General features: G+C 39.3%; 1 protein-coding gene and 1 non-coding gene across 2 annotated transcripts; both read left to right on the top strand.

The window, feature by feature from the left end:
* Positions 1–20605: 20605 nt before the first annotated feature.
* TRNAS-AGA lies at positions 20606–20687 on the top strand. Its single transcript has one exon. It is a non-coding gene; the product is annotated as a tRNA-Ser (tRNA).
* Positions 20688–21112: 425 nt separating this feature from the next.
* On the top strand, positions 21113–40077 carry CUNH8orf37 (chromosome unknown C8orf37 homolog). Its single transcript, XM_036264031.1, has 6 exons — positions 21113–21329; positions 25972–26059; positions 29190–29254; positions 29798–29863; positions 35010–35105; positions 39823–40077. The coding sequence occupies exons 1-6, from the start codon at positions 21166–21168 to the stop codon at positions 39974–39976; spliced, it is 633 nt and encodes a 210-aa protein (XP_036119924.1). The 5' UTR covers positions 21113–21165; the 3' UTR covers positions 39977–40077.
* Positions 40078–72089: the final 32012 nt, after the last annotated feature.

The raw sequence follows: 72089 nt of genomic DNA, 5'->3' as shown, positions 1-72089 counted from the left end.
CTCTCTCGCAGTGTTGTTTCTCTCTCTTTCCCTCCCTCCCTCCCTTCCTTCCACTCTATCTAAAAATCAATGAAAAAATATCGTCAGGTGAGGATTAACAACAACAAAAATTTAAAGTGTAACTGCCATTTGACTGAGCCATCTCTCTTCTGGGAATATATCCTAAGAATCCAGAAACACGTTTCAGAAAGATTGTATGCAATCCTATGTTCATAGCAGCATTATTTACAATAGCTAAGATCTGGAAACAGTAGATGAGTGGATAAAACAGCTGTGGTACATTTACACAATGGAATACAATGTGGCTATAAAAAAGAAGGTTCTCTACCCTTTGTGACAGTATGGAGGAACCTGGAGATTATTATGCTTCGTGAAATAAGCCAGTTAGAGAAAGACAAATATCACAGGATCTCACTCATATGTGGAATCTAATGAACAAAATAAACTGGTGAACAAAATGGGTCCAGAGGTGTGGATGAATGGAACAGACTGAAAAATCTCAGAGGGAAGTGGGGCGATGAGGGGCAGGAAAAGATTAATCAAAAAACATATATGAAAAAAAAAAAAAAAAAACCATATATGCACATATGCATAACCCATGGAGACAGACAATAGTGTAGGGAAGGCCTGGATTATGCTGGGGGCTGGGTGGAGGGAAGAAAAGGGGGTGAGGGAATGGGGGACATCTGTAATACTGTTAATACTAAATTAAAAATCTCTTTTTTAAAATACTCAGCATGCATCACTCTCCCTTTCATGAACCTTGGCACAGCCTCTGCACAGTGACTTCCTCCATGGGGTTTCATGCCTGTGAGGCAAACCCTTGAAAGCAGCTTCCTGGAAGCATATCAGAAAAATCAGACTTACAAACCAAGAATAATTACATGCAACTTCCCGTGCATCCCTGCCAGTGCTATGGGGTCCTGGCCCAGGGCAAAGTTGACAAGGCCCTCTGTTCTGTTTCAGAGAGATGTGGAAGTAGGTAAAGGATGATAAAACCTGTTTGTCTTGGCCAGTGTGACTCCGTGGTTGAGCATCAACCCATGAACCAGGAGGTCGCCGGTTCAATTTCCAGTCAGGGTACATGGCCAGGTTGTGGGCCCAATCCCCAGTTGGGGGCATGCAGGAGGCAGCCAATTGATGTTCTCTCTCATCGATGTTTCTATCTCTCTCTCTCCCTTCCTCTCTCTCTAAAATCAATAAAGGAAAAAAAAAAAAAAAACCTGTTGGTACACAGAAAAGAAAAGATGTCATCACAAGAAAAAACTATATCCACCTGAAAATTACAAGTAATTATTATTAGTGAGAAATAGAATAATTAGTCTGGGAGCAGAGAACCAACAACTAAGTATGTCTCTTGTGGAACAGTCCTATCTGGGCACAGGTCAGAAAAGAACCTGTGGACCCATAATGGAAATAAGTGGAGTTACCTAGAATAAGAAAAATATCTATTTTTTAAAATCATCCGCTCTGGGCCCAGCTGTATTTAAAAACAACTGAAATCTGAGTGTATTTTTGCAGAGAGTATAGAATGGGAAACCAGAGAGGTGTCACCTTTCTGCTCAGCGTTCTTAATGGACCCCTCTAAGGAAGACTGGGGCCTTTTCTGTCTCTTATACCAGTAAGGGCAGTGTCCTGAGCAGGGAAGGAAAGCACTACCCAACTTACATGGGGCTTTCAGAGGAAGAAGGAGCAGGACACTGAAGGCAGACCTGCCGTTTCTCACTGGGTTAGAAACACTTCCACAAATCTTTTAAAGGATAGAACACTTGGAACACACCAAAGAGAGGGCCTCATTGATGTGGGATTGGAGAATATTTTCTCCTTTTATTTGTAATGATTCAAATACTGAGGGATGCCATGTAAAAATGAGAAAGCGGGGGGCGGGAGGAGGGAGGATCCGGTGGAGCTCATGTAGACAACATATGGAATAAGTTATTGGAGAAAGTGGCTCTAACAGAGTTTATAAAAGTTGAGGAGGGGCAGCTCTGCTTCTTTTGGAGACAGAGAAGATTGAGGGTGTGGTGAAAAAATAGCAAAACCTAATTAAGATAAACCAAAAACAGAGGAGAAATTTGGGCCAGATGAACTTTCACCTTCCCTAAAATGATTTATGTACTTATGAATAGCTAGACTGAACTGGATTTCTGGGGGTAAAACTTGCTGGTGAACCTGCACGAATTCAGCATTTCTGCAGGAATTCAGGGCGGAGCTACAGTCCTACAAGCAGAGCTCATGTCAAACATTCATGGGGATCAGGTTTAGTGTTTAAGTAGGAAAAACCGTTACTACATCTTAGAGTTGTATACCTCCGTCTGAGGAGGAAAAAATGGATGAGAGGAAAAATGAGGAGAGGTAGAAAGAGAAGAACAAAAAAAATCAGATTGTACAGAAATCTGAGGAAGGAGATTACTCCGTTTTTTAATGCCCCAGTCTAGTCTTTTATCTCTATTCTAGAAAAGAATAGTTTCTCTATTTATGACTTAGGATTATCAGAAGTGAAGAGAGACCCAACTGTGACTAAAGACTCTGTGAGGACCCAATCAGATCTAACCAGTGGATTTCACAACAGCTTGAACCAGAGGGCTGGACTGAATAAAAATGTTAGCATGGTGGTGAGCCAAACGTCAGTGTAGCCTACTGATGAAGTGTCACAAGGGAAAGCAGAAGTCAGGATCCCAAGGAGATGAAATGTAAGATTGAGAAATTTTACTGGGTGTCAGGTATGGGTGGGGAGATTGGGAGAATGCAGAGTCTGAGGCCCAAAACATCAGCTGAATGTTGACCCTGAAGCTTCTACTAAGGGTTGAGATCCATGGAAGGGTCAGAAAATCAATACAGTCCATTCTGCTCCAGAATTTTAAAAAATAAAATAAGATAGGATAGAGTAAGTTGAAACAGGATAAGATATAAAATAGACTATAGTAGACTATACTTGAAGAGTATATTACATTCTGTCACTGTAGGTTGCCACCCCAACCCTCCCCAGTGAGATGGACACATTACTTAAAATGACTAATCAGGAGGACTTTTCTTCTATGGATGGGTGACAGATTTTTCTTCTTTTGAGCCAGACATAAATAATGAGAAGGGTGCCCCAATTGCTACCAACAGAATTTTTACTACCAACAGGGAAAATAGCCCTGGCTGGAGCCAATGCCCTAGATGATAAAATAGAAAGAGAGAGAGAACTGAGTCCTAACCCATCTGCTGGATTAACAACCCTGAGACCACTACACTTCAGGATTTAGAGTTAAGACAACTGTAATTTTCCTTATTGTTGAATGCAGTTTGAGTCAGGTTTTCTGTTGCTTGCTGCTGACTAAATCACGATGCAGCAAGGCTAAAGTGAATATTAAACTAGGTAATCTATGTAAAAACACTTTGTAAACTGCAAAAGTTTTATAAAAGTGACAGCTTTTTACAAAATCCTAAAGTTTCAACTAAGATAAAGGGGATTATCAAGAAAAATTCTTGACTATTTTAAGCCTCACCTTCTTTCTTTTGGGACATATTTGTCCTCTCCCTTGACCTCTGAGCAGGGATTGTAGTCTCTACAATACCTAGTACATTATCAACATTTAATAAATGCAAAATAATGTCTTAAGTACAAATTGCCACAAGATGTTCTTAAGGCTTTGGAAACTTCAGGTGAAACTGATTGCACAGAATAGTACTTTAAATTTTTGGTTGTTGTTACAGATGTTTCTCCTTTTTTCCCCATTGACACCCTCCTCCCCATCCCCCCCACCCCATCTCCACCTTTGTTGTCCATGACCATCAGTTATGCATACATGCATATAAGCTCTGTGGTTTATCTCCCCCCCTCCCCCTTCTGAGGGTTGTCAGTCTGTATCCTACTTCCACGTCTCTGGGTCTACCCTGTTCCTCAGACTGTTATGCTCATTATATTCCACAAATAAATGAGATCATATGATATTTGTCTTTTTCTGCTTGGCTTGTTTCGCTTAGGATAATACTCTCCAGGTCCCTCCATGTCATCTCAAAGGATAGGAGATCTTTCTTTCTTACAGCTGCATAGTACTCCATTGTGTATATGTACCACTGCTTTTTGATCCATTTGTCTACTGATGGACACTTGGGCTGTTTCCAGATCTTAGCTATTGTAAATAGTGCTGCTATGAACATGGGGGTACATATATTCTTAATGATTGGTGTTTCAGGCTTCTTAGGGTATATTTTTAGAAGTGGGTCAAATGGCAATTCAGTTTTTAATTTTTTGAGGTAACACCATATTGTTTTCCATGGTGGCTGCACCAGTCTGCATTCCCACCAGCAGTGTACTAGAGTCCCGTTTTCTCCACACCCTCGCCAACACTTGTTTGATGATTTGTTGATGGCGGCCATTCTGACAGGTGTGAGGTGATACCTCATTGTTGCTTTAATTTGCATCTCTCTGATGATTAGTGAAGTTGAGCATTTCTTCATATGTCTCTTAGCAATTTGTATGTCCTGTTTGGAGAGGTGTCTATTTGGTTTCTCTGACCTTTTTTAATTGGGTTCTTGTCTTCCTTTTGTTGAGTTGTATGAGCACTCCGTATATTTTGGAATTATTACATCATCCATCTCAGTAACAGCAAGTGTCTGACTGTCTTAGTGCTGAAACCTCCACTTAGACTGCTGTTGCAGTGTTCAAAACGTAAATACTCCATATATGTTCCCTAAAGGCAGATTTTGGGAAAGCCAACAATCAGCTTCTCTCTACATCACCATCTTTTTTTTTTTTAATTGATTTTAGAGAGAGAGGAAGGGAAAGGGAGAGAGAGATAGGAACATCAATGACAGAGAACATCCATTGGCTGCCTCCTGCATGCCCCACACTGGGGATCGGACCTACAACCTGGGCATGTGCCCTGACCAGGAATTGAACCAGCGACCTCTTGGTGGAGGGGTCGATGCCAAACCACTGAGCCACACCAGCCGGGCTACATCACCATCTTGAATTATTTTGTTCAAAGCTCAACATCCAAAACAAGATGTTAAGCAAGAGGAGGTCAAAAAAGAAGTTGCTGGCTGAAATAAAGTTTAGGAAGACAAGTACTCCTAACAGTTGCAGACAAGCAACCAGAAACATCCATAATTGGTTAATAAGAAGATAGGATGACAAGACTGTTTAGGAGAGCTAGAAGGAATGTTTTCCTTCCCGAAAGGGTACCAGAAAAGGAACTGGAATGCTGCATCCTCAGAAAATGTTCCTCCCATCCCATGGGTCTCAACCCTATCTGTAGATTGGAATCACCTGGGGAGGTTTTGTTTCAAGTTATTTATTTTTTAGTACCATGTCCCAATTAAATTAAATTAAGTACCATGTTCCTGGGAGTAAGAGGGATTGACTGTATAGACCAACATCATTAACATCACTTAGAAATTTATTAGAAATGTTGACTCTCGAGCCCTACTCAAGATACCCACTCAAGACCAACTGAATCAGGAACTGCATTTTAGCAAGATCTCCAGGTGATTCTTGTGCCCATTAAAGTTTGAGAAATGCAAGTTCAAAGAACAAAGAAGTTTATTTTTCCTCACATCAAATTTCCTGGGTAAAAGTCCAGGGTAGCAGGGGAGCCCTACTCCATGCAGTCATTTGTAGGTGCCTGCCTTTAAGCTGCTGTGTGTCATTTCTAGGACATTGCTAACATGTACCTGGCCAAAGTTAGATTGCTATGGGTTCAACCAGCAAAAAGGAAAGAGAGCATTGGAGGAGAACCTTATATTGTTTAAGGCCTAACACCAGAAGTGCTACGTGATGATTCTGCTTTAAATTTAGTCATAGAGCCACAGCTAAGTAAATGGCTATTGGGAAAGTCTACTCACATGTCTAAGAAGAAGGGAAGAACAAATTTTGGTGAACAAAGATCAGCCTCCATGCCAGACACATAGTAAGCGCCCAAAAAATGATAGTTATTACTTGAGCTATTATGATTAACTAGATGTATGCTTCACTAGCTTAGAATACAAATAGTGTTTCTTTTATTTTACTTGTCTAGTGAATTGCTTGAGGCCCAAACACCTTACCAGCAGGAGGTCTGAAATTCTTTCCATGAGGTCTTTCCTACTCTTTCATTTCAACATCCTAGGGCCTTTCTCATTTCTAAAAAGTCAATCATACTTCTAAATAAGAGATGAGAGAAATAACTAAAAAGTTCTATTAGCTTATAAGTACCACTGCTTTGGTGGCTACCTATGGACATACCAAACACTGGTCCCACCCAATCCAATGACTAATTATTCCTGCCATGGAGAAGTCCTTGCTTCTTATGGTCCACTCATACTTTATGTTAAATGAATCTGCTCAGTCACCATCCCTAAGCATGAAACTGTGACAGGCTAGCTGGGTGTGGAATAGTTCTGTCTCTACCATCCACTATGAAGAAACTGCCCTTCACCATGAACTCTTGACCTAGACCATCAAGCCGGACATGACCATGGTAAATTCCATTCTAGGGCCATTGGTGTTGTTTCTTTCCAACAAATTTCAGTCTAGTCAATCTCAGTACATCAGTGTTTACTAATATTAACCCACAAAAGAGAAAGGTCAAGGATTTTAATCATTTCCCCTCAGGAGGCTCCTTGGCCTCTTGGCAAAATTACCAATTCCTATTCCAGACTAGTTCTATATACCAAGAGCTATGGTATAGGGGGCTACCATTGTCAGATCATAAACAAAAATCTCTATACTATTACCCCAATGGTAAGAGGCATCTATTAGCCTTACATTTTACAACTAACGGATACACTCAAGTGATTTTTCCTATTATAATGAAAATCTGCTCCAAAGCTGTCTGCTGGATATTAAATAGGCTGACACCATTTAAAAGATCTCATCTCACCAGTTCTCAACAACATCTCACATCTCTTCAATGTAAGTATCATTATCTCTGTATATCACTCTAGAAATGGAGAGTTTAAGAGACTCCCTAGTCTCAATGACCACAGAACCAGGATTCAAAATCTGGTCTTTCAGGCTAATAATAATATAATATCTAGCTTTTATTAAACACTTTTTGTTCATTGTGTACTTAAAAAACTTTAAAAAATAATTTACATACAAAAAAGTTCACAGATCACAAGTATGCAGCTTGGTGAATTTTTACAAACTAAAAACACCCACAAAAAGAAACAATATATCCAGCACCTCAGAAACATTTCTCATGCTACTTTCCACTTTCTAGTCATTCTCCCCAACCATGTAGTTATTATTCTATTTTCTAGTTTTGCCTATTTTTGAACAGTATATAATGAAATCATACAGTATTTTCTCTTTGTATCTGGCTTCTTTCACTCTATATTATGTCTGTGAGATTCATCCATGTGGTTGCATGTACATAGTTTATTCATTTTTGTTGCTGTATAACATCCTATTATGTAAATATACTGCAATTTACCCATTTGTTGACCTTAAACAAATAGATATTTATTTCTCCAGCAAAGTGGGTTAATCCTGGAACAACAAAGAATTACAAATAGGGATATTCAAGCTAATGAAAAACCACCCATAAGTCCAGAGAAGGAAGGAGAGATTTTTTTTATAAAGGAAAGGGAAAGTTCAGAGGGGTTGTTGTACACAAAGAGTCTATTGGAGGAAATTGGAAGTTCAAAGTGTAGTGGCTTTTCATTGGCTGAGTGGTAACAGTCTTTCATTGGCTAAGTGCTTGCCAGGCAAGGAAAAGATCCTCCTTCTCCCTGCTGGAGTATTAGAGTAGAATAACATCTTCCTGTTGGAGACAGAAAGTACATTTCTTTCTATTTGGGTATTTGGGTTAGTTGGTGATGAGTTATAGCATGTGAGGGCCCACTACAGGCCCTCCCAACTCCACTTTAAATGAGGTTACTCTTCATCAATTTGCACACATTCTACTCTTGATGGCATTTGGGTAACTTCTAGTTTGGGGTATTATAAAGCCTTTTACCATAGACATTCTAGTCCATGCCTTTTGGTAAATATATGTGCTCGTATCTATTGGGTGTATACCTAGAAGTGGAACTGCTAAGACATGGAGTATGCATAATGTTCCACTATAGATGCTGACCAAAGACTATTTAAGTGATACACATGTATTAATTAATTCAGTCTTCATGATAGTCCTAATAATGTAGGTACTAGCATTAGTCCTTATTTTTACATATGAGGAAATAGAGGCACAGAGAGATTTAACAGCGCAACCAGTAAATAAATAAATTCTGTTTAAATGGAGTTAAATGGGTTTAGATCCAGAGCCTGTGCCCATACCCACACTCTTAAACCTGGATTCAATCAGTTATGTTGCTTACTCATTTCTCCCTACCATGCATTGACACAATAATTATAGTGCACACGTTCACACACACACACACATGCACATACTCACAAGATACTTCTGGGAATGACAACCATTGACAGCATTGATATCATTGATATAAAACCAGCTATAAGCAGATTACTCACATGGGCAGTTGTGTATATATGAAAGGCTCAGATCAATCAAGGATTGTTTTTATTTTACTTCTGGTGAAATTAAAAATACATGATAGGCAAGATATTCTCTGTTAGATACACAGCATCAGACATTCTACTTTAACTGGAAAACTTAGAGCCATACTCATCCCAGCTTCCTCTAGCAAGTGGCAATTTTATATACTTAATCATTCAGCACACTATTTGCACTTGGTATTTTGAGGAATGCACACTGGGAAATTACACATGGAATGAACACATTTCCCGTCCTCATGGGTCTCACATTCTTGTAAGGGACATTAGAAATAACTATGACGGACAATAATCATCAATGATACAACAGGATTATAGGTTTACAGCTACTTAAGGGAGGAGTGAGCCACTTCTTATTGATTGGTCAGGGAAGACTAAAGTGGTGGTGGAATTTTGGCTGAGTCATAAAAGATAGCTAAGCTTTCCCCCAAAAAGGCAATAGGGTCAAACAAGGAGCAATGGAATGAGCAAATGCACAGATACAGAGATACAGGAGGGCACCAAACTCTCTGGAAAAGAATCAACAGTGGAATATATTAGGAACCAGAGCATGTACTGGGCAGAACAACCTCAACACTAACGTTTACAGAGTACTTACTGTGTGTACTCTCATCTGACCCTCAAACAACCTGGTGAGGTGGGCACCATTATTCCCTTTTACAGATAAAGGCACAGGGATATGAAAATATTATCTTAACTTTTCCACTGGTAGGTGCTGTATACCAGCCTTCAGTCCTGGCTCATCTGACTCCAAAGTTCCCACTTCGGTTTGCTGCCTCCTGCTAGGGGTAATGGGAAATGGATCTGAAGGGTAATTAGGAACCTTTCAGGCTAAGGAATCTGGACTTCATGTGGAAGGCAATGTAAGGCCATCAGAGATTTAATAAGAAACTAAGGACATAATCAGAATAATGTTCTAGAAACATAGTATTTCAAAATGTGTCCTCCTCCTCCTCCTCCTCCTCTTCCCTCCTCCTCCTCCTCCTCCTTCTCCTGCATCTCCTCGTCCTGATTTTCCTCCTCCTCCTCCTCCCGCCTCCTCCTGCTTTTCCTCCTCCTCTCCTCTCCTCCTCATCCTATTCCCCTCCCCCCCCCCTCCCCCTGCATCTCCTCCTCCTCTTTTCCCTCCTACTCTCCCTCCCCTCCTGCTTTTCCTCCTCCTCCTCCTCCTCCTCCTCCTCCTGCTGCTGCTTTTCCTCCTCCTCTTCCTCCTCCTCCTCCCATTCTCCTGCATCGACTCATCCGCTTTTCCACCTCCTCCCCTCCTCCCGGCGTTTTCCCTCCTCCTCCTGCTGCTGCTTTTCCTCCTCCTCTTCCTCCTCCTCCTCCTGCTTTTCCTCCTCCTCTTCCTCCTCCTCCTCCTCCTGCTTTTCCTCCTCCTCTTCCTCCTCCTCCTCCTCCTTCTCCTGCATCTCCTCCTCCTCTTCCTCCTCCTCCTCTTCATCCTGCTTTTCCTCCTCCACCTCCTCCTCCTCCTCCTCCTCCTGCTTTTCCTCCTCCTCCTCCTCCTCCTCCTTCTCCTGCCTCTCCTCCTCCTGCTTTTCCTCCTCCTCCTTCTCCTGCATCTCCTCCTCCTCCACCACCTTCTCCTCCTTCTTCTCCTCTCCCTCCTCCTCCTGCTTTTCCTCCTCCTCCTCCTCCTTCTCCTGCATCTCCTCCTCCTCCTCCTCCTCTTCTTTTTCTCCACCTCCACCTTCTCCTCCTTCTTCTCCTCTCCCTCCTCCTCCTGCTTCTCCTCCCATTTCTCTTCCTCCTCCTCTCCCTGCTTCTCCTCCTTCTCCTGGAATATATTTAAGTAGGTTTTTACTAGTACTTATTTTGAAATAAAAGGATAAAATAGAATAAAACAGAAAATATCAGATTGCATCTCACATAGATTAAAATACAATTTCATAAAACTTTTGTCTCATTTTAGAGATAATATACAGATAGATGATGATGGATGATGGATGGATGGATAGATGATAGAAGATAGATAGATGATAGATAGATAGATAGATAGATAGATAGATAGATAGATAGATAGATAAGAGATATATGTATATACTGTCCCATCATCGACAATGTATTTCTTACTGTGATTCATAGTTGAAAGTGTAAAAGCCACAGCTCTAAGAAGACGGCCAGAAGAGCAAGTATAGAGCTCTGACTGCAGAGAAAGTGTCTGGGGCCAGGAAAACCAGTTAGAGGACATTTTCAGATTTCTATAAAGGACAAGAGTGTGAACTAGGGTGGTGACAAGACTTGACGGAAAAGTATTCGTGTGACAGATACATGTTTTCTTTGACTTGATCTATACTGCAACATCATTCACCTGTTTTCTCTGATCTCAAGTAGAATCCCTCAGAGACCCCTTTTGACTTGCCTGCCTACTTCCTCACTATTAGGAGGTTTAATTACCATCTGGCAGCCCTCCCCAGAGCTCAAGCAAAGGAGTCTTTGATGTGTGAGTTTGTTTTAAAGTAATGAAACTAACTCCTCTCTGCTTGGTCCAGGAATGTGTCTGTTACAAAGCAGTGTCCTAGCTTTGGAGAGAAAACATTAGGCAAGCCCAGAGAGGGGCAGGGCAGCGAGAATGGTCTTTTCCTCCTAGAGTCACTGTTGGAAACCAACCTGGGTCTCTCAGTAGCTCCACAATTCTGTTGCCTCCAACTTGGGTTCCCTTTCAGCCCTCACAACATTCCTGCCAGGTAAGTACTATATTACTAATTCCATTTTTCTATAAATAAAGAAACTGATGGTCAGAGAAGATAAACAATGCCTTCAAGTTCCCCCCACCCTCAGCTAGTAAATGGGGGAAGTGAGACTGAAACCCAGGCCCATGGGATTTATAAAGGCATGTGTTTACCACCATCAGTATACGGCCTTTCATTAAATTACGTTTCCTTTAAATTAAAAAGGGGGAACATCTGTAATATAACAATAAAGATTTAAAAAAATTAAAAAGCTATTTGTTTTTAATTATTTTAGTTTATTATACCATAGGAGACTGAAAAACAAGAAGGATCAATGTTTCATCCAAGATCATAACACAGTAACAGAGCTAGAATTAAAACCAAGGCTAGCAAGGTCAAATGACAAATATCTGTTGGTACTTAGGAATGTGGATACTGGTCAGGATTTCAGTGAGAGGCCAGTGTGTAAATTCATTACACGACTTTTTCCTTGAAACATGGACTTTTCAGCTTTTCCTGGCTGATTGAACTTGGCGTTTTCCTTCACATTCGCATCTTATCTTCTCTGTGAGTACAGGGTGGTTGCTGGAGAATGTTAAGAGACTAGAGACAGATTCTACACACAGTGGGGAATTGCAGTAACTGTAGAATAATGCAAACTGGCAAGAGAAGTATAAACTCATGTATGTATACTCAAAGACCCTGATCTGGAAAGATCCCCCACAGACAAGAATTTAAGAATTAAGTTGTCTGGTTGAGTAAATTTCTCTGCCAAGTCCTTGTAAGTAATTAGAAAATCAAATTTAAGCAAATTCTTACCCTCACCTCAGTTTTTGGTTTTTGTTTTCTAAATGAAGAGAAGGAGAGAAGACAGCCTTCAGATGAATAATGCAAACCTGTAAAATATCATATGGCACAGTAAAACGAACATGGGTTTCACACTTAGACCCACTTTCAAAACCCACATTGTATTACCTTATGCAAGTGACTTTATCTCTCTGTCCCTATTTCTTAAGTTGTGACATTAAATAAAATAAGTTATATAAATTGCTCAGAATATGGTAAGTGTCCAATAAATTATTGTATAGACATGAGAACACTACACTAGATGACACAGCCATTGCCATGAGGCATGCTGTAACCTCAGTGCCAGGCTGACAGGAAGATGGAAACCATTCCAGTATGGCTCAGCCGAAGAGAACTGACTTGACCTTGGCCTTATTTGTGGGAAAGGAGTCCATCAAGCAAGATCATAGTATTTAAAGGCAAGCTTAGAAATGATCCAGCCTGACACTTATACCCACATGGCTGCAACTGGAGGCTTGGAAAGGCAGTAAGACTGTGCCAGCTATGGATATACTCATAGGCAAGTGGGCAACAGAATATGATTCCAGACAGACTCATTCATGTTAAAATGTATCCTTAGCCAGAACCAAGAGAGACAAGAGGAGACTCTCCCAGGAAGAGGCGTCAGCATGGGCCAGGAGTTTGTCAGGGCCCTTGTAATAAGCTAAGAAATGACCCCCAAAAATGATATTCATGTCAAATCCCTAGAATGTTGCATTATTTGGGAAAAGGGCCTTTGCAGTTGTGACTAAGTTAAGGATCTTAAATGAAGAGGTTTATCCTAAAAGCAATCACAGGTACCCGTATCAAATATACAGAAAAGACCTGCAAAGGAGAGGACAACGTGAAGACAGAGGCAAAGCTGACGAATGCTAATAGCCACCAGAAACTGGAGGAGGTAAGTAACAGACTGTCCCTTGGAACTTTCAGAGGGAATGTGGTCCTGCCTACAGCTTCATTTCAGACTTCTGGCCTCCAGAACTGAAAGAATACATTTCTGTTGTTTTAAGCTACAAAGTCTGGCAATTTGTTATTGGCAGCCCTCAGAAACTACTACAGCCTTGGACGAGGGTTTGGGGTTTGGACAGTTTTAGCCCCAAAATACCAGTGCAGTTCAATCTAAAGGTAGAGTACAAGTCCATTACAGGGAATCATGGGGAAGACAGCGGGGTGGCACTTTGTTCACTGGATACGAGACTTACAAATCCAGATTTTACAATGACAGAGAAGAACAAGAAAATCTTAGATTGGTTCAGGGGCTGGTGTCCTGTAGGTTGGATATGTCAGTACCTATAGCCAAGCAGGGTAAACAGGCACTGACACAGCTATCAGTGGTACTGCTCCAGAAAATTATGATGCCTTGTAGAACCTGGCCACATGTAGTCTGAGAGGGTATTGGTTTCAGAAGAAAAAAAAAAAAAATGAAAAGCCAGAAAATATGCTTTTCCTGCTGAGGAAGGAATCTGTCCCTTCATTCACGGACGAGGCACATGCCAGCCCTGGAGGTGCAGGTGTGAGCCCAGGCCGTGCCCTCCAGAGTTCAGGGTCGTCTTTGGCTCTCCTCTGTCGCCCCCACAGCCTCTCCTAGACCTGAGACCTCCCTGTGTGCTCCGAGGAGACTCACCATCCTTCGGCCAACAGTCTCTTTGGCTTGAATGACCCTGTTAGTTAAAACTTACCATTTCTATAGGCTTCCAACTCACAGGTCAGAGAATCCGCCTCACTGTTAAAATGCAGTGGAGTGCCCTGGCCCTTGAAAGCAGTCTCATAATAGGATTTCAATGTAGATGTTCTCAAAAGATACACCTCTCCCTCCCTTTCTAGTTACTATAGTAGAAAAAATATACGTTAGTTATAGTCCCTGTCCTCATATGTGATATGAGGTCTAGACATAGTCACTAAACTATAGAGTGGTGGGTACGTTAGAGTGACATAGACGATCAGAAATTTTTTTAAAAACAACACACAAACTCGAGGGGATGAGCTATCTTTCTATTGATATGTCGGTAGGTCCAGGCATGAAAGGATTCAAAAATGTGGCAATCTGGTATTAAATTTATATCATCAACCTATGGCCACTAGAAATGATCTTATCCAGAATAACCAGCATGATAATGAAATAAGACAATGTAATAAATGGTTGCAATGAAAATCTCTTAATAATCCAAGAATTTCTCCTTTGTTTCACTTCTCTGGCCATGATTGCTTCATCTGTAAAATGAAAGAGTTTTATATACAATCACTAAAGTCCTTTCCAACTCCATATGTTCTTTAAGAAGTTCATTATGAGAGTTCTCTGTTGGTTTTATCCTTCCATGAGCTTCTCATGTAGGTGGAGACATTTTAGATTTCAGAAACCTACGGGCCATAAAGATTGGTTCATGTGCGGAAAAGTGACTGAGGAAATAGAGCAAACTTGTCTGCTTAAAACCCTGGATTCCTCCCTGAGAGGCAACATGGCCAATGGGGGGGAATGGAAGACTGACAGGCAATAAGCCTAAACTCAGAACTGTGAGACACTTCCGATTGACTCTGCAACTTGGTCCTCACTTGGCTTTCCTTATAACACTCAACTGAAATTCCTACACCCAGCCTCTGTAGTCCTCCAACTGATTCTTTTTGTTTTTCTTGAATCACGTTCTGAAGGTTGAAATCCATAAAGCAAAAAATAATATGAAACAAAAAGGAGGAAAGAGGGAGCTATGCTCATAGAACTGTTGAATTAAAAGGAACTCATTTTAATGTTAATGCTTCCAAAAAAGGGCTAGATTACTAATTTCGCAGAGAGTTGACTGGTTCGAGCGACATACATTAGCACTTGCCTCCTCAAGCTGATCTGTTTGTTGGTTGCTAGGTGGATGGTGATAAAATATCCTTTTGGGTGGGGTCAAAATTGTATTGCAGTCTTATAGCAGGTCTGTGAATACTGGCCTTTTGAACAAATGACTGTAGTTCACTAGATCTCTGTTGTCAGAGGCTGCTTCCCAAATACCAACTTCGAACCTAGCCCTACCATATGGACACATGGGGCCAATGAAAAATCATTCCAAGGGGTCCCAAAGCATGAGGAGGTCTGGCAAAAAGTGACAAGTTTTATCCAGGCTGCTGAAGAGAAATGTACTGAGGAAAGAAAGACTAAGGAGTTGCATGCCTGTGGAACGTGTCTGTGGATCAAAATACACCCTAACAGATTCTTGAGAGAGCCTCTGGTGGCCATGTTAACCTTGGCATTGTTATCATTAAAAGGCTATGCTCATTTCTGGCACCTAACATTGGACACATTGACAGCAATGGGGTTGATGGAAGAGGAAAGAATCTGTTTTGCAGTTTAAAAAGAAAAGAAAAAAAAATAGTTCTCAGATTTCTCAGGCCACTTGAAATCACGCCAGAGAAATACTTGATTTCAACATTCTTAAGCTCTGGATGATGCTGCAAGTGGTGTCCCCCACGTGTGATGATGTATTTCAGGGCCAGAGTTTTCTCAAGATGTTCCAAGCCTGCAGGCTCCTGATCCTTTTTCAAATTATGAAGACGATAGTATCCCAGTGAGAGTTGTGATTAGTCTAAACTCTCCACAGCTGTGAAAGATGAATGTACAAATTCCAATAAAGATTCTACATGTTCTGGACTGAATTTACCTACCTGACATCGAGGCCTAACTCAGGGACCACTTAAAAGAACCGGAGATGCCTCAGTGCTACTCCATTTCTTCCACAGCATCCGCTGCTGGGAGGCTGGCAACTGTTCTGGGAGGATGCCTCCCCTCACACCACTGTCACTGCTCAGTAGTGGGTGTTTATTTAGAAGGTCTGCAATGTGTGGGGAGAAAAGCAGGGCTGGGAAAATTAAACCCAAGTACATGGGAATTCAAAGAGGACTTGCATTTATTATGTGAAGAGCTGGAAGTATTATAAAACACCTTCTAACTAAAGGGGTTGGCCTTAGGCTGTGTGGGACAATAGAACCAGCTATATCACCATGTCTAGCTCATTCAGGTGCTACCAGGAAGGCAGGCTCAGAGCACTCTTTGGTTACTTGGAAGAACCAACAGGGCTTTGTTTCCTTATTTGAACACCTTTTCTTTGGAATACTAAGTAAAGGTAATAATACATGGACTACTTCCTTGGAATACTAAGTAAATGTAATAATACATGGCATGTTCCTTTTACCCACTAAATATAGTAATGTATCATCTGAAGACACCTGACTAAACTCCTTTATAAAACATCTCATGCTCAGCATACTTTCCAAGACTGGTAAAGAATTAGGGGACAATTTTTACATCATTGTCCACACATATTAATGACTAAAAAGGTAATAAATAAAATTCCTCACTTTGAGAAACAAAAGGAAAATACCAAAATATATATACACTCCCCACCCATTAGTCACTTAGAAACTGTCTGTTATCAGATGACTGTCAAGGTATCACAGTGATCGCTTTCAAGTCACCTTTATTTTACTTAATAAGGCACAAGAGTAGTGATGCTGGCAATTCTGATATGCCAAAGAGAAGCCATAAAGTTCTTCCTTTAAGTGAAATAGTAAAAGTTCTTGACTTAATAAGGCATTTTATCATCTCACATCAGCATAAGAAGAATGAATACAGTACAAGATATTTCAGAGAACCACATTCACCTTTTTTTACAGCATATTGTTATAATTATTATGACTAATTTATTATTAGTTACTGTTGTTCATCTCTTGCTGTGCCTAGTTTATAAATTAAATTTTATATAGGTGTGCATGCCTAGGAAAAAACATAGCATATATAGGGTTCAGTACAGTTTCAGGCATCCACTGGGGGTCTTGAAAATATCCCCACATATAAGAAGGGACTACTGTGATATGTTTTATTTAATTATCTTCTAATATGATTTCATGAATACATAATCTTCTATAGCTATGTATACCTACATGCATATCCACTTCCATTGCTTAGAATCCACCAAAGCACACAGGGTATAACTCCTGACATCTGGAGATTTTTAATAGTGCACTATCATTTTACAGTTTATCACACAGTCATACACATATGTGATATGTGGCATTTCTCCTTGTAAACACAGACTTTTCTCTCTCTAAGGCACAGTAGAAACAGAACACGACTGAAGTCAGGAGTCTCAGTGGAGAGTTGAATGAGCTATAAATGAAATTCTGAGAACATCAACTTCTAGATGATCTATCAAAATGAGGGGCAGGAGTGGAAGAAGAAAACAAGCAGCAGTTGTTTTTCTGATATTCATAAAAACAAAACACACAATAAAAAAATTTCCTCTTTTATCTTTTCATAATCCTTTATGCAAATCTTCTACATACTAATAGATTCTTTCACCTACAATTAGCCCTTGAACAGCATGGTCCACTTGAACAAATAGGTCCACTTAAATGGGGAATTTTTTTTTCAATAAACACCTGTACTGTTTTCCATCTAGGTTTGAGAATCTGTGTATAAGGAGGGCCAGCTCTATGCATTGACCTACCTAGCAATTTTATATTTGGAAACCTGAGCATCCATGAATTTTGGTATCTGTGGGGTTCCTGGAACAAATACCCTATGCACATCAAAGAACAACTAAGTTTGGGGGAAGCATCCTTATAACCAGTGTTTTAAACTCTGCATCTGGTAGATTGCTTGTCTCCATTTTGTTTAGTTCTTTTTCTGGAGTTTTATCCTGTTCTTTCATTTGGTACATGTTTCTTTGTCTCCTCATTTTGGATGACTTCCTTTGTTTGTGTCTATGTATTATTATGTAGAGTTGCTACATCTCCTGGTCTTGGTAGAGTGGCCTTATACAATAGGTGTCTTGTGGGGCCCGGTGGCACAGTCTCCCAGGTCACCTGAGCAGGGCACTCCAGATGCACCCCTCCTGTGTGGGCTGTATGCACCCTCCTATTGTAGTTGAACCTTGAATGCTGTTGGCACGTCAATGGAAGGGATTGACCCCCAGGCTGATTGGCTACAGGACTGGTCATGACCTTAGCAGAGGAGCTGCTATGCAGGGGCTGACCCTATGGAGCAGAACTCACTTCAGCAGGGCTCTGGTGCCCACTAAGTCTCACCTCTGAGTGTATCACACATGGAGGTGTTTGGGCGGTGCTCAAATGTGGTCCAATGCTGTCCACTGGGTGTGCTGGCTCCAAGGCCTCTGGGAGATGCTGGTCAAGGTTAGCCATTGCCTGTGCCCTGCCCACGGCCATAGGTATAACATTCAAAGTGACTGCAGATTGTTGCCACTTGTGCTGGACTTGGAAGTACTTGGGAGAGGCCAATCTGCAAAACAAGGCTGGCTGCCGCTAATGGTTGGCCTAGGGCCACAAAGCAAGAGATATGGGGCACACTGAGGCAAGATGCTGCTTTTTTGGCATTTGTGAACCTTTGACAGATTTTAAGAAAGTCCACAGCATGAACCAAGATAGGCCATTTGTATGAAATAGTCACTGGAAGCAGTTTGGATGGGCCCAAATATTGGGTGGGGTGGAGTCTCAGGGAATCACCAGAGCGGAGTGAACAGTATTAGCCACTGGTTGATGGAGATTGATATAGCACCTACCTGTACCTATGGTGGGAGGGCTCAGCAAAGGAACATTGGCTTCTGCCAGTACTTCAGTCTGAGAGAAAGCTGCCCCTCCAGCCCTCGCCCTGAAGCCGGACAATTCAGTTTCTCCTTGTATGTTCCTGGTGCTTTTTGAGCTGCTGCCTCAGATCTGGAACTCAGAGCAAGTGAGTTTGTCAGCAAGTAAGTTTGTGCATGGGACTCCGTCAGGCCTCAGGCTCACTCAGTTACAATCTACTCTGGTTTTCACAGCCAGAAGTTATGGGGACTTCTCTTCCTGGCACTGGAACCTGGACTGGGGAGCCTCATGTGGGGCTGGGACCCCTCACTCAAGAGGGACCTCCACAGCTGAGTGGGACCTGCTTATCCCACATCTCCATCCTTCCTACCAGTGTCAACGTGGCTTCTTCAATATAACTTTAGTCATAGGACTTCTGTTCAGCTAGACTTCAGGTGGTTCTCAATGGTGGTTGTTCTGTAGTTTAGTTGTAATTTTGATGTTGTCATGGTAGCATGCAAGTACTATGTTTACCTTCTTCACCATCTTGACCAGAAGCCGCCGAAAATTATAGAGGACTTTCCACAGCATAGAGGTCTGCATCCCTAAACCCTGTGTCAACTACATTGACATTTACCACCTCAGATTTAATCTTTTCTAGATAAAAATCAAATCACTAACTTAAGCCTGTTAAACTGGATGGCATCTATGCATTACTCCCCCAGAACCATGTTGCAAGGTCAACTTCAATATCAAGTGGCTTTTGAAAAACTGAGTGGGAAATCATTCAATATGCCAGGATTCTAGTTGCTAAAACAAAGCTGCAGGGAGAATAACCAGAGCAGCTCTGCAGGTAAAAAGAGTTTAGCCTTGCTGGGAGTATTCAAGGTGGTCTGATGGTAACATCAGTGGCATGCTGCTAAATGTTTTACAACAAGCTTTTAAGGAGAAAAAGCCATATTTTGTAGCATTTGCAAGTTTCCCATGAAGACCAATTTCAAGTTACCCAAGAACATCACTGAGTGGAAAATTGAGAAATTCACAATAGCAAGCCATTGCATAGTATTTCAGATACAATAGATGTAAATAATCTCAACAGCATAAATTATAGTAAATGTAATGCAGCAACTAGACCATGGTTATTTTTTAGTATTATTTTTGTTTTCATAGTTAATTTTATTATAAGTTTATATAATTTAATTTTTAATAATATTTGCATTTAACAACGGACACCTAAACTTGGCAAAAATTTAACAGTGGGCTGTAATGAGCAGATACCCTTCGCTCCAGCATATCACTGCAGGTTGCTCTTCAGGGCATTAAAGTTATTTTAATAAACAGCAAACCAAATAAATGAAGCTTGCTAAATCATCCAGATCAAACTAACTCCAGTTTCCAAAGGTGCCAATCTCTTTGCTACCCCCCACTTTAGAAATACTCAAAGTTCAAGTCGCATATGTACAGTATTTCTAGGAATACCATTAAATTACAATACTTTACATTTGTTATCACACATTACTCTTTTCAACGTATGCTTTTATGGAACAGTAGGACATAATGAATTTACATCGGTGGAAAATAGCATTTTAGTGACTAGTGGATGAAAAAAGAGTTCTGGAAGCTGTTTGTTTAAAAGCAAGTTTGGGAAATGGAGCTGGGGGCAGCGCAAGGAAGCCCAAAGGCTGGTCAGCCACTCCAAGGTTTCAGGTTCGCTCCTGGAAATGGCTTAATCACTGTGCAAGCAGGTGTACAGTAAGTAGCACTAGGATCTATCTCCTCCCCCTCTCCTATTTTCTAACTCTAACTTTAGAGATCAACTAGAAATCAGTTTTCCTGATTTGGGGTGGGGGGAGGGGGTTGGAGTGGATCTACTCTAAGAGTCCTTCCAGAAAGCTACAATTCTCAGAGCCGTAACATTAAAATAGTCTCTTATCGGAAAGAACAGCTTTGCAATGTTTTTCTCTCCATCCAAATATGTTACTGTAGCAGGCACGTGTGCATAGGTTCCACATAGATTTCATTGCTAAAATTAATACCAGCAGTAGTCGTGGCCGAGTGGTTAAGGCGATGGACTAGAAATCCATTGGGGTCTCCCCGCGCAGGTTCGAATCCTGCCGACTACGGGAAGCCGAACTTTTGCTACTAATTCTTCTTGTTTGTTTGGTTGGTTTTTTGGGGAGAATTCTCCTCAATTTTTCCGCAGATAATTAAAGAACTTTAAGAAGGGCTAGAATACAACAGGGACGCCCCCCAGTAAGCCCGGAAGAGTCGTGACGACGGAGCTTGGGAGTCATGTGATTGTAGTGGCGATCTGCACCCAGGAGGGGGAGATGAGACGAAACCGCCAGACACCCTGGACCGAGCTAAAGCAAAGCGTCGCGAGGTCGCGCAGGGAGAGCTGCGACCCCCCGCCCCGGGAGCCCCGCGCGGCCAGACCTCGCGGAGCGCAGCTTACTTCCGCGCGAGCGTCAGCGCCAACGCCAGTCGCTTCGGGGCCGCGCGCATGCGCAGCGGTGCGCGCGCGGGGCGGCTTCTGGCGTTGCCCGTGGAAACCGCCCGGGGAAGCCGCGATGCGAGGGGGGAAAGACGTAGCCATTCAAGATGGCGAAGGACCTGGACGAGCTCTTGGATGAGGTTGAATCCAAGTTTTGTAGACCAGACCCACTGAGACCGGGCATGGCTGAGCGACCCACAGGCCAAGGAGGCGGCGGCGGCGGCACCCTCAGTATCGACCGGAACCGAGCCGAGGCGAAAGAAAATCTCAGGTTAACGGGAGGGACGGGTGGGCTCCTCGGGTAAAGCCTGCTCCAGGCCCTGAAGCCGCCCTTCCAGCCCTTTTCCCTGTTAGGGCCAAGATTCTCCGCCCCTGCCGTTGGGGCTGCGCACACCCAGCTCCACTGCCCCGAGGGGTCTGGCATCTCTCACAGGGCCTGACCCCGCCCCGGCTGCCCCCAGAGCGGGCCCGCCCCTGAGCGCCGCTGCCCCAGGCCGACGGAGCCCGGGTCCTGCAGGGGGAGGGGACAGGTGCCCCCTAGGCGCCCTCTCAGGAGCCCCTAACATGGTTCTCATCCCCCGGTGAGGTGCCCGCACGGAGAACCTCAGCCTGTTGCCTCTGACCCCATTCCCCAAGCAGAGTAATCCTTGGACCAACTGTTGGGAAAAAAATAATTCCGTTCTGTTGTCATTAGCTGATTTTTGTTTTTCTTTGGCTCAGAGAATCGGGGGACTTTTTTTAAGTCTTTTGGGTTTTGATCCAAAAAACTACCGCTCGAATTTGTCAGTCTTTTTCTTCTGTGTAATTCCTCTCGTCCCCTCCCCCACCCCCTTAATCCCCAAAACAAAAAACAAAACTTTATGCCTGCGTGAGAATTGTCCTTCAGCGTGAGCCTGTGCGGTTCTTGCTAGAATCAGACGGAAACGTTTGTGGACTTGCACAGCTTTGGAACAACCCGAGAAGGGCACTCTTGTTCGTTTATGTGGCTACCTCGGTACTTTTCTTTTGGTGTGCATGTGTGTCATTTCCCAGGAGTGTTTCTCACCTTCGTTGTTAAGGAATTTACCAGAATTACTTCTAATGACATTTGTTTACAAAAACCCTGGGAAGATAGATACATTGAAAAGATTCTAAAGTCTGGAAACAAGTTCTAAAAATTAGTTGAGTATTGGACAGCATTCTACAAAATAAACCTAGAGCCAACCGAAATGACTACTTTGAATGGGCTAATGTTCATTTGATTGGATGTGTACGCAAATATCACTTATTAATTTGTGTATGATTATCTTGAATGCTGGAGGTCCTTTTGTACTCATTCCCAGCACATCTACCATCCCTATCCCACAGCAATGTTACCTTGCAATTTCTTTTACTCTTTTTAGTCTTCCTTTAGGCGGTTCTCAACCTGTGGGTCGGGACCCCTTTGGAGGTCGAATGGCCGTTTCACAGGGGTCGCCTAAGACCATGGGAAAACATATTTCTGATGGCAATTCATAATAGTAGCAAAATTACAGTTATGAAGTAGCAACAAAAATAATTTTATGGTTGGTGGTCACCATAATATGAGGAACTGCATTAATAAAGGGTCGCCACATTAGGAAGGTTGAGAACCACTAGTAGGGGAATGGAGAGAATTTATCCAAGAGCCTTCCTGAGCCTGATGGCTTAAGAGAACTAGGTGCAGAGGGGTAGCATATCTTACACCAGGCTGCTTAAAATGGAAAGGGCTGCTAAGGTGGATGCTCTCCAAACACGGGTCTCTTTAATGCCTTTTATGCCTGTCACTGTAGCCTGTTATTGCACTATTAAAATCCATCCATAATGATGCTTCTAGCACCCCATCTCTCCTTATTACATCACATTTTTCTTTAATACATTTTAAAAGCTGTAGCAAACCAGTACTGCTGTCTTGTGTTAAAATTTTCATTTGACAATATAGTTGTAAAGGTTAATTATACAACAGCAGCAAAAGCCCTAGACCTAATACCAAATACATAATCCCTACCTGGTGTATAATGTCAAACATTAAAATTTTGTCCTGAGCCAAAATTGATATTTAAAAGTTAGGAACCAGTTTATATTATGAATTTATTAACAGGAAATTACCTGTCAATTGTATAGTGAAGTGGCCTGTATCTTTTCCTTGTAAATGTTAAAATACTGAAATTGTCTTTTAAAATGATAGCTCTGCAATAATATAATAAATGACCATACTACATCTGGATACCAGGAACAACTGCTAATGTAAGTGGTCAAAACAAATGCAATTTTTTGAAGCGTTCAAATGATAAAAAGAAATGTGCGATTAGTTTGAAAAGAATGATGATAACCCAGCAGGTGTAGCTCAGTGGTTGAGCATCAACCCATGCACCAAGAGGTTGCTGCCGGTTCAATTCCTAGTCAGGGCACATGCCCAGGTTGTAGGCCAAATCCCTAGTGGGGGGCATGTAGGAGGTGGCCAGTCAATGTTCTCTCTCAGTGATGTTTCTATCTCACTCTCTCTCCCTTCCTTTCTCTCTAAAATCAATAAAGGACAAAAAAAAAAAGACTACTGGCAAGTTGAACTGCAATAGTAGTAAAGTGGTTCAGGCTAATACAGATGGGAATATTTACAGATAATAACCTCCTAGGTAACAGCTATAGTAATAGCCAGTATTTATTGGGTCCTTTCTGTATGCTGAGTGTTTTATATATGTTACTTCATTTAACCTCCACAACCCTATGAGGTAAATACTGTCATCCCCATTTCATTGACCAAACCAAGACTTAGAAAAAGAGTTCTTGGCCAAGGTCATATTTTCAACTCTACCAGGCATTGTAGATCAGAGTTTAAGCTTTTATATATATTTTTCACATTCTGGGTTTCAAGTGTTTATATTTCTTTTATTTAGACTACAAGAAGCAAAGTTGGGGAGGGACAATAAATGTTTATTAGCCTTCAATTAAGATTATTGTGGCATCAAAAGACTAAAAATATATTACACTGTCCTTTAAAATTTGTATGAGTTCTCAATGAAATGATGGCATTTTTTTTTTTTTTTTTCATTTCTGTCTGGTCCACGGGCCGATGCTCTAACCGCTGAGCCAAACTGGCCAAGCCTTTTTTCCATTTCTGTAGCAAAGCATAGGCAAATGTAGGCATTATGAGATTGTGTGATCTAATAACAGACTAGAATCTTATGTAAACTGACAGTTTGGATCCTTAACAGTATTGATTAGGTTGGTAGAATGTGAATGCATCTGATTCTTGAAATTGTGAAATTGCATGAGAGAGCAGAACCCAGAGAGTGTATCATAAAAACAAAAGGAGGAGAGAATTTCAACAGGACATCTGAGGAACCTGCTGTCATAAAATAAATTGAAGGACTTGGTACCCAATAATGTCAGATGCTTCTGAAGATTAAAAAGTATTGGAACTGAGAAACCCCAATTAATATAGTGATTTGGGCAGTAGTGACCAAATCACTAAGTTTCACTATAATAGAGGGATATAGAGACCAGAGATAGAATATTACACCTAAAAGAAAATTGTTGTCTAGATCTCCTTTTTACAGATGAAATGGAGATTCAGAGAGATTTGAGAAGCTAGGTTAGTAATTCTCAACCAGTGATGATTGTACTATTTCATAATGTCTTGACATTTTTGATTGTCACAACTGGGGAAGGGTGTGCTATTGGCATCTGCTGGGTAGAAGTCATAGACAGTGTAAAACATCCTATAGTGCACATCATCCCCACACACACACACATACACACACCACCACCACCACCACACCCCCAACACAAACACCAAAGAATTATCTGGCCCTAAACATCAGTAGTCCAGGGTTGAGAAACCCTCATCCAGATCACCAGCTGATCCTAAATCCAATATATTTGTAAGGAAGTAGCAATAATAAATATAGACTGCTCTTCAATAGTGAGTAAAGAGAATGGCGGCTTCAAGGGGGTTTTTTTGTAGTGTCTTTTGAAGAACAAAGTCTTAAGCCTCCTTATAAGTTAAGGGAAGAAGCTAGTACAGAGTGGCAGTCATTAAGCATAAAAGAGAAGGAACAACCAAAAAGGCAAAGCTAGATGGAGTCAGGTGTTCACCATTAGGCAGCAGTCTCTGGATTTCCTTCCATCAGATAAATTATCTTACTACAGGCTATAAAAAGAAGGACTATAGTCCCAATGTTAAGAATTTTTCAGAGTAAATATGTTTCTAAAATTGAAGTTTGACTAAAAAAACCTGTCTTCTAGTATAATCTAATGGTCCAGTGAAGTTACCAAGTTGATGTACAACATCTGTTTGTACAACCTTGAGCAAGTTTCTGAATCTCCTAGTCCCTGTTTCTTCATTTATATAGTAAATTTTCAGTAAATGTTAGCTATTGAAGTTCCATGCAGTAGCAGTTTGAATCAATAATCCTGTGATGGCTTTACCTGCTAAGAGTAGAAAGATAGTTGAAATATTCTGCCTAACAAATATTGCTCTCTTTTTTGGTATTGATCATTTGATTATATAACCTTTGGCTCCTCTACTGAAAATATTTATTTGGCTTACAGTGAAACTCATAGGGAAAAAGTTAGACTGATTAAAATTATCTGTGTTTATAATTCTCAGGTTCTACTTAAAATTGTATATATTTTATATTCTTTAAACAAGCAGTTGATGTTTAAAGTACATGCCCAGCTTTCTCTTGAATATAATGTATAGCTTTAAATGTCTTATATTAAGTATGTAAATTTGTAACTGACAACCTACATTGTTGTCAGCAAACCTAAGCTATGTATATAGCAGGAAAAAAATTAATGTCACATTTAGTCTTCTGTTATCAACTCTAAGAATACACTTTATTTAAATAAAACTCTTCTGTTACTGGCCGACTTTATATGCTCCTAAGCTTCAGCTGTTTTGTTTTGTTTTTCAGATCAACAGAAGGATTTAAAAAAGAAGATGATCTTGACAGTCTTATTAATGAAATATTTGAAGATCAAAACTTTGATAAAAAATCCTTTGTAAGTCAAGTGTTATAAATAAACAGTAATGTTTTTTTCACTTTTTGAGATATGTTTATAATAGTCTGAAAACTTATAGCATGCACAAGTATCTATAGTCCTTTGCATTCTGAGAAATATTATCTAAATAAATTATTCCACTTAGAGTTGTAGAAGAAATAAAGTATTAAAAACTCTCAGTATGTGTTTTGCTATTCATTTCTCAGCAAGAACAAAAGTCAACTCATAGTTGAAGTTGGTTACCTGTAATTATATGTAGACTCTATAAGAACACTTTTCTGAAAGACCAGAAACAAACAGCTTTTACATAGGAATGTGCTTAGGGTCTCAGATGCAATGCCATTGCTGTTATCCCATGACCCATGAGTAAATTATTATTTTAAATATTTAAATGCTTATGTTCTACATCAACTTTATGTTTTGCCGTATTTACTTTTCTTGATTTTTTTTTTTTTTAAATAAAAAGTCTAGTCCAGCCAGTGTGGCTCAGGGGACTGAGCATCATCCCAGGGGCTGAGAGGTCTCAGTTCGATTCCCAGTCAGGGCACATGCCCAGGTTGTGGGCTTAATCCCCAGTAGGGGGCATGCAGGAGGCAGCCAATCGATGTTTCTCATATTGATGTTTCTATCTCTCAAAAAAATCAATAAAAACATTTTAAAAAAATAAAATAAAAATCATAGACACCGTAGAAGAACTCTCCAAATTCTACTTACTGCCTTCCTTCCCAGAGGTAACCACTATCCTTTCTATCCATATGTTTATACATTTATTACAAAGGTATGTAACCATAAACAATTTTCATTGGTGTATAATAGCTTGTTATGTAATTCTACGAGTTTGTTTATCCACTTGCCTGGTGATGGACATTTAAATTATGCCCAGTTATTGCTCTTCCAAATAGCGCCACATCAGGTATCTTTGCATTCTTCTTTTACCCATCCTAGTTTCTCTAGGATGTATAAACCTTGAAGAAGAATTGCTAGGTTTTAACGTGTGCTCATTTTCAGTTTTTTTATCCATTGCCAAAGTGTTTTCCAAAGTGCTGTATCATTTATATTCTTCTTACAGTAGGGTATGCTTTAATTTTTACCATTTGGTGGTTGCAAAATATATTTGTTAGATTTTTTAAAAAGAGACCAAATGAAAGTCTTAAGTTACAAGGACCACAAAGAAAAAAATCTAAAAAATAAATATAATACCTAAGAGGTTTTTTAAAAAGGTAGAGAAGATTAAAGCAAGACAGTGGACTGACAACCACTGGGCAGTAGTGGTGTTAAGGATATGAATATGGGCTACTTACATTTTTGTCAACCAGATGAACAATAAAATGACTAGTATAGACTTAAGTTCTTTATTTCTCTAAATTTAACATTTTCAGTTACTCTGAGGTAAAGTAATAAGCCGATGGCCTAGTTGAATAACATGTCAACCCAATAGTGATGGTGTTGAATACTGTGAACAAGAATGCATCATAAATGCAAAAGAGCTATGCTGATTTAATAAGTGGTAGAAAAAATAAACTGCATGATGTTCTTGTGATTTATTGGTCACCTGAGCAATTAATTATTAAGTACTTAACAGGGTGTGTATCTGTATATGAGGCACTATTTCTTCAGTTCATGGCATTTCAGCAGCAGAAGGAAATTCTTCTATGGCTTGGCTTTAAGATATACAAATTTGAGCCCTGGCCTGTGTGTCCCAGTGGTTAGAGCATTGGCCTGCGTACCGAAGGGTCACAGGTTCCATTCCTGGTCAAGGTTGGGGTGCATGCAAGAGGCAACCAATTAACGTGTCTTTCTCACATTGATGTTTCTCTCTCTCTCTTTCATCCTTCCCTCCCTCTCTCTAAAAATCAATGTAAAAAATATCCTGAGGTGAGAATTAACAAAAAAAATATACATACACACGTATACACAAATTTGAAATAAAAGTAACTCTTACAATCATGAAGAAATAAACTTTTATGTACTTCTGTATGCACCTTTTTTAGTTATATCCAGTTTTCCAGCCTACAAGGGGGGAAAAGCAACCCAAATAAACTTCTGAAGGAGAATAGGTCTATGTAAAACATTGATTGGATGAGGAAAAGTATCTGAATGGCTGGTCCATGCCCACCCTGTCCTCAGAGGCCAGATCATGCTCCTGAGAGTACTGCTCCTTCCCCCACTGCTCACCCAATCTGTTGTGTTTCTTAAGTGCTCTCAGACCCACACACACAAAAAACAAACAATAGTAAACATCACAGTGTGCCAGCTTCAAGCCATAAGCATAAGCCTGGATGGCTCATGAAACATATTCCAAAAAACAGAAACTCATGCACATTATTTTTGAGACATACACCCCAAATTTTTCCAGTTCTGTTTAACACCAAATAAAAATAGTAAAATGAAATATTTTTGCCTCCATTAAATTTCCTCACCTACTAGGTAAAATGAAGGCATGTCTCTGCATGGTTTAAATTGCCTTTTCTCCGTCTCACTTCCTCTCCTTGGCGGTGGTCCTGTTATGTAGGTTGGTTTATGTTGTTTGGTACCGTATACCAGTTAACACTTAATAAATGCCTGCTAATGATGATGATGTTATGTAACCATATAGGAACTACTGTAGGGTTGTGACTAGGTAGCTCTACATTTTCCTCAAATGCCTATTGGTTGATACTTTTCCATTTGATCAAAATTAATATTCCTGAAGCTACCCAGGAGTTTGGTTAGTTTATTTTTAGTTCAGGTGAGTACCATTCACAGCCTTTAAAAATGAGTCTGAGGTTTTTTTTCCTCCTCAATTGAATTTTTCCAGGATGAGGTTTTAAATAGAAGGTCCTTCATATTAAATCACTGAACTTTAGTATTAATTGAAGAGTTATAAAGTGACTCTAAATCTTAGCATGCTAATAATGGCAGTATATCAATTTCCTAGACTAAAAGCAGAGTAATTTGCAAATTCCTCAGGGAGGTCTACTTCCTTTTTGCCTTTAAGAAAAAGGTTTTGATCATTGTTTTTATTTCAGAAACTTTAAAATGATACAGATTTTTTATTTAAGTTTTTTAAAAAATATAAAGAGTATTCGTTTTCATGTTACAATTATCTAAGTTACTCTTGGCCTTTCATTGTTTTGTTTTTTTTTAACAGAAATTGAAACCTAAATCTTCAGCTAACACATCTGTCAGAGCTTCCATTCAAGGTCTTGGTAAAAGGTAAGGTGAGATTGCTTTGGTAAGTTATACACACTAGTGAACAAACACTGTGAGCATAGTCTAGTAGATTTTATTACCATTTAAATAACATCGACATTGAACAACAAAGCACTGGGTGGCTTTCAGGAGAAAGACCAATAGCAATATCTTCAGTGTTCTTATGGTCTGTGACCCCTTAGTGTAAAGGAACTTGAATGAGGGATTATTGCTATTGTAAATAATTTTCTGCCATGTGAAAAAAAATGAGTGTGAACAGTTTTTCAAAATTAATGTTCTGTTATATTCTTCAGTATTTACTTTGTCCCTTACATTATTTGGCAAACACGTTTTTCTGTGACTCATTTTAACTCCTTGAGTGTTCCTGAATATACAGGTTATATCCAATAAAGCAGTGATCCCAGAATAAATATCTCTTCTTTAAAATAGTTGACTTTCTCAGAAAAATATACAATATGATTATAAGACTTTAGAGCCAACAAAGCCAGACTAACTTCTCATATTTCTTGTAATTTTATTTTTCTCTCATTTGTTAAACATGTCTAGTTGCAGCCCGGTGTACCTTGGTGGAAGCACTGCTCCATGTGGTATTGGAACGACTAATTCACAGAGGTGGGATGTCAGAAATACACTTTCTTGCTAGGTTTTCCAAATTGATACCCTGTTGTTAAAACATAGTTGTCATTTGGCATCAGTCTGTTTCATAATGAGAGCTATATTTTATTAGTCAATCCAAGAGCACTTTACTGAAATCTTTTGTTATTCTTGGGCAATATCTGTTGAAAGCTGTGATGTTGGGTTTATGCTGTTCATTGTGTTGACACCTTTTCTGAGCCCCACTTGAAGTGCCTGGATCATACCAGTCCCAGCTTGATTTACACAGGACACCAGGAGAGTGAGCTTATGCTTTGCCATTTTTACCTGCTGGGCATTGGAAGCCAGTCGGTAAGCTAGGCAAAAGAGTGCAGCCATGCAGCTTCATGATGTTTCCCCATACTGAGTTGGTCAAACAGTCAGCATGAGAAGCTACACTCAATGAGCTTTCAGTCTGGATGAAGAGAGAGACTTTAAACAACTCCAAAAATAAGTATTTAATTTTCACATAATATGTTATGTGAGGGGAAAGTACAGAATACTATAAGCATAGGTAATTGGCACCCCAGGTAATATGAAGGGCTGGAAAATTCTTCCCTAAGCAAGTAACATTGAATCAGACTACAATATGAAAAAAATGAGTTGGAATTTAGCAAAGAGGGAAACCATTGGAGCCAGAAAGTATGCCATGTTGGATGATCCATGAGCTGGGAAAGAGTGTTGGAGGAGCAGAGAGCAGCTAGGGGAGCTGTAGCATGGTGAGTATGGGCATACTGATGGGGCTGGAGAGCAGTTGAGGGACGTTTGGTTTACAGCCCTGCAGTCCTCTAGAAGATTTTAGAAAAAGTTTGTCATATATGCAATGAAAGCCATTGGTGGTTGCACTTTTAGAAGATGGAGTCACCTAATCTTTTTTGTGTTTCTAAAGAAAGTTATTTTAGCTGCTAAATAGAAAATGGATTGGAAGGTGAAGGGGCAAGGAGAGGACCCAGAGAGACAGTCAGCAGGCAGTAGTTACAGTTGTCCAGGAAAGAGATGATAATGGTAGCTGTGATCTGAGTGGTGGCAGTGGCTATAGGGAAAAGGTGTCACATTTGAACTATTTAGAATCTAGAATTGACAAAAGTCAGTGAATTTAGTGGCTAAGAGAGAACATTGTTAAGAATGACTCCCAAGTAATGTGCCCTGCCCAAGGTTACAAAGTATTACAAAGTAAGAACTCAGATGTGTAACTTGATTCCTACTCCATTATGCTTTCTAATAAACCAGTTTGTATAAGGCCATGTAAAGTATATAAGAGGGGAGAATATTTGCTGTTTTTGCTACTGTTGCTGCTGTTATTTTCCAACTGTCTAAACATCAAGAGTCCCTAGTCCACTCTATAAATCTGACAGGATTTAACTAAGAACCACGGGGTCTAAGAAGAAGACTATATCAGGCTATCAGGGGCATTCCCACCATAAACGTCTTTAAAAATAATAAACATTCTACATATTGGCTAGACAAAGGGACAAAACTGTTACTGACACCTTCATATTCTATTGCCTCCACATTTTAGAGAAAGAAACCTAATTTATCTTTCATTAGAATCATGATTTTATTTTAGATAAGCTAGTTATACATAGTTATAGAAGAGAAATATTTTTAAACCCTGAAAATAAGCACTTAATGTATATGCCCAGAGCATAAATGAAATTGAATCTGTTCTGCCTATTTTCCATGTGTTTTATTTGTTTGACTTCTGGGTAGAGTTCTAGTTTAGGAGCAATACTCAATGATTTTAGAGTATAAAGATTTGAGTTTCTTACCCCGTTGGTGGAAAGGAGAAAGAGGAGTAGTAGTAAGCGTGGCAGCATTAATAAGGTATAGATAAAACCAAGGCATTATTTTCAAGCCAAATCGAATTTTACTACTAATTATTTTTTAAACTACTTAACCAGACTGGATTATTCCATAGACTGGTACTAATTATGATCTAACAAAGTGAATTGTAGCAGCAGAATGATTTCTTAGCTGCAAGTTAGTTTTATTTTTCTCAAAGGACAGTGTTTGTAGGAAACTGTGGTAGTGTGAATAGATTTGAATAAACTACTAAATTTTAAATTAAATTAAAAAGCTGTATGTAACATTATGGTTGAGATTTTACACATACAAAACGTCAGGAAATTCAAAATTATAGTTCCCACAACAGCAATAATTCAGCCAAATTGCACATATGTATTAAGGCATTAAAGTTAACACTCTGTGCAATCATGTAATAAACTACATATGCATAAGAAAGCAAGTTATGGCAGCTTTGGGAGCCATCATTTTGCATTTCCTGACTTTGTACATTCAAAATCCAAGTTCAGATGTATATGAATATAATTGTGTTGAATTTCTGTATGTACAAATACAACTTCATAAATTGCTAACAGTTCAAAAGAAAATATGGAATTGCTTATGAAACTTGCATAGATTTTGAATGTTTAGTTACTGTTAAGATTAAATGTAATTTTAGAAATAGAAAGCATTTATTCTCAAAGGAATCTTTCCCTCCCTTCTTAAATAAAGGCCAAAAAAATTTGCAATTTTGAAGTTACCATATTTGAATTTTAAGAGAAATAAGTAAAAAAATATCTCATAGTGGGTTTTATTTTATTATTTTTAATTGCAGAAGGGTTATGTCCTTATTGAAAAAAATAAAAACAAACTTGAAAGATGTATAAAGAGAAGTAATAATCTCCTTTCCTTCCTCCTTTCCCATCATTCCTGAGACAGCCAGTGTGGGCTACATAGTATGTTACCTTCCACATTTTTCCCATGTTCTTACCTTATAAACACTTGTATAGGAATTTTTGTTGTTGTTTTTACAAAAATAGGATCATGCTATATATGTTGCTGTGCACCTTGCTTTCGACAACCGTCTAGGTCAGTGGTTAAATTAGTTCTCTTTATCAGCTACCTAATATTCCATAAGATAAATACAACTGCATGTTATTCTTTTCCCTTTTTTGTAGGTATTCAAGTAGTGTCTTATTTTTTGCCACTTCAACAATACTATAGTAGAAAGTCTTGAGGTATATGCTTATGTTGGTGCTTTCATTCCCCAAAATGCAATTGCTAGTGCAACAGCAAGGGATAAATTTAACTTTAAAATAATCCCAAAGGTTATAGCAGTTCACGTACCCACCAGAAATATCTAAGAGTGCTAATTTCTGCGAACTTAGATTGGTTAAAGATTTATTTTGTTGTTGCTTTAAATTTTAATTATTTGTTGTATTTCACCTTTTAACAAAAACTATGTGCCAGGCACCATTATAAGCACTTTACCGATCTTAACTCATTAGTATCTCATACTATTTCTAAAAGATGTGTAAGAATTATTAGTATCCCCATTTTACATATAGGGAAACTGAATCACAGAGAAGTTGAGTTTCTTGACTATAGTTACACAGCTAGTAAATAGTAGAATCTGTAGTTGAACCTACTGATTCAACTGTGTTCAGAGTCTACGCCCTTAACTACTATAATATCTATACTGGTGAGATTGGATATACTTTTAACCCTTGTCTTTATTTGCTGTCATTTGTAAACACTCTTTGTATACTAAAAGTAAGTATTGGACCATGTGCTGAAAATATTGTCTTCTATTCTGTTTTTCACTTTGCTTTATGGTATCTTAAAAACTTTGTTTTTGTTTTTTGGGAGGTTTTTCTTTGAAAAATTTTATAAGAGCTTATTTGAGCCAAACTGATGACATTCCCAAGGAAGCAAGATGTCAAATGTTCCTGCTTCTGGTATCTTAAAAATTCTTATTTCTTTTTCATTTTTAGGTGATCAAATAAATGTATCTATACTGATTCTACTTCAAACAATAGAGGTTTCTTTAAAGTAAATCACAGTTATTATACAAATCAAATTGTTTGCAGCAGCAATTTATAAATATTGTCAGATTACTCCATTTTACTTCTAAAGTCACTATGTAGTATGTAAGTTTTGAGAATTGCTTGGCATTTGAATTCCTCAGATATTCACTAAGCGTAATTCTAGCAGTTCTGCCTTCTTTCCTGTATCATTTTGATCTTCACTGCATCTTTACCATCAACATACAAACATGCTTTTTTCCCTTCCTCTTTAAATAAAGCTTGCTCTTAAATCCACTTCCATTTAAACTGCTCAGATACACCTTCTCAGAGTGGGCTTTGCAGACTGCTCCCTCCAGTATTCTCAATTTCATTTTTCTTATTCTACTTAGTATTTCGCTTGAAGCATTTTTTATCTTCTAACATTGTGATGAGTATTGTTTGTTTATTTTCTCATTAGAATTTCAGTTCCATGAGGACAAAAATCTCACTAGCACATAGTATTTCAGTAAATACAGGGTGGGGCAAAAGTAGGTTTACAATTGTTCGTGTGGAAAATAATACAATAATTAGTGAATAATAATACAAGAATAAACTGTGTTTCATGTACTCACAACTGTAAACCTACTTTGCCTCACCCTGTTTTTTGTTTTGTTTTTTTTATTTTTTATTTTTTTCTTTATTGCTATTTTTTAGAGAGAGAGTAAGGGAGAGGGAGAGAGAGAGAGAAACATAAATGGGAGAGAACAGTGATTGGCCGCCTCCTGCATGCCCCCCACTAGGAATTTGGCCCACAACCTGGTCATATGCCCTGACCAGGAATCAAACCAGCAACCTCTTGGTGGTGCATGGGTCGATGCTCAACCACTGTCCCAGCACCTAACTGGAGGGGCGGGGTAGATTCATTTCAATATAATATAAATTCTGTGATAAAGGCATCTTTGCAAATTTCAATAGGAAAGGAAGTATCTTAAAGTAGTTAGCTTAAGTGAAGACCTCCCTCAAGCACAATTCGAAAACCTTGAACTAAAAGATCTACACATCCATTTTGTTTCTTTTATAGCTGTACAGTATACATGTGTGCACATATGTATTAGTGTGGAAGATGTTAGTAAAATAGTTTGTGTAGAAATTTAACCTGAAAGTTTAGATATATAATTAGTCCTTTAGTATAAAAATTTATAGTCAGTTTAATCTTTACTTTTTTGTTGTTTGCTCAGTAATTTGTAATATGTGGTATATCCTATGGATAAATGACCTTATTTTTATTTTTAAACATAACAATAATCTTTAATGTACAGTTCTTTTTCTCTGAACAGAGCATGTGACCGTCTGCGTTGTATAGCGTGTGATTTCTGGGTAGTAAGCTACGATGACTATATGTGGGACAGATCATGCGATTATCTGTTTTTCAGGTATGCTTCTAAAGAATTTCACCATGAAAAATGTACCAAGTATAGTTTTATGTTTCTTGTCTTACTATTATGTCTCTTGGTGGACTTGGCCAGATTGTGTGGCCTCTACCTCTTCAATATTTCTCTTATCCATCTCCTTTTTTCCATCTGTCTGCTGTCAGCCTAGGTAAGAACATGTTACTTCTGGACAAGAATATAGAGATAGCCCTCTCACTGACTTTTCTGCCTACAGTCTCTTCTTTCACACAGCCTTTTCCTTGCCGAGAATTCAAGCATAACTAAGAATATGCCATTCTCCTAACCATCACCCTTCTGCTTACGGCATCATGTCCAAATTCCTTAGTGTGGCATCCAAGACCCTCCACGATCCAGCCCCTATCTATCACCCAGCTTTGTCTCTCCACAAGATACTTATCTCCTTCACAAGATTTTAGCTACATCAAATTACTCAATACTCCCATTCTCCATGAATGCATGCAATTTCTCCACCTCCTGGGATACCTTCCCATTTTATCTACCTCAACCCTACCTGTCCCTCAGGGTATAATTCATTATGCATCTTCCATGATTCCCTCCCCGTTCTCAACTTGGAAGTAAATTCATCCTTTCCTATGTGCCCACAGCACTTTATACTTATTATAGCACTCACTGTAATATAAGATTGAAAATCTTAGGTTAATATATGTCTGCCTCCCTCCTTGTGGTCAGGATAGTCTTACTCATACTTTCTCAATTTATACATTTTTATACACTACTGACTACCTGATGTTTCAAAGATACTATAAGTTACAAAAATATAAACTTTGTATTCACATTTTTAAATAAAAATTTAAAGTTAAAAATTAATAGCGCATATATCATGCATTTTTGGCTCCCCTAACCTGTGCCTAGACAAAGACTGTGTTTTCAGATAGAATAGTCATAATATATTATAGCACTTTCCAATAGCATAAGGAAAAGGGTGAGTCTTCCACACCTCTTCCCACAGCCATCTCATGCAAATTCCTAAGAGTCTCCTCTAATTTAATAGTTTTTAAACTTTTTCACATCAAAAAATGCTTTGAAAATCTTAGGAACATCTTGAATCCTCTCCACAAACACAAATAAATTGAAATGTACAAATATATGGAAAAATTATAATTTAAGAGGTTTCACAGTCCTCAATCCAAATAAAGCCTAGTGCACTCCCAAAATTCCAGGTCAGGTTAGCCTCATTTTAATCCCATAGTTGGAAAAGTTAACTTTTAATTTCAAGTCTGTTTTAACTTTTCTGACTTTTCTAAATCCTCTGCTAGATACTACTTCTGGTTAATCTAATGAGTGATTAATAATTCCCGTATGTCACCAAGATGAACCATCAATTTTTATAGAACTAGTACAGGATAACAGAATACATGTAATATCAAAACAGGGGTGAGCACAGCCATTAAGCATGTTGGTGATTTAGTTGGTACTTGAGGAACTTGTGGTGTCTCAGAGATATCAAGAACATCAATTGGTTTACTCTAGATCTGTGATAGCCTGGATTTATTTGTTTGTTTGTTTGTCTGTTAATGAGGAAGAAAAGCTTTATTTTTACACAGAATCAAGCACAGACACTGTCAATCATTGTCAGGTGTAAGGGGTTGGGGAATGTGAGATCTTGGACATTAAACTAGAAGACACTCTAACCACTGAATCAAACCGGTCAAGGCACCACTGAAGGCTTTTAATCAGGAGAGAGATCTGAATAGAATTTGAATGCATGGGAACCAGGCCAATTTAGAATCATGAGGTTTACTGAAGAATGTTATGATAATCCAGTGGAACAGAAATAACAGTCTGAATTATGGCAGTGAGGAGGGTAGAGAGGAGTAGATGTATTTGAGAGATATTTTAGAGGTAGTCCTGGCTGTGAAAAGTGAGAGACAAATGTCATCTAGAATGAGTCCTAGGTTTCTGTCTTGGTTTACATAGATAGATGATGACACTGTCTGTTGATAGAGGGAATTTACAAACAGATTTGAAGGAGGAAGTTATATGTTCATTTATAGTAGCTGTTGAAACTGTGGCTCTGAAACTCTGGTAGGAAATGTAACCTGTAACATGGTAATTGAAACCATGAGATTGGATTATATGACCCAGGAAGGCATCTTGGAAGCCTGTCAGTGAGTTCAGAGTTAAGGGACCAATTAGTTAAGGCAGGAGGTGCTTTGATATTGTGAGGGGTAGGGGAGATACGGGAGGGTAAGCGTATGTGAGTACCAAGGTCCTGGAGACCTGGGGATCTAGAGTGCGGATGGAAAGTGAGCCTTGGATGGGAAGAGGAGTTCACCCTCTTTGGGTGAAAGGAGGTAAGAAACTTATGTATTCATGGGGAAAGCTAGGAGATGGAAGGCTTTTAACATCTGATGGCCTGGCTTTGTGCATGAGGATGTGATCTGCTGAAAGTAAAGGAATAGAGGGTAGATGAAACACTTGAAGAAGGTAGGGAATAATCACTGAGGGGATACAGAAGCAGGTGGTGACCGAAAACAAGTTAAAAAGTTTACAGAGTGCCATTGAATGCCCAGCAGAACATGGGAAGCCATTTATTTTTAGTGTGTCAGTCTGAACATTGGTTATACAGTGAAACGCCATGCTGTTGTTTTATTGCCCTTATTTTATAAATGAGAGAAGTAACTGAATTCTAGCTTTGACAAGTTTTAGAACTTTCTAAAAGAAGTATAATCTGTACTTGATCATCGTGCCATAAAAGCTGAACAAAATGTTTTTATTTTTCTATTAAATCATCTTCCTTATGGGAAATAATGAAATTATTTTTCTAGGTTTTTAAGATATGTGCTTCTTTTTTTTATTCTTTTGTTGTTGTTGTTGTTACAGATGTTTCTCCTTGATATGTGCTTCTTAAAAAGCATTTGAAATGTAGTAATTAGTTCCCTGGCTGTTCATGATTCCTACTCCTAAAAAGTCGAATTAAGGATTCAGTCACACCCTGGCCAGTGTGGCTCATTTTGTTGGAGCATCATCTCATGCATCAGAAGGTCTTTGGTTCGATTCTTGGTCAGGGCACATACCCAGGTTGTGGGTTTGATCCCTGGTCAGGTTGTGCACAGGAGGCAACTGAGTGATGTTTCTCTCTCACATCAGTGTTTCTCTCTCTCTTTCCCTCTCAAATCAATTTTTTTTTTTTTTTTTTTTTTTAATCCTCTCCCAAGGACATTTTTCCATTTTTTTTTGTTGTTGTTCAGCTAGAGCGGGAGGGAGAGAGAGGAAGAGAGAGAGAGAAACATCAATGTGAAGGGACACATCGAGTGGCTGCCACCCACACAACCAACCAGGGCCGGGGACAAACTGCAACTGAGGTACGTGCCCTTAGCGGGAACCGAACCCAGGTCTCTCTGTACCGCAGGCCGATGCTCCAACCGCTGAGCCAAACCAGCCAGGGCTCTCAAATCAATTTTTTAAAAAATTTTTTAAAGGATTCAATCAAGTATCAGATGTTAAATTTGTCAAAATATATTGCAGATTGAATAAAGAACATTTTTTCTTCATTTAACTATTTAGTTTTCATTAAACACATTAACTTTTGTGGATTTTTCTTTTTTCTGATAAAACTTGTATGATTAATTTCTTCCCCGGGCTCACTATAACCTTAGCTAAGTCACTTAGCTGGTCCAAGTCTCAGTTTCCTGAAATCAGACAGTTGACCTGGAAAGTCTCTCAGGTTTTGTGAGGTTCCAACCTTCAAAATTGTGTCTGGATTTTGTATAGTACAGTAGTGAATGTGGTGTCCGTTGGCCACCAGAGGGCACTTTGTAGCCTGCCTTCTATTGCAGTGACACAAAAAGCAAAGATAGGATCGTGTCTCTTTTTAATATTAATATTGTATTTCACCCTTTTACTTTGCATTTTTTAATAATTTTATTTGGAATTTTTCTATTTTTCTTCTGCCATGGAATAATTACATAAATTCAATACACAGGTTATCATGAAAATCATAATTGACTCTCAATTAATTAAACTTAAATTAACTTCTCTAGTCTTTTTTTATAATTGCATCAAATCAGATGGTTATCATTTTCATGTTGGTCTTGCCAGTTGATTTAATTGTTTTAACATTGTCATTTAATGTAGGTTAGGCATTTCTTTTGTTGCTGATACTATAAGTAAATTAGAAAATGAAAGATACAATGTCAGTTTAACACATAGAAATAACAGGCACTTTTTCTCTAGTAATGAAAAATTTCTGTACTTAACCCATCAGAAGCCTATTATTTTTGTGCCTCTTATATCCTCCACTTGCCATATCATAGTAAGTATCTGAGATGGGAATTGGACCACCATCCTTTTTGCTCTATTCTCACTTGATCTTAGCAAGCAATTCACTTAGCAAGCAATTCACTTGATTTTAGCTCACTTGAAAAGGCAAGCAATTCACTCTATTCTCATATCGTGTCTTCTCTTATAAGACAAACCAGTAGTTCTTCAGCCTTTTAGGTCATTGGGTTTTAAACAGTATTAATAAACAGGCCTAGAGAATTGCCATTAAAAAGTACTACGTACCAAGGAAATAACATCAGAAAGAACATATCTTCTGTTGTTTGTGTAAGGGGAACCAAGGTTTGTTGAGTGTTCAGATATTGTAAAGATGGGAAATTAAAGCAACTCGAACTTTTTTTTTGTCATTAAGCACTGCCAAAGCGACTATTCTAAAACATTCATGTTTTACTAATAGGAACAATGTGCCAGAATTCCACAAATTAAAAACAAAGTTGGTGGAGAAGAAAGGAACACGGGCATATGCCTGCCAGTGTAGCTGGAGAGCTATTGAAGAACTGACTGACCTTCAAACCGATCATCAACTGCGATGGGTTTGTGGTAAACATTGAGAATGCAGACTTCTGCCCCAGCCTGGTGGCTCAGTTGGTTGGAGCATCGTCCCATACACCAAAAGGTTGTGGGTTTGATTCCCAGTCAGAGCACATACCTAGGTTGCAGATTTGATCCCCTGTCGGGTATGTACAGGAGGCAATCGATCAAAGTTTCTCTCTCACATCCATGTTTCTCTTTCTCTCCCTTCCTCTCTTTCTAAACATCAATTAAAAAAAAAAAAAAAAAAAAACATATCCTTAGATGAGGATTAAATAAAGAATGCAGACCTTTCACATTCAGAAAAATACATCCATGAGAGCAATCTCCATTAATCATCATAATGATTACATGAAGGTACAAAGCAATATCATGTCCTTTGGGAAAAGGCAAGAAATTCCATTTATTGACTATACAAATTTTTAAAGATCAAATGGACTTAAGAAGATAATGTACTTTATTTAACATTTAGAATTTCTTCTTAATATATGGACATTTCACCTTCTAAGTAAGGTAGCAAGTTATCCAAATTCTTCTTGCCAGCCTATCTCTTATTTAACGGAAATTTAATTAAGGTGTTTTATACCAATCTATTGCCAATATGTGTTTAATATATAGTTCAAATGTGTGACACAAGGCATGTGGAAAAAGAGTAATTAGAATAGTTATGATCTGCTTAGTCTTGTGCTTAATCCAGACAACCCTACTTAAGTGAAAAAGAAAACTCTGGTCATGAAAATCCTTCTCCTAGACATGACACATTTGCACATGTGTAAAACGTAGTCTAGTAAGTCTAGCATTGCAACAGAACAAATATTCTGGTGGCAGATACTCACATTTTTGTATTAAGAATATGTTTACAGCCCTGGCTGATTTGGCTCAGCGGTTAGAGCGTCGGCCTGTGGTCCAGAGAGACCCTGGTTCAGTTCCCGCTAAGGGCATGTACCTCAGTTGCAGTTTTGCCCTGGTTGGGTCGTGCAGGTGGCAACCACTCGATGTGTCTCTTTCACATCAATATTTCTCTCTCTCTTCTCTCTCTTCCTCTCTCTCCCTCCCACTCTATCTGAACAAAAAACAAAAAAATGTCCTTGGGTGAGGATTAAAAAAAAAAAGAATGTGTTTACAGATCTTATCTTTCAATGTTTTACTCCCTAAAATTTTTACCACTGTAATGGATACAGAAGCATAAGGGGATTCGGATTGAAGTTACCTATTTCAAAAAAATAGCACAGCAAAAAGATTCACACATTCAGAACCCTATGGAATTTGTCACATTAGTCATAATGATGATGTTTGCTTTGTATTCAAATGAACAAATTTACTAAATTATTAACTTAAAAATATACTTTTATTATTTTATCATAACTATCCTATCACTTGGATACATTGCCTGTGTTTGTCATTTTATTTATTTATTTATTTATTTATTTATTTATTTAATTCTCACCCTGAGGACATGCTTAGAGAAATAGAGAGAAACATTGATCAATTGCTTTCCATACCCGCCCTGACAGGGGATCAAACTTGCAACCCAGGTATGTGCCCTGACCAGGAATCAAACCAGCAACCTTTAGGTGTACAAGGCAACACTTAACCAACTAAGCCACCCCAGCCAGGCTGTTTGGCATTTTATAACATAGCAATTGTAATAATTTCCCAATGTCAGAAATGTGTATATGACTTCACATTTTTGTTTGTAATTTACTTTATAAGCTTTTTAATATTGTACAAATTTTAATCTAAAATATAGAAAGAATGTTATGTTTATATACAAAGGGATAATTATTACCAGTTGTCATTTAAGCCAAAATACAATTACTTATCAATATAGATGAAAGCATAGTTTCTGATGAACTATAATTTTAAAATGCACAATCTATAAAATTTACAAGATGTTTTGCCCATTTGTTTTCAATGTTTAAAATAATTTTCTACCTTTAGCAAGTACTTACTTTTTGTCATTCCAGGTGTCTGCTTTATTTGAACTGTATTATATTCTCTAACCCCTATCCTACCAAGAAATGAATAAACAATAAATAGCTTTATTTTGTATTTAGTGACATTTTTATTGTATAGTAAAACATTCATGTTGGGATTAATTTGAAATAATTTTGATAATTTTTTTTAAATGTCAACAAAAACATTTCCAGCCATCCAACTGAACAGAGAATTTATTTATTTACATTGGGGAGGAGAATCACACCATAAGTGTGTGTGTGTGTGTGTGTGTGTGTGTGTACATGCATGTCTAACAAAATGTGGGTATTTAAAGGATCTAGGTCTAAGTGCCAGAAGAACAAGCCATGTTGATATGGTGGTACAGCATCCTTTTCATGGGTGAAAGATGTTGTCAGACTATGATTTTGAATTGCTTTTCTTCTTTTGTTTATTGATCTGATATTTAAAAATAAAAACTAAAAAGGTCTTTGTATCCAGTAAGTATTCTGATGATGCTTAGCACAGTAACTTTCAAATGTTGATTTTCCTCAGTTATGTTTTAACAAAATCTCTGTCAGCCAACACACTACCCCTAGTAATCTGCTTTACCTATTATTTAACATAGTTCTTGAGCCCTGGCCAGTTTGACTCAGCAGTTAGAGCGTTGGTCCATGGACTGAGGGGTCGCAGGTTTGAGTCAGGTAAATGACACGTACCTGGGTTGCAGGAACGATCCCCAGCCCCAGTTGGGGTAGTGTGTGAGGCAACCAATCGATGTGTCTCTCTCACATCAGTGTTTCTTTCTCCCTGCCCCCCAAAAGATCAATGGAAAAGTATCCTTGGGTGAAGATTAACAAAGAAATTGAAAATAGTTCTTGAAAGGAGGAAATAATTCAAAATAAGTGCAAAAATATGTGCCCTTTTTTCGAAGACTTCATGGGATAGATAGATAGATAGATACATATATACATATATACATAGAGAGAGAGAGAGAAAGGAAAGAAAAAGAGAAAGAAAGAAAGAGAAGAGAAAGAAAGAAAAGAAAAAGAAGGAAGAAAGAAAGAGAAAAAAAGAAAAGAAAGGGAAAGAGAAAAAGAAAAGGAAAGAAGGAAGAAAGAGAAAGAAAAGAGAGAAAGAAAAGAAAGGGAAAGAAAGAAAAAGAAAGAAAGAAAGAAAGAAAGAAAGAAAGAAAGAAAGAAAGAAAGAAAGAAAGAAAAGAAAGAAATACATGTGGTTGATAAATTTATTTTCAGACTTTCCCCAAATGCCTTGAGATAATGGGTGACAGTATGAAGTGTTACAAAATCAGAGTTGAAAGTCACACCCCTTGGGAAGTTACTTAACTTTTTGGGTTTCATTTGTCCAAATGAAATGGTGACATCTCCTTTGTAAGTTTAAGTATTAAATGATATAGGAAAAGTGACTGGAAAGTGTTCAGTGCAGAATACATGCTTATATGTGTTCTTACTGCTTTTCCTTCTGAAAATAATAAACCGAAGTAAAAGTGTAGCATGTTTTTTACAGCAAAGCATTTGACCACATGTTTATTTTTTCATTCCCTATGAGAAAAGCAGCTGTGTTATTTTTTTTATATAGCTAGTAGATGTGAATGTGGCCAGCTTTATCTTTATATAAGTTGAAACTACAACTTTCAATGACAAAACAAAACAAAAAGTACTCACCCTGGGCTCCCCCCGTCTTGTTTAAACCTAATTGTTCATCATGAAGGCACGCTGGGCCTTTGTAGTATCTTTTCAGCTTTATCTGTCTCGGCTTCCCTCTTTCCACCAGACCTACATCCTACCCACTGTCCCTTGGATATACCTCACATTTGACTGTTCTTGATATTCCCACTCTTCTTCGTTCTATCAAAGTTTGACTCGTTTTCCAAAGCCTATATCTTGCCCACCAATGGTTCTCAGAGCATTGTCCACTCTCAGGGGAGTCCCTAGCAGTCTTTCGGGGGGCCAGATGGTCAAACTTGTTTTCATAGCGTTAAGACATTAATTTCCTTTTCACTGTGTTGACATTTGCACTTATGGTAAATGTAGGTAAATCTGCTGGCACCTTACTTAACGTGATCCAAAGCAGTGGCACCATGCACTTGCAGTAGAAAAAGCCAAGTTCACTTAAGAATGTCCTTGATAAAGGCATCTAAAAATTACTAATTTTATTAATCTCAGCCCTCAAGGATATATCTTTTAAATATTCCGTTGTGGCTATGGGAGCACACAAAAAGGACTTGTGCGGTCGAGTTGTGAGCTGAACAACGCTGTTGAATCCACTTTTGCTTGAAAGAACAACTGACAGGTAAACGGGGTATTCAGAATATTGAGTATTTGCCATACATTTCTCAGAAGTCAGCTAAGTGAGCCACCTTCAGGAAATAACTGACAGTATTTGTCACCAATGATAAAATTCAAGTCCTCAAGCAAAAATTAGAATTTTAGAAAACTTGTATTCTTCAGTGACCATGACATCTTCCTCTACTTAAAGATGTTGCTGATATGACTAGTGGTGATGTGAACAAGTGGAATTTTTTGATGCTATATAATGAAATGTGACAATATTTGGAAGATTTGTATAATTCAGCAAACCAGTATCACCAAATTACCAATGCATAATATTATAGAATTATGAATTTAAAGTGCAAGATAGACCAGTGGATTTTCATATAACAGAATACCAAAATTTCACTAATATGATTTCAGTGACCACATTGCAACTAACTTTGAAGAAACTAGCACTTGTTGAGTTTTGATGCGGTAGTGCGGAATAGTCACATGAGGCTGAATTTTCTTCTAAGGCTTCAACGAAAACAACATCTTAAGAGAGTGAAACAGGAAAAAAATAAATGGTACTATATCAAACTAAAAAGCTTCTGCACAGCAAAAGGAACCATCCTCAAAATGAAAAGGGATCCCGCTGTATGGGAGAATATATTTGCCAATGATACATCTAATAAGGGGTTAATTTCAAAAATAAATAAAGAACGTATAACTCAATACAAAGAAGACAATCCAATTAAAACATGGGCAAAAGACATCAATAGACTCTTGAAAGAGGACATATAGATGGCTAAGAAAAGTATGAAAAAATGCTCAATGGCACTAATCATCAGAGAGATGCAGATTAAAATTACAAGGTATCACCTCACACCTGCCAGAAGGCTATCAACAATAAATCAACAAACAGCAAGTTCTGGCAAGGATGTGGAGGAAAGAAAACCCTAGTCAGTGCTGGTGGAAATGTAGACTGGTTAGCCACTGTGGAAAACTATAGAGTCTCCTCAAAAAATCAAAAATAGAACTGCCATTACCCCAGCAATCCCACTTCTAAGATTATATCCTAAGAATCCCAAACACCAGTCAGAAGAAATATATGTACCCTTCTGTTCATATCAACATTTACAATAGCTAAGATCTGGAAACAGCCCAGCTGCCCATCACTGGATGAATGGATAAAAAAGCTCTGGAACATTTACACAGTGTAATACTATGCAGTTGTAAAAAGAATTATCTCTTACCCTTTGGGACAGCATGGAGAATATTATGCTAAGCTAAATAAACCAGTCAGAGAAAGATAAATATCACCTGATCTTACTTATATGTGGAATCTAATGAACAAAATAAACTGATGAACAAAATAGATCCAGAGACTGGATGTGGAGAACAGACTGACAGATCTCAGAGGAAATGAGGGGTGGAGGGGGGCAGAGGAGGGGAAAGGGGTGGCCTCTGTAATACTCTCAAAAAGGAAAAAGCTCTTCCAGTTATTCCAGTGTTAAGCCAGGGTTGATACACAAGTAGTAGTATGACTTTAAGCATGTCACGTTGCTCTTTAGTATCCTCACCTGTTTAAGACTAATTGTTGCCCGACCGGCATGGCTCAGTGATTGAGTGCCAACCCATGGACCAGGAGGTCGCCGGTTCGATTCCCAGTTAAGGTACATGTCCAGGGTATGGGCCAAACCCCAGTGGGGGGTGTGCAAGACGCAGCCAATCGATGTTCTCTTTGATGTTTCTATTTCTCTCCCTCTCCTGTCCTCTACCTCTAAAATCAATAAAGAAAAAAAATTGTTAAGAGCTCTTACTGCTATATAAAAATTTGATGTTTAATATACTAAGTGATTTTTAATGTCTCTTTTAGGATTAAACTTTCTTGAATCTCTTAATGATATAATAACTCTAAAATAATTATTTTATTTAGGGTTCAGAGTTCATTGTCATGAATGTTTCTCTTAGTCCCTAGAGAAGCATGGCATCAATACCAATTTCAAGATGTGAGTCTCATCATGACCCACTCACCTTACAGGGAGAATACTAACCTCCACATTGGGTAATGCAAATTATTCCCCACTAGGAGGAGCATGTCAGAGCATGTGTCCTTCAGAAAATGAGTCACTGGCACCATCTTCCTTTGCAAAGAGCAGCGCTTACTAATAATATCAAGTAGAAAGCTGGACTCTAGAAAGTATGTTAATTTAAGTTCTTTCTTACATTCAAGATTTTTTAAAATGTCAAAGAAGACATATAAGAAAAATTATTAAAGATTTGCTCTAAAAGGATATAATGCTTTCTTTTACATTTTTCTTGCGGGATGGGGGATTAAACAAGATTTTTCCCAGTGGATTGAGGCATATATATCCTAGAAAATGCCTCTCCAGTCCCTTCCGTCTGGCCTTGGTTTCCCTCCACAGCTGAGTGCACTAAAGGCTACTTAGGCTTCTTTCCACTCAGCTTTTATGGAAAAGCTTTTGGTATTTAATTACTAGTTATTCTTAACTATCCAAGGACCAGTGATAAACCCAGAAAGTGAGAAAGAAAGGATGTGTCCAGCCCCACCTGTAGAGGCATAGATGACGTGTGTACTCGTGAAGCTCATGCCCCTTCTTGCCTTTGCCCCTAGTCAGCAGTCATGCCCTAACTGTGCTGCTGCTGCAGGTGAGGTCAGGAGCACAGCTGGAGTCAGGCTGCCTGGATTAAGATGCTGTCTCTACACCTTCCAGGGAACACGATGCTCTGTCTATACAGTGCATCCTCGCAGAACTCTTCTTCCCCACCTGTGGAACAGAGATTACAAGAAGGCTTACCTCACAGAATTGTTGAGAGGAAGTGAATAAAATAATTTGTGTAAAGCATTTAGCATGGTGCCTGGAATGTAGTGTTTAGTAAGTGTGTATTCTTTGCTAAGATTTCTGTCAATATAAAAATGCAACTTTCTGCCCTGATTCTAGATAGGCGTTCCCCTTCGGCTTTCTTCCTATTTTGATTTAACATCTTTTAATACCTCCAAGCTTCATATTATGATCCATTTAAAAGGGAGCTTTAAAGCACAAATGTATTTCACTTAAAGTGCCCACCTGCACTGTGTTGGGTTTATAGCAACAGGGCCCAGATGCCTAGTCATCAGACAGGAGAATTCACCATTTCCTAAGGAGTTGTATTTACTGGTCTTTTATGTTAAGTGTCTTTGATATTGGGCAATACTGAACATCAAAATACAAACACCTACAGACAGAGTTGGTACATTTAGGCTATTTCACAACCTAGTGAAATTCAACACAGGACATTTCCCTTTTGCTCATCATTGATTATAACATGACCCAAATGGAAACTGCTAGCCTGTGTGTTAATACTTGTGCTACATACGTACATTGCTTCCAGAGGGGAAAAAGGAAAACTTCAACTTCCCCTTTTATAGTGTAAAATTCTTACTGCAATTTCAGGTCAGCAGTTGATTAATCAAGTCACACATTCTGAGCCCAACATTGGCCATCACTGAACCTGAGTGACCCAGCAAAGGAAGAATATCCTGAAGAAGCCTTTACGGGGCTAAGCTAGTTACGGTGAAGAAGAAAAAAGGATACAAATTTGGCTCCAGGGACTTGGGGACTTAAAAAGACGCATCATTCTGAGCCCTACGGATTTGGTGAGACTAATGAATTAATCATCTAGCCCATAGGGGGCAGATGTGTACTGAGGACCCGATCTCATTTCTTTCATGGGCTTTCGTCCCTTGGAAAAGCACCCGGAACACTTTTCTAAATATCACCTGTTCTGTTCTTCATCAAAACCTGCCTGTTGCTGTTAACTATACCCTGCAATGGTGGGTTAAATGTTTTTATCTGACTGAAAATAGAAGTCTTCCCTAGTCTAACCACCTGTCTAAAAGGATAGGCCCCAGACACTAGATTAGTCTGACCCAGGAAGTTTATGCAAAAACACTTGTCATTTTAAGCTTGTGGAAGGAAATTGAAACACGTTAACTGATTCACTTCAGAAACACTTTCACTTTAGACTCCTTAAGCACTTCAAGGATCTAAAGTTAAAAAGGAGCAATGAAATAATTCCTCACCTACAACAAAAGATGGGAACTCAAGATGCCTGGTTTGACAGAGGTGACTGAGGAAACTGCAATGTGAGTGAGTTCGTGCTGACAGGCTTTCTGAGACCAGGAAACCTTATCTTCATGACCTCTGGGCTGACTGTTCAGCACAAATATTCCCAGAATACAATGATTTTGTTTTATTTTTATAGTGGTTTTTTTTTTTTATTTAGATGTATAGAAAAACAAGAAAATAAAAAATTGTTTTACACTATCACTTTTTGTGCACTGAAATGCAATATATAAAAAGGCAAAAATCCCTTCACTATTCCAGTGTCCATTTGGTCATTTCGTGCCCATCCTTCTCGACTTTGGGATGGTTGGATGGATGGATGGATGGATGACAGAAATATTTTCAGTACTGAAAAAAAAATTTAACAAAAATGGAGACCTGGTACATATAATATTCTGCCATTTGCTTTTTTTTTTTTTTACAAAATAGTATATTATAGACATTTGTCCAGGCCAGGATGTTCCATGATTTATTTAACCATTCTTTTTATGATGATTTCTGTTTCATATTCTTCTTATAAACAGTGCTTAGGGAATATCTTTGTATATGTATTCCTATGGGCAGAATTATTAAAAACGGGATTGCTGGCCAGATGACACACTTCTAAGAAGCGTCCAGGTGATGCCTATACTGCTGGTCTACGGACCACATCAGGCCATGTAAGTAGTCCGTCATGTAACAATTCTAACTAATCTGAGATTGATCCACATGCAGAAGAGGCTATACTCTGGGTGACGGTGCCAGTGGAGCCCAGTCTTTCCAACTCAGTGAAGCTGTGTTGGAACCTCCAGGTCAGTCATATGCCGTCCGACTGAGGTCAGAATTGTCCAGGCAAGCCCTCTCTGAATTCATGATCCATAATACTGTGAGATGTAATAAAATGGTAGCTGTCTTAAGCCAAAAAAAAAATTAAGATTGGTTGGCCGTAGAATATATACATATTTTATTTAGATACTATTGCCAAAGTATCCTTTCACAGGATTGTGTCAGTTTATATTAGTACCAACTGTGGATGAGAGGGACTAGTTTTTTTCCAGGAATGGAATGAGAGTATATTTGTTGAGCATTATTAACTTCCTAAACTCTATTATGAAATAATCCAAACATACAGTAAAGTGCAGAGAATACTGATAAAATACTGGTTCATACATATTTTTATTGTTTCTTGAGTCAAATGTAATGGTTGTTTTTCTCCATAAAATTGTCCACCTCAGCTTTTAATCCAAATGTGTTTAACTGAAAAGTCCAAACTCATTTTATTTACCAACTTCCCTTTTCCTATTGTGCAGCTCAGATTGTAGATAAATGGTAGTAGAAGCCTAAGACTTTGGAACAGATTGCCTGAGAAGCTTCTGAAGATCACAGAACTAAAAAGGAAAAGGAAAAGAAAAACAAACACCTGGCTGGTGTCTGACTCTCCACATCTGTCTCACCCATGGCTCAAGTGTCTCAGCCTCACTCCCTGTGCCTTGGCACCACCAGAGGCTGCCAACAGGCTGTAAGCCACAACCTCGCAATCAGCCAAGATCTGCCAAAGGCTTCGTGGAAGAAGGGGACAGACTGAACATGGGGAAGGGAGGGAGAACATGACTTTGTTGTGAGGTTCCTGTTGACTGAGAAGGGAGGAGGTCTGAAGAAATAGGGAAATGAATTTTTTGGAAAATGCAAAATTTCTCAATTTTGTTAAGTAATACAAAATATGAGGAGCCAATCAAGGTCATGGTCCAAAAAGAGATAGGTGTGTAAATCATGACCTTCGGGCAGAGAGCTCAGGTGATCCTTTCCCAGGCTCCGGGTGATAGGGCCATGGAGCTCCCCGTGCAAAAGCCCCTGGCATGGAGAGTACCTGACATACAGAGGTACTTTCCTCACCTGCGGCAGGTGATAGAGTTAGAAATGGATGACAGTCCTGGGCTCAGGACACCAGAAGAAGCTGAGCCAGCTCTTCAGTGCTATTCCAACTCCCCACTGACTGAGCAACGGAGAGCCCGTCACCTGCAGAGGAGGTCTGGCCGTCTCCCCAGAGCCTTCTGGGGAAGACCCTGGTCTGCCTGTATGTACTGTGACTCCCAGTTAGAAAACAAAGGTTCAAAACAGTCACAAAAATTCTGATATCTTTTAAATTAGAGAGTCCCCAACTTACAATGGTTTGACTTAAGATTTTTAGAATTTATGATGGTGTAAAAGTGATGCATATTCAGTAAAAACCATACTTTGAATTTTGAATTTGATCTTATCTCAGGGTAGCAATATGTGGTGGAATACTCCCTCGTGAGGCTGGGCAGCGGCAGCAGGCCATAGCTCCCGGTCAGACACATGGCCACGAGGGTCAGCAACCATACTCTACATGCAGTCGTTGTGTTAAATGATTGTGCCCAACTGTGAATGTAAGTGTTCTCAGCATGTTTAAGGTAGGTTACACTATGCTATCATGTTCAGTCAGTTAGTTGTATTAAATGCATTTTTGACTTAGTGATACTTCAACTTCCATTGGGTTGTCGGGGTGTAAACCCATCATATGTCACCTGAATTACATTGAGCAAATGACTATATTAACACAAAAGTACAAGCTATATAATAAGATAATTACAGGACTTAATTCCATATATCATACATATATTATTACGTGTAATATATAAGTTGCATTTTTTTTCTTTTATAGTGCACGATAGACATTGGGTTCTATAGGGCTTGAATGGTACCTTTACCCCCTCTCTCTCTTCTCCCACCTGTGGGCAGCTGCTGCTCTTGCCCTACTGTGAGAGCTGGATGCCAGGAACTGACAGTTTTAGGTGATGTGATGAACATCTTTCAGTCCTGTCACTGTGTCTCTGTGCCCGTACTTACTGTCTCAATTACTGTAATATCAAAATCTGAGCCTGAGCCCTTGGCGAACGTTCCCAAAGGGGCTTCCTGTCTTTCCACCCCTTAACAGACCTGTACCCGAGGGTCCACAGCCATCTTCCAGCCCCACAGTCCAGCCTGGGTGCCCTACCATCACCCTCCCTAGGTCAATGTTCCTCTAGTCACCCCCACATGCTGCCTATTCTCCTTTTGCTACCTCCTGACTGTTGACTGGCAGCATCAGCAACTACCACCACTGTGTTCCCAAGGTGAGAGCCTTCCCTATTCTCACAGCTGTTCTCTCAGAGCTGAGGGGCGGCAGCAGCCTTTCTAGGGTCATGGTCACTGGCACTGCAGGTTTTCAGGTCTGCAGAAGTTCACTGGCCAGTGAGGGAATGCACTGTATCAGGAGGGCCTGCTATGGGAGCCCTAGAGTGTGCAGGGTGAGCAGGGCAGGTCAGCCAAGTCATCACCTGCTCATTCACTTAACCACAATAAGACGTTTAAACACAGGAAGGAACTATGAATGCCCTCCAAAGCTCTCTTCAGTGTGTAAACTTGGCAAGCCATGAAGGTACATGTGTTTTTCCCTGGTTATCACTGTGTCTTATCTGGACAACAGCAGGGCTTTAGGACAGGGATCGCCAGGAGAGAAGAGAGCATCTTAGAAAAAGAACACCAGAACAGGAAAGGACTTTGGACTAGATCATTAATCCCGCCCCTTTGTTTTACAGACAAATTAACGGGCTCAGAGTGTAGAAGGGACATGCCTACAGACACCCAGATAATTGGTGTCAGGAACTTTTTTAGATAAGAGGAGTCTTGGAAATTATCATGTCCAGCCAGGGGCAGGTGGGTCCCTGGGAAAGAGTATTTTTGATGTTCTACCTTCCCTTTGTCCTAATCCTTCTTCCTCTCAACTTTTCAAGAGTGCGACCTGCTCAGGCCAGACCTCTCCAGATTGTCCCCTGGGTTCCTCATTCCTCCTTCACCTCCCCTTCAGTCTCCCCCACTGACACCAACTCCCCCGCAGAACAAGAAACTGGTAAGTGCCCTCCTCCCACACCAGCTGTTAAGAGCTAATAATAGCTCCTAGTGTCTCTGCACTCTCACAGGTATCCTTTTTTTAACTTAATTTTTGAAAAGGCAATACATTCATATGGCTCAAAATTCAAACAATACAGAAATTCTTATTCCTACACCTGTATGCCTTCCATTGAGCCAATTCCCATCCCAACTCTGAGGAAGTAACCATGTTAATTAGTTTTTTGTGTGTATCTTTTCAGGGTTACTTTATATTCATATAAGCAGATACAGATATGTAATGACAGAGAATTCTCAAGACTTCTCAGAACTCTGTTAATCCTGCTGACAGTAAAACTTCAGGCACTCTGAACATCTTGCTGAGCAACAGGTCTTTCCCAGGGCCCCTCTGTCATGACTTGTAAGTGGCTCCCTCTTGTAGTTGAAGCTCCCTGCTCTATAGAAAATTGGTTCCAGTGGGATTCTGTAACAGGATCATCACACAGAAAGAACCACAACATGCTGCCTCATTTCAAGGTCTCAAAGAAAAAAGTTATGGACTTGGAGAAACTCTGAGACACCTCTTTACATTGGTTGATTCATCTGTTTAACATTCCTATGGGCCAGGCACTGAGCCAGACCCTGAGGACACAGATATAGTCCCTGCATTCATAGCAAAAGGAAGACAACATAAACCAAGGCTATCATGTAGATTATTTCAATCGCAACTGACAGCAGACCCAACCAAAACAGGTCTGTGTTTGAAAAGGAATTGATTGGCTCTCTTAACTGAAATGTACAAGGACAGAATTGGCTTTAGAAATAGCTTGATTGAGCACTTAAATGATATCACTAGGAGCCATCTCTTGATTCTGCTGCCTCTGGGTTGGTTCAATTTTCAGGCTACTGTTAAAGAACAAATTCAACCCAGTAAATTTGAGCATCTAATTGGCTTCGTGAAGTGATTATGAGTTGGACAGCATCCCATCTAATAACTGGAGGGACTCTGAAGGGTTATACAAAAATGAAAGGTTTTTATAGGAAGAAGAGTAGAGCAAGGGAGCTATTAGCAAAGTAAACAAAGGATTATTTTTATACCATGACAGCTTCTTTGGGGGGGGAAGAGAATGCAAGGGTTTTATCATGCAGATTTCCTGTCTTCCTATGGAAGGGGGGATGAAGAGGGTCCACATGACAGATTATTTCATTGGTGCGGACCAGAAAACTCCAGACTGGTTGGTAAGATTACATTTCTGATGAAGGTCAAAATTGCAATTAGGTCATGAGCTTTAGCACAAGTGACACCATTTTGGGCCTGTGGTTAGCTCTTTAACAATTGCATCCTTTTTATCAAACTCTCGTTTAACTGAGAGATGTGATAAAAAAGTTAAGGCATTAGTATCACAGTTATTGCTCTGCAGTTTCTTTGATCCTGGGTGTGGCATGACATTTTTGCTTAATCTCTGTGACACTCACAGATCACGCTTCCAAGTTGATAATACTTAAATTGGTCATTCTCTTCATTCCATTTTGACATTTAAATCTTATGAAAATTATTATTTTTGTCAGTGAGTGGCTGCAAAAATGCATTTAAAGCTTTTGAGAGAATACAATGCCAAGGGGATTATTATGATATCTGTAAGCATGATAATTCTCAATGTTTTGAGTGCATTTTGGAGCCACAGACCCCAAGACCCAAACCAGTCAAAGAAAGGCCCTGTTGAAGGAGTTGCCTTTTTAAGCCCAATGGCTTGCTCAGTGATCTTATGTAACTGAGTTTCAACTTTCCTAAAAGTGTTTATCCAGGAACAGCAAGTGGTGTTGACCACAACACAGGTGCCTCCTTATTGAGCTAAAAGGTAATCAAGGGCTATTCTGTTATCAAGAACAACCTTGACCAGAGAGAGTCTGAGAATCTTTTCTGGGCAGTTAGCATGCCTTAGCAATGTCTCCAGGGCTAAGGAGAGGTTTTTGACCATATTCTCACTTGTATCTACTCCTAACCAGAAAATGATTCCTAAATCATGATTGTCTCCTGGTAGGTTTGTTCTAGAACAGTTAGATAATCTAAGAGGCATTGCCCAACTGTGCACCAGCCGTGTAGGCATTCATACGCCCAAGGAGAATGATAACCACCACAGACAAAGATAAATTCTGTCAGGGCACAATTGCCCATTCAAGCCAGGGGTCAGTTAGGTTTTCTTCTAGCCTGAAATTAAAAGTTGTTCTAAACTCCAGAGGTTATTCCCTTAGCAATAGCCTAGAAGATATGAATGATGGCATTATCTTTCCAGGCCAATGTCAGAGAAAAGGAAAGCAAGAATAAAAAGAAAGGGTTTTGTGTTTAGCTGAAGTAGGAAGTCTTGATCCGGCATCACGGGCAGAAGCTGTCTACATCAGCGTCAGATAGTTCTCTTCCCAGTCACGTTGATATGACGGTCTCCAGCATTTGTACAGGAACAGACAGATGTTCGGTGGAGCCTTCTTTAGCTATGAGATGTGTATTCAAGGCTCCATGCCTTCTAACTTTGCAGCAGTGGCAGTGGTAAGGAACACTTGGTAAGGTCCCTTTCGATGGGGTTCGAGGGCTGTCTTCCTCTGATGACACTTCTAGAATATCCAGTTGCCAGACTCTAGACTGTAACCAACAGGGTCCCTTGAATTGGGGTCTGGGAACACGTCCTTAACCTGTTAATGATAGGCTTGAGCATAAGACATTAAAGTCTTCCAGTAGCTGGTCTTACTAGCCTGACACAACTAGGGATCAGCAAGTTTCACAGTGGAACCTCAGTTCTTGAAAATTAATTCAGTCCAGAAGGCTGTTTAAGAAGTGATTTGTTCAAAAACCAAATCATGCCCTGGCTGGTTTGGCTCAGCGGTTAGAGCGTCGGCCTGCGGTCCTGAGAGACCGGGGTTCGGTTCCCGCTGAGGGCACGTACCTCGGTTGCAGTTTGTCCCTGGCTCTGGTCAGTCATGCGGGTGGCAGCCACTCGATGTGTTTCTTTCACATCGATGTTTCTCTCTCTCTCTCTCTCTGTTCCTCTCTCTCCCTCCCACTCTACATGAACAAAGAATGGAAAAATGTCCTCGTGTGAGGATAAAAAAAAAAAATCATTTTTTTCCCATTAGAAATACTGTGTAGTGAATTAATCTATTCCAGACCCCCAAACGATTCCCTATTTTCAACTTTCTTATATACAGTACATGTCTAATGTACTATTTAATCTATAAACACTTTAAAAACAAAAAGGACATGAAATGTAAATAAAAATTTAACAAAAATGAAATGTACAGTAAAAAATAAAAATTTATGTACACACTAAAACTTACCTCTAATGTTCAGACCTATTGATGACTAAATGTGGAGAGGAGGGATGGAGGAATGTTATGGGTTGGAAGGAGAGTCTATTTTGTCTCTTTGCTCCACTAGAACTTGCTTCAGGCTCACTGGGTTTCTGTCTTACTGAAAATCTATCCAACTGATACTGTTGTAATTAACCTAGTTATAAATAACAGAAAAGGAGCCAATGGAAGGCCAAATAATATAGGTATGTCATTTGTGCAGCTTTGCCAGGAAGCTGCAGTTTAACACTCTGCAGGGGGCCAGCAATCTGTTCCCCCACATATCTCTGGGGGAAGGCACTGGACAAGGGGAGAATAGATGCATGCCCAGTAGAGTTGGAGTGAAATAGGGAAGGGATTTGCTTGTCGGTCACACCTGGGAACAGGTCATTGGCCATGTGGACCCTACACAATGGACTAATGGACTGCAACTAGCCTGATGCTAAACCAGACCTAATTCCAATACAGAATGGAAACTGTGATGTTGGCTTTTCTTCTAGTTCTATTGGATCCCCAGCTGCACATCTTCCAGGACTGGTTTAAGGGAAATGGAAACCCAAGGATGTAATTCCATGCAAATAAAAATTAGAGTCTCAGAAAATTCTTTTTCTCAAGATATTGTAAGGACCCGACCACCAGCACCCAGTGGGAAAGGGGATGCCTCACTCCCACCGATAACACAATGATGTTTCTTTTTGCCTGCGTTTTAGCAATTGCATTGTCATTGAACAAGTTCATCACATGGTTTGTTACTCGTTTTTCAGGGTGATATTTCTCAACAAATATTCTCAGCACAATTTCCTGACATGTGCACATGGTTTAGCAGTCAACTGACTCAAACTTGCACATTCTCTCCTTCGTTTGTCACCTGAGAGACACCTGACTGATCATAAAGGTGTCAGCACAAAGGGCTGTCAGGTTGAGAACCAATTTTTGTTCGACAACCGAGACATATTTCCATGAATAACTTGGTGGAGAACCGAATTTTTCAAAATGGGAGACTTTCGAGAACCAAGGTTTGAGTGTATACTAACAAATACTGGCTTACCAGTGACTACCTCATGCAGAGTGAAAACACATTTTCTAAGTCTCTTTGCCACGATGAGGGCATTAGCCTTGTGGAAGAGAGGCTTGAACCCATTCAGAAAACATACATACAACAAGAACATATCAATAATCCATACTACGTGGCAGTTGAATGGAGTCCAACACCTGAACTGAAGGTGTTCAGAGGGTTCAGAGAGAGAAGATCTGAGGACTCTGGAATAAAACAGTTTTTATTACATGCACTATGGGAGGGTGAAGCAATGCAAAAACCTGAAAAATGGGGTTTGCCAGGGAGCCTTGTGTTCTCCATAGCCCCTACTATTTGTTCAATTTACAGTCATTATTTACCCATCTTAATTTCTCTGATTTAGGAGCAGACAACTGCCATGTGACAAGGACATCAGGATGGCAAAAAATCTGGCAATGAAGGGTCATTTCTTTTCCAGAAGAAGATGCACTTCACCCACACGTACCACAGTCCTTATAGATTTTATTTTGCTGCCTTTGCATGAAAGTCATCTGGGGCATTTCCCCAATGTTCAAGTTCAGTCTCCATTTAGTGTGAGCATCAGTCTTGAAGATAGACAATATCTCATGCCAGGACATATCAGACCACCAAGAATTAAACACAATTTCTAAAACACTGATAACCTTTACACGGACAGACACAACATAGAGAAATTTAACGTTTGAACACTTGACTAAGTAGGATCACAGATTATTATGAAACAATACTGAATTACCTATTTGACCAAAGTGGCAATAAAATATTTCAAAGACAAATACAGAAAGTTATCTGTTACTATTGAGAAGATTCGGTTTTCTTAAGTAATCAAAGACCACATTAAGACATTCTCTTTTCCTCTCTTGAACTCTTGTTTTATATTTAGTTTGTCCTTCATAACCAGAAATTCTAATTTAGACAAAATTACTCTCATTTCCCTTATTAAAATACATCTTTACTCCTCATACCACAAACACATCTGACGTTCCTTGCATACAATCACCCCCTCCCTTATTATTCCCAGTTGCTTCTGTTGACTGAAGAATAATATCAACCAGGTGTTTCATCACCAAAAGGGATTTATTTGGGAAAGAGAAAAGGTTACAATCTAGTGCCTGCAGACATGGCAAGCCACGTGCGTAGTCTGGCCTATGTGCCAAGAGGGAGGGGTATTTATAGAAAGAAAAAGGAAGTTAAGGAAAGGGAAGTTGGAACCATAGAGTTTTTTTTCTTTCAAAAAACAAAACAGGTTTAAAGATTAAAACAGATGAATTAACAGGTCTATAATAACCATTAACTAAGGGAAGCCCTAGAACCAGAAATAAAAATTTTAAAATTGTATGCAAGTCTAATTACCATAAAAACCAAAGCAATACCAAAATATCTCAGCTTCCTGACATAGATTCCAGGCCTTTTTAGTTCCAATTCTTGACAATCAAAATATATACACTTTTACATTTTACTGGTAGTGAAGGAATATTGTTTGTATAGAACTACAAGTATCTTTCACAAATGGGAGGGCACAAAAAGAATATTGTCTTCCTTCGTCTTTCTGGACCCATCTTGAAAAAAAAGCACTTCCAAAGATTCCCTTTGCTAGGTTTGTCCCTCATATAATCTTTACATGTAAAACTGATGGTCCACTCATTTCACATTTCTGAGGACCACAAGGCATTGGAACTGCTTTCTTTAACTCACAAGTCAAACAACTGGCTTAAACAATGACAAAACCTTTGGATATCAGTTTCAAAAAACAATTTGGGCTGCTTCCTTGGAAACTTCACCATATGCTCAATTACTGGACTTTGGCATGCATAGCTAAACGTATATATCATGGAACTGAAAGAACTATCATGCAAGTTGGTGGCAGAGGACTCTGAATAATTATTCTAATTTTCTAACATCGGTGCTTCCAACTCTTTGGTATCAATGCAACTTTGTCATTCTCCCTTCATTATTATAACCAAGTGCTCTGAGCCCAGGTTTAACCTGAAAGATTTGTTTTCAAAAGATGCTTAAATTGCCCTGGCCAGTTTGGCTCAGCAGTTGGAGCGCCAGCCTGCAGTCCAAAGAGACCCAGGTTGGGTTCCCGCTAAGGGCACGTACCTCGGTTGCAGTTTGTCCCCGGCCCTGGTTGGGTCGTGCGGGTGGCAATCACTCAATGTGTCCCTTTCATGTCAATTCATGTCAATGTTTCTCTCTCTCTCTCTCTCTCTCTCTCTCTCTCCCTCCCTCCCACTCTATCTGAACAAAAAATAGAAAAATGCCTCGGGTGAGAATTTAAAAAAAAAAAAAGATGCTTAAATAAATCACTGACTCATCAAAACAAAGAGTAATGGAAGTGTTCAAATACCTGTGTGTGGATGTCACTATTCACAGAATCTTTAGAAATCACTTGCCTAAGGCCAAAGATAATTTTCTTATTAAATCTGACTCCCGTTGAGCAATATTGAAACTGTACTTGGGTAGCTAGTCTCAAGTCAAATTAAGCTTAAATATTTATCTACATTTACTGCATTCGTGTAGTATGCAATTTTTTATGCTGAATAAGAGATATGAGGCAATTAAAAGGTTTTGCCACAAGTATCATATTCATGGGTTTCTTGGGTTTTCACTTCTGCATGGATCTTCTGATGGTTGACAAGGCTGCACTGTTGACTAAAACTTTTGTCTTACTTCTCACACTTATAAGGTCTCTCTCCTCTGTGTATTCTCTGATGCTAAATAAAGCCTGAGTTTTGGCTAAAGTCCTTCCCACATTCATCACATTTATGGGGTTTATTACCCTGATGTTGAATGAGATTACAAGGATTACTAGAGCTTTTGCCACACTGTCTGCAGAGATAGGGTCTCTCACCAATGTGGATTCTCTGATGTTTGATAAGAAATGCGCTCTGACTGAAGCTTTTCCCACATTCAGTACGTAAGAAGAGCTTTTCACCAGTGTGGATTCGTTGATGTTGTACAAGATGAGTAATGGCACTAAAAGTTTTCCCACATTCATCACATTTATAAGATTTTTTCTTAGGGAAGACTTCCTGCTGTATAACAAGACTGCAATTTGGATCAAAGCTTTCCTTCGTTTTGTTGTATGAATAAGTCTTCCCTCTGGTGTGAATTCTCTGACGCTGAATAAAACTTGAGCTTCTACTAAAGGCTTTTCACATTCCCCACATTTGTGGGGTTTATCTTCTGTGTAGAGTCTATGATGACGCACAAGGTTGCAAAGTTGACTGAAGCTTTTCCTGCATTCTGTACACTTACAAGGTTTTTCACCTGTATGGAGCCTCTGATGTTCAATAAGGAATGAGCTTGGACTGAAGCTTTTTCCACATTCAATACAAAAAAAAAGGCTTCTCACCAGTGTGGTGTTTTTGGTGTTATATAAGGCATGTACTTAATCTAAAGGCTTTCCCACATTCTCCATATTTATGGGGTCTTTCTCCACTGCGAATTCTCTGATATTCAACAAGTATTGATTTTCGACTAAAGCTTTTTTTTTTACATTTGGTACAGTGATAGGGTTTTTCACCAGTGTGAGTTCTTTGATACTCAGTAAGGTGTAATCCCCCCCACCCCCAAAAAAAAGCACTTCCAAAGATTCCTTGTTAATTCCTTTCCAAATGAAGGCTTTCCCATAGTCACTACACTTATGGGGTTTCTCACCTGTGTGATTCCTTTGACGTTTAACAAGGCTCCTTCTCTGGCTGAAGCTATTCACATTGATTACATAGATAGATCTCTCTCCAGTGTGGATTCTCTGATGTCTAAGAAGGATTGAGCTCATAATAAAAGTTTTTCCACAGTCCTTACACTCATGGGGCCTTTCCCCAGTGTGAATTCTCTGATGCCCAATAACAAATGAAATGCCACTAAAACTTTTCCCACATTCATGGCATTGAAAAGGATTCTCACCAGTATGGACCCACTGATTTTGAATGAAACGGGCCTTGTGGACAAAACCCTTTCCACGTTTTTTACATTTATGGCATTTCTCTTCTGAATTAGGTCTCTTATGAATAATGCTAGTGCTTCCGCTGAACATTCCCTGTTCCTTTGTCCAATTCCCTTGGTATTTATTTCCCATACGAAGAGTCCTCTTTGTTTATCTAACTTACCAACAATTTCAAAGGTTTCTCTACACATGGGATTTTGGTCAGTTTCACTTTTGATTCTTATTACTATTATACCCTATGATTCTACTTATTCCTCAGTTTCCTCAATTTTTTGTTTCACAGTTGGCTTCTCATCTTTATCTGTTTAAAAAATCCAGTGAGACCAGGTTTCCTTAGTTCTCCATCATGACATCTTTATTCCAGTTCATCTGAGCTGATTCAGATAATCCCACTTGTCCTTTGGCTCCAGCAGAAAGTTCAAGAAGGTCATCTCCTGGCCGGAAATCAAAGTAGGAACCTGAGGAAGCTGCATGGAGATTAGGCCCGACAAAGGTAACGGCGAGGCCACCAGGCTGGGTCTGGCCAGGTCCTGGCTCAGTCCTCAAGTGGTCAAGACCCTGACAACATTTCAGAAGTGCTCCTTGGCTGCCATCCAACCCAAACTCCCTCCCTGCCTGGCTGTTCAGCCTTCCAGGCCTTGCTAGAGCCTCCTCCCCATTGTCAGTTCCTCCTCCTTTCCCCTAGAACTTTATTATAAACAGAGTTTTCCCTATAGAGTTCTCGGATTATGTAGAGTATGAGAAGTGTTTTTTTGGGGTTTTTTTTTATCCTCAACCGAGGACATTTTTCCATTTTTTGTTGAGGTAGAGCGGAAGGGAGAGAGAGAGAGAGAAACATCGACGTGAAAGGGACACATCAAGTGGCTGCCACTCACACAACCAACCAGGGCTGGGGACAAACTGCAATTGAGGTACATGCCCTTAGTGGGAACCGAACCCAGGTTTCTCTGGACCACAGGCTAATGCTCTAACCGCTGAGCCAAACCTGCCAGGGCTAGAGTACAAGAACTTCAATAAGCCCTAGTTGCTCCCATAGACCTTCTTGACTGATAATGTTTGCTTAAAATTCCAGTTAGTCTTTTTTCTTTTAAATAGGTTTTATTGATTTTTTTAGAGAGAGAGGAAGGGAGAGATAGAAACATTGATCCCCTGCCTCCTGCACGCCCCCTATTAGGGATCTAGCCTGCAACCCGGGCATGTGCCCTAACCAGTAATCGAACCGGGACCTCTCAGTCTATGGGACAATGCTCAATCCACTGAGCCACACCAGCTGGGAAGTTCCAATTAGCCTTCACCATTCCCCCCTTTTGAAGGGGATTTTTCTCTGAAAACATCACTGATCAATAGTAAGGTCTTCCAACTTCAACAGCATTTCTTATCCCTCGATGTCAGGAAAGTCCTCTTCTGAGTGTGATCTCTCACATCGAAGGAGAAGTGCATGCACTGGGAACAGCTTATATCCAGGGTTAACAGGCAACAGGTGCAGAACTTTTTTTTTTTTAATCCTTACCCGAGGACATTTTTCCATTTCTTGTTTAGATAGAGCGGGAGGGAGAGAGAGGAAGAGAGAGAGAGAAAAACATCGACATGAAAGGGACACATCAAGTGGCTGCCAACCGCATGACCCAAACAGGGCCTGGGACAAACTGCAACCAAGGTAGATGCCCTTAGTGGGAACCGAACCCAGGTCTTCAGGACCACAAGCCAATGCTCTAACCACTGAACCAAACCGGCCAGGGCAACAGGTGCAGAACTTAATAAGAATTCAAAACAGAATTAGAACAATGTAACAACCTAGTTCACATGATTATTTTAAACTAGGAGCTCAAGCCTGTAGATAATGATACAAAGACCATTATTATCTTAGATCCAAGTTCTTGATGACATATTCAATAACCAGAAAGGTTCCCCCTTTCACAACAGATAGGAAGTTCTTTCTCTTTTCTTTTTTGGTCAATCCCTTCGCCACCCTCCCCCGGACACCCCCTTTCCCCACCAGAGCTGTCTGCCCACTCTCTATGAATGAGTCTCTATTTTGCTTGTTAGCTCAGTTTGTTCATTAGATTCCACGTATGAGTGTTTTACCTGCTTTTAATTTTTTTGTTGTTGTTGTTGCAGATGTTTCTCCTTTTTTTCCCCATTGACACTCTCCTCCCCATCTCCCACCCCCACCCCGTCCCCGGCTTTGTTGTCTGTTTTGACGGCTTTTGTTTCAGTTCATCTGCCTGCAGTTCCAGTGGAGGTTTGGTTCCTTCTTCAGGTGTGACATGTATATGCAACAGTCCACTCCCTGGAGTTGAGCAGCACAAGCATTAGTCAACAATACCTGTTATGGGTCCTTCTAGTAAGGGAATCTTTTTTTGAGATGTCTTTTCCAGGAAACAAAATCTCTAGGTTGTAGAGTGTGGATTTTGAGTTTTTCATTTCCTTCAAGTAAATAATGAAAATATTGTTCTATCAAAGCAGGATTCTTTAAAAAAAAAAAAAAAAAGCAATTAAGCCTTTGCAATATTGAAGCATGTCTCCTTTACCAACTGTGGATCAAAAGAAGCAGGAGCCAAATGCATGGGATATCCTGTAATTATCTCAAAAGGTGAAAGTTTATGAATCCCAAAAAGAGATCTGAGATTTAAAAGGACTAATGTCAATGCTTTTGTCCCAAGTATTTGAAGAGTTTCTATAAATTTTGCCAACTGAACATTAATAATGCCACTAGTACATTCAACTAGACTTGAAGATTGAGGACAGTAAACACAGTGAAAATGTTGTAGAACAAGCCAAATAGCACAGACTTATTGTAGCGCTTAACCAGTAAAATAGGTTCCTTGATCATGGTGGAATTTGAGAGGAGTTCCCTAAGTAGGAATAATTTTCTCTAACAGGATTTTAGCATTCTCTTGTCTACAAGGGAAAGCTTCATTACAGTGATAAAACAGATACCAGGACCAACACATGTTTATATCCATGAGTCAGGAGACGCTCTATAAATGTGCTTGCCAAACCTCAGATGGTTGTTAGACGATTTAAAATGTCCGGAGGCAGTGTAGACAGGCTTCCCTGGGCTGTAGTTTGGACAGGTAGGACACTTTCGGTAGGCACTGTTAGCTGGCTTGTTCATGTCTCCCCACCAATATGGACTCACGAATGCTATCATTTTGTCAGTGGACCAATGGTTTCGTACGTGTGCAGTAGTCCGGAGGGGAAGTTTTAGAGTTTCTGGTAGGACTGGGTTGTTATTTGGTCTGAGCCAGAGCTTTCTCTTTTTATCAAACCAGCAATTACTGGATTTCTAATCTTGTTTTTCTTTTTCTGGAGCCAATTGTTGGGCTTCTCTGGCCAGTTTTTCTATGTTGTCAACTGGGGAAATCTCTGGACCATGATGGAGATTTGACTGCTGCTGGTGCCTTTAAAGGCAGCATTCTTAGCAGAAATTTCAACAAGGTGACTTCCCTTAGCTTCCAGGAAGTCAAGTTTAGAATGTCCTGGAATATGAATAATAACTAAAGCATAAGGTAAAAGTATAGTATCCAATGACTCCTGAACATTCAGACCATTTGTAATTTCTCTCCATTGGAGGTTAGGAAGCCACATTTGACCCATAACATGCGAAAGTCATGAACTACTACTCTGAAGGCATATCTACTGTCAGTATAAATGTTGATAGTTTTACCCTTTGCTAAAATGCAAGACTACATGAGGGCAAATAATTTAGCCTGTTGTGCTGAAGTAGCAAAGACAAAGATGCTGCCTCAATGACTTCAAAAGAAGTTACAATAGCATAACCACCACAGTACTTACCATTTTAATTTTTTAAGTATGGACCATCTGTAAACCATGGGAAATCAGCTTTACCTAGAGGAGTTGTCAGCAAATCATCACAGAGATTTGTCAGTGTCAAGCCGTCATGAGGTGTTTCATCAGTTTTAGAAGGGAGAAGAGTAGCTGGATTAAGGATATTACAAATATGACAGAGTTGTGTGGAAAGCAGTTAACAAAAGGATTTCATAGGAAGCAAGGCGACTAACTGAAGATGCTGGGTGTGATGAAAATTCTACTGCATGAGGCACAAAGATGGTTAGAGGGGATCTCATAAAAATGTTCTCTGTGCCTGACCAAGAGGGCGGTAGCTGCCGTGGCTTTAAGGCAAGCAAGGTATCCCCGAGCCAGAGGGTCCAATTACTGACTATAGTATCATGTTTTTGAGTGAGTACCCCAAGGATATTCCCTTCTTTTTCATGTACAAAAAGGAAATAGGGAATCGAATAAGATGCCCAAGAGCAGGTGTATTTGTTAAACTCTCCTCCAAGACTCTAAAGGCTATGTCATCCCTCACCATTTTCATCAGTCCCCCAATCCCCATCCCCTCTGGCAACCATCAGTCTGTTCTCTGTATCTATAAATTTGTTTCAATTTTGTTTGTTCATTAGAGTCCACATATAAGTAAAATCATATATTTGTCTTTCTCTGTCTGACTTCTTTCACTTAGCATAATACCCTCTAGGTCCATCCATACTGTTGCAAATGATAAGATTTCTTTTTTTTTTTTATGGCTAATATTCCATTGTATATATGTACCACAACTTTTTAATCCATTTATCTATTCATGGGCACTGGGGTTGCTTCCATATCTTGGCTATTGTAAGTAATGCTGCAATGAAGACTACATTTTTTTTGTCCCCACAGTGTTATCTCGCTTTACTTTTGTACAAGTTTTATTTATCTATTATTTATTTATTTATTTTTATTGTTGATAGTATTATGGATGTACTTCATTTCCTCCCCCCTCTTTTGCCCACTTCCACCCCACCCCAGGCCTTCACCACACTATTGTCTGTGTCCATGGGCTATGTGCATATGCATATAAGTTCTTTGGTTAATCACTTCCCATCCCCCCTCCCCTCTGAGATCTGTAAAACTGTTTCATGCATCCATGCCTCTGGACCCTTTTTTGTTTTTTCACTAATAAAACAAGGTTATTTTATATTAAAGTTTTTAGAAAAACACATTTGTAAAAGTACCCCTTTACTTGGCCATAAAGATAGCCTTTACAAAGAGTTTGCAAGACAGCCATTGCTGGTTTGGCTCAGTGGTAGGATCATTGGCCCTTGGACTAATGAGTTGTGGGTTTGATTCCAGTCAAGGGCACGTACCTCAGTTGCAATTCATCCCCGGCCCGGGTCGGTGTCATGTGGGAGGCAAACAGTTGAGGTGTCCCTCTCACATTGATGTTTCTCTCTCTCTCCCTCTCTCTTCCTCCCACTCTATAAAAAAATATCCTCAGGTGAGGATTAAAAAAAATGTTTTTGGAAAGCTGCTTTCTTTTAACTATTAAAGTACATAGATTTAAAACATTTTATAAGAAAAAATGTTAATTCATGGTCAGTGTTTAAAGAATTAATACAAATTAAATCTATAGGATACCTTAGAAGATTATATCTTGAAAACATTAGAGAAAAAAGTTGTATTTTCCTTTCAGAAAAATTTACTCTTAAATGATGTCTATTAAGAAATGTACACTGGCCCTGGCCAGTTTGGCTCAGCGGTTAGAGCATGGCCTGCGGTCCGGAGAGACCCGGGTTCGGTTCCCGCTAAGGGCACGTACTTCGGTTGCAGTTTGTCCCCGGCCCTGGTTGGTCGTGCGGGTGGCAGCCACTCGATGTGTCCCTTCACGTCGATGTTTCTCTCTCTCTCTCTCCTTCCCTCTCTATCTGTACAAAAAATGGAAAAATATCCTCGGGTGAGGATAAAAAAAAAAAAAAAGAAAAAAAAGAAATGTACACTGCACACCACACTATGATAGTCTCAAAATTTATATACTAGCCTTGCAAATCAATCAGCTTACATAGGAGAAAACATAGCTATCAATGCAACCTAAAAATGCCTCACAGTCCAGTAACTCAAAAAGATCTTGGATTAAAACATGTATTTTTTTTTTAAATATCTATTATAATAGCTTCTAATATGTTAGATTAACATCTGCATTTTGCATTGGCAACTATCTTCAAGAGATTATTTCAGCCAAGAAAGAAGTGATTTAAACAATTATAGGTAATGCCAGATTTATTCATCAGAAGCACATGTAAGTGCCAAGCTTGTGAAGGGATTGGCTGTTAGATATTTTCATTAATAAGAAGAAACCTAAGTGCTGTACTGGCCTGACTCTATTTCATAAAAGCTACCACTTTTTTTAAATCTGAGAATGTAATCAGTGTTAATAAAAAACATGCTGAGCTCAACTACAATGTACAGCTAAATACAGAAGACTGGTTAATGATTAAATAAATTCTTATCTGTAAAGGAGATAATTAAAAATAGCTAGAACTGAACAATTAGCTATATTTTTATATTATTAACATCAAGCAAATTTAAAAAATGAAACAGGAAAAGAGATTATGTCATTCAAGGCATAAATTTGATATGTCAAAATATTATAAATAATAATGATAATATCAGTAAAACGTAAAATGTACAGTCACAAAATAAGTAAACAATTTTTAATTATGCAAAAACGATCAGCCATAAAAGTGCTATGTGTATACCTGGTTTTCAAATATTTGTTTTGAAAATTTTCAGTTGATTGTAGAAAAACTATCAAATATTAGTAAAAATTTGAAGAATCTATAAAACATACTTTATTTCTCATTATGCCCTTGTGCTATCACTGCTGGATCAGACACCTATTTAATTACTATCCTCATGTAACATAAATGGAGACAAACAATACAAGACCACTAAGGCTGAGGTGTCTTGAACCATAAAAAGACTCTTTTCAAGTGGGTGTGTTTCCTCTTATGTCCCAGGCACTCAATGTTGTTGATGAATTTGAAAACAGATAACACAATTTTCTATTGTTTCTGAGATTATATATATATATATAATATTTTATAAATATATTTTTTCATATTTTATATACTTTATATTTTACTGACCCATACTGCACCTCTTTATAGACTTTCCCAGTTTTCACAGATTTCATGTGTTGTGATCTTCAAAGCTCTTGGTGTGTTAAAATCTCATCATCTGCCCAGCCAGTGTGGCTGAGTTGGTTGAGCACAGTCCTATGTACCAGAAAGTCACCAGTTGGATTCCCAGTCAGGGCACATGCCCGGGTTGCAGGCTCAATCCTTAGTAGGGGACATGCAGGAGGCAGCCAATGGGTGGTTTTTCTCTCTTCCATGTTTCTATCTCTCTCTCCCTCTCCTTTCCTCTCTCTGAAATCTATAAAAACATTTTTTAAAATATCACCATCTGCCCTGGCCGGTTTGGCTCAGCGGTTAGAGCATCAGCCTGCGGTCCTGAGAGACCCGGGTTTGGTTCCCGCTAAGGGCGCGTACCTCAGTTGCAGTTTGTCCCCGGCCCTGGTCGGTTGTGCGGGTGGCAGCCACTCGATGTGTTCCTTTCACGTCGATGTTTCTCTCTCTCTCTCTGTTCCTCTCTCTCCCTCCCACTCTACCTGAACAAAAAATGGAAAAATGTCCTCGGGTAAGGATTTAAATATATATATATATATATATATATATATATATATATATATATATACACACACACACATATATACATATATATATATATATATATACATATCACCATCTGAATATGGCCCATCCATGCCTTCATCTATTTTTTTCATTTCTGGTAGAGGATGGTATGGTCTTAGTCTCACGTGCGCATCCCACTGAAACTCTGGAATCACTCAGTTATGCCCCTTGGCTCTTCACTGCTGCAGTAACAGCAGCTGTAGCTGCTACGCTGAAACCTTGCTGTCCAACGTCAACCATCACCTCATAGCCTTGTTCCTTTGCTTATACAATAGAATCATCAATCTTCTTTCCTTTGAAGTAAGAAGTGGATGAAAGAATTTTCTATATGTTAAATTTGCTGCTTTGGTATGGGGCAAGAGCAGCCATATGACAAAAGCCATCTTAAATTCGTTGTATAGGGGGAGCCGAGCAACTATTTGATCTGCTACTGTTTCAATCACAGTATAGAGAGCAAAAACAATCCACTACATCATCCATCGAACATTTTCCTTCACATTTTTTGTTTTCACAACTTTGCATGAATAATATGCAGGATGCAACATTCCAAACACCAACACCATGGTTCTGGAGATCATCTAGGACACCTTCTTCCCAGAGGCTTAGACCCCACCTCCAGGGTAGCTGGGCATCAAGTAGGGTGGACAGGGCACCAACAACAGGCCGTGCATTCCCCGGCTCCTTGCTCTTCAGACCTATTTTGTTCATCAGATTCCACATGTAAGTGAGGTCATGTGATATTTGTCTTCCTCTGACTGGTTTATTTTGCTTAGCATAATACTCTCCAGGTCCATTCATGCTGTCACAAAAGGTAAGAGAAATCCCCCCCCCCCCTTTTTTTTACAGCTGTATAGTATTACATTATGTAAAGTTACCACAGATTTTTTTATCCACTCATCCACTGATGGGTACTTGGGCTGTTTCCAGATCTTAGCTATTGTAAATAGTACTGCTATGAACAGAGGGGTGCACATATTCTTCCTGGTTGGTGTTTCAGACTTCTTAGGATATATTCCAAGAAGTGGGATTACTGGGTCAAATGGCAGTTTTATTTTTCATTGTTTGAGGAAATTCCCTACTGTTTTCCACAGTGGCTGCACCAGTCTGCATTCCCACCAGCAGTGTACTAGGGTTCCCTTTTCTCTACGTCCTCACCAGCACTTGTTTGTTTTATTGTTGGTAGCCATTTTGGCAGATGTGAGGTGATACCTCATTGTAGTTTTAATTTGCATCTCTTTGATGATTAGTGACATTGAGCATTTTTTCATCCATCTCCTGGCCATCTGTATGTCCTCTTCGAAGAAGTGTCTATTCACGTCTTTTGCCCGTTTTTTAATTGGATTGATTGTCTTCCTTGTGTTGAGTTGTATAAATTCTTTATATATTTTGGAAATTAACCACTTATCACATGTATCATTGGCAAATATGTTCTCTCATACAGTGGGTTCCCTTTTCATTTTAAAGATGGTTTCTTTTGTTGTGCAGAAGCTTTTTAGTTTGATGTAGTACCATTTATTTTTTCCTTTGTTTCACTTGCCCTATATTGGCAAAAATTCTGCTATGTGAGCTGAGATTTTACTGCGTATAATTTCTTCTAGGATTTTTATGGTTTTATAACATAGCATGTAAGTCATTTTGAGTTTATTCCTGTGTATGTGAATGGGTAGTCTAGTTTAATGTTTTTGCATGTACCTACCCAATTTATTGAAGAAATTGTCTTTAGTTCATTGCATGCTCTTGCCTCCTTTGTCAAATATCAATTGACCATAATGGCATGAGCCCATTTCTGGGGTCTTTATTCTGTTTCATTGATCTATATGCCTATTCTTGTGCCAATATCAGGCTGTTTTGATTACAATGGCTTTGTAGTATAGTTTGATATCTGATATTGTAATCCCTCCAACTTTGTTTTTTTTTTTTTTTTTTTCTTCTCAAAATTGCTGAGACCATTTGGGGTCTTTTTTTGGTTCCATATAAAATTTTGGAATATTTGTCCTAGATTTGTGAAATATGCCATTGGTATTTTAATAAGAATTGCATTGAATCTATGGATTGTTTTGGGTAGTATGGACATTTTAATTATGTTAATTGTTTAATCAATGAAAATGGTATATGCTTCCATTTGTTTGTATCTTCCTCTATATTTTTTCCCAGTGTCCTATAGTTTTCCAAATACAGGTCTTTTACCTCCTTGGTTAAGTCTATTTATAGGTATCTTATATTTTTGTTGCAATGGTAAATGGAATTTTTTTTTTTTTAGTTTCTCCTTTTGAGAGTTCATTATTGGTATATAAAAATGACATCAATTTCTGGATGTTAACTCTGTATACTGCTACTTTGCTAAATTCATTTATTAAATCTAGTAGTTTTTTTGGTGGAGTAAGACCAAAAGTTTTAACTGATGGATCTTGAGGAAACCTAAAAAGAAGAGCAAAGAAGTAAATCATTTACATATTGCAATAAGGTGGAACCATTAAGAAAATTATATTATCCAAATCAGTCTTCAGAATTTGTGAGAAATAAGAAGGGCTTTCAGTAAAGCCCTAAGGCATTACTATACAGGTAAACTGTTTCCTTCCCAGGTAAATGCAAACTTCATCAACTGGGAGACTGAAGAATGTACTACATAAACCAATTACCATAAAGAATTTACTTCCAGTTGGGACAAATGCTAACAGTGTATGAGGGTTAGGAATACCAGGGTGTCAAGAATGACAATGTGGCTTATTGCTTGGATGCCCTGGAAAAACTGCCACCCTTATTCCTTTGGCCTTCTCACAGATAAAAGTATGGGTGTTACAAGGACTAGTACAAGGAATGATAGGTCCCTGAGTTATGTAATCTTCAATTATAGGCTTTATATCTTGAAGGGTCTCTTTACTTAAAGGATATTGATTAATTCTGGGAAGAGGTTTTGAAGGATCAATTTGAATCTTAATAGGAGATGCACTGTTGATTCTGCTGATATCACTTGAATATTTTGCCCATAAAGAAGATGGTAATTGGTCCAAAAGGGATAATTGTTCAGTGCTCTCAGATTCGGTTACTGAACCATCAAAAATGGAACATATGAAAGATGTTGTAAGGCCATTTCATTTACCTAATTGGCCATTCTGACAGTTTCTATCAAACTCTAACATTATTTCCCCCTTTTGGAAAAAGAATATTCCAGCATGATATATCTCTAGGAAGTCTTGGCCTAATAAATGGGTAGGAGCAGAAGAAGTAAGGAGAAAACAGTGTGTCTCTCTTAAGGGGCCTAAGCAAAAAGGAATAGGTTCAGAGATATGAATCTGTTGAGGTTCATCTGAAATCCCCACTATATGAACTGCTGTATTACTCCGAGGCAGGGCTATTTTATGACGGCAGGGTTGAGTACCAACAGTGTAGCACCAGTGTCAATGAGAATAGAAATGGTCTCCTTACCAATTTGAAAATGTTTCTCCAAGCCAGTTAGGAGGAAGAACTGGAAAAAGCCCTGGTAGTGCCTCAGAGCCTCATTATGGAGACTTGGAGGACCATGGGAGGGCTGGTTAGAAAGCTGAGAGCATCTGAAATGCTTAAACTTATCTCTTTTCCACTGTCCTGGATATCTGTGATAATGGCAGAAGCTTTGGAATCTTTTCGTTTCACAGAGGGCCCCTCATCTGCCAAGGCTTAAAGTTAAAAAGTTTAGCAATCTTACTTCTAGGTGGCTCATCTAGAGTGCGGGCAAGCTGACTGGCCACATTAATCAGGTCTAGGGTGGACATGGTCTCCCATTCTATCCTGGTTCTTTTTTTTTATCCTCACCTGAGGACATTTTTGCATCTATCTTCAGATAAAAGGGGCGGAGGGAGAGAGAGAGAAACATCAATGTGAGAGAGACACATCGACTGGCTGCCACCCACACAACCCCAACCGGGGCCGGGGACAAACTGCAACCGAGGTACAGGCCCTTAGCAGAATCCAAACCCGGGACTCTCTGGTCCACAGGCCGACACTCTAACCGCTGAGCCAAACTGGCCAGGGCTATCTTGGTTCTTTTTAGTTAGTAGAGAAA

This window comes from Molossus molossus, unplaced genomic scaffold, assembly GCF_014108415.1.
Source record: "Molossus molossus isolate mMolMol1 unplaced genomic scaffold, mMolMol1.p scaffold_m16_p_16, whole genome shotgun sequence".
NCBI lineage: Eukaryota > Metazoa > Chordata > Mammalia > Chiroptera > Molossidae > Molossus > Molossus molossus.
Note: the sequence above shows the minus strand (reverse complement) of the source record. Positions and strands in the feature narration are given on the sequence as shown.

What these genes read in the sequence shown, in the direction of transcription:
- CUNH8orf37 (XM_036264031.1), top strand. Translation starts at nt 21,166, where the DNA reads ATGGCGAAGGACCTGGACGAGCTCTTGGATGAGGTTGAATCCAAGTTT. An exon ending in ATTCAAGGTCTTGGTAAAAG is followed by an intron (nt 29,255 to 29,797) that starts GTAAGGTGAGAT and finishes AAACATGTCTAG; the next exon opens with TTGCAGCCCGGTGTACCTTG. An exon ending in TGCGATTATCTGTTTTTCAG is followed by an intron (nt 35,106 to 39,822) that starts GTATGCTTCTAA and finishes TTTTACTAATAG; the next exon opens with GAACAATGTGCCAGAATTCC.